The sequence below is a fragment of the Cryptomeria japonica genome, chromosome 11, assembly GCF_030272615.1.
Source record: "Cryptomeria japonica chromosome 11, Sugi_1.0, whole genome shotgun sequence".
NCBI classification, from domain to species: Eukaryota; Viridiplantae; Streptophyta; class Pinopsida; order Cupressales; family Cupressaceae; genus Cryptomeria; species Cryptomeria japonica.
Window position 1 is genome coordinate 265077611 of NC_081415.1, and position 72089 is coordinate 265149699.

General features: G+C 36.5%; 3 protein-coding genes across 3 annotated transcripts; all 3 read left to right on the forward strand.

Moving 5' to 3' along the window:
• The first annotated feature begins 15448 nt into the window (after positions 1–15448).
• Positions 15449–16786, forward strand: LOC131860176 (uncharacterized). Its single transcript, XM_059214552.1, has one exon. The coding sequence runs from the start codon at positions 15449–15451 to the stop codon at positions 16784–16786; it is 1338 nt and encodes a 445-aa protein (XP_059070535.1).
• Positions 16787–17500: 714 nt separating this feature from the next.
• Positions 17501–18121, forward strand: LOC131069656 (uncharacterized). Its single transcript, XM_058005166.2, has one exon. The coding sequence runs from the start codon at positions 17501–17503 to the stop codon at positions 18119–18121; it is 621 nt and encodes a 206-aa protein (XP_057861149.2).
• Positions 18122–20065: 1944 nt separating this feature from the next.
• LOC131069718 (eukaryotic translation initiation factor 4E-2) lies at positions 20066–50235 on the forward strand. The gene is made up of 5 exons (XM_058005253.2): positions 20066–20398; positions 20519–20693; positions 21335–21460; positions 49645–49710; positions 49816–50235. Exons 1-5 carry the CDS (start codon positions 20214–20216, stop codon positions 49861–49863), a joined length of 600 nt encoding a protein of 199 aa, XP_057861236.1. The 5' UTR covers positions 20066–20213; the 3' UTR covers positions 49864–50235.
• Positions 50236–72089: the final 21854 nt, after the last annotated feature.

The window sequence follows — 72089 nt, forward strand, 5'->3', positions numbered from 1 at the left end:
TGTCTACTGACACATTCAACTCTGAGCGTAGGATCAAAGTCACAATCGACAAAATGCAAAGACTCAATTTCAAAGCTGAGTCCACCTGCCTGCATGCAGAAATTGCCCAAATGCATGCAGTCACATGACTCTGTCCTGTCAACAACCAAAAAAAGAAGACTGCTCTATTTCTGCATACACTATACAAATCTTGTTTTTTTGACATTCAGACACAATTTCACAATGTTTTGTTCGGCCACAGTTGCTTGCAGTCATTTCAAACATTGAACCGCTACATATAACCGTATATTATTGTTTTGTTGTTTTCCATTTTGGGATGGCTTGTTCAATCATTTAACTAATATGTTTTTCTGCCAATGAAGGATGTGAATTACTATGCCTCCTTTTATTCATAAAAGCACTACAAACATATGATGCCTTTATATTTCAGCATTTTGTATACATAAACACATCTCCACACTTTTGATCGCAATGTACATGTCTATGAATTTTCTTTTCTATTCAAATTGCAATTCTATGTACGTTCTCTTATTAGTTGTTTCACATTTACATAACAAAATTTAAGTTCAAATCATGTCTGCATTCCCTGCTTCAAATTAATGTTTATTTGTTTCCATTTATGTATTTGCATTAACACACACACACACACACACACACACACACACACACACACACACACACATATATCGTTATGCATCTGCCTGTATATGCATATGTGCATATACATATACATAAATGTAAGTCTTGCCCTGCATAAGGGTCTACATATGCACCTATGTAAGTTTGTACTACTCTGAACTGCACATACGTATCTCTCTATTCCACATTTGCATAACAAAATTAAACTCCAACCCATGACACTACGACCTGCTTCATATGAATCTTTATATCATTATATTATTCTATTTACGTATGCACAAACACACATTTATATATGGATGTTCATCTCAGTATATATGAATGTGTGCATATATATATATATATATGTATGTGTGTGTGTGTGTGTGTGTGTGTGTGTGTGTGTGTGTGTGTGTGTACATATATATATGTGTGTGTATATATATATATATGTATATATATATATGTATATATATACATATATATATATATATATGTGTGTGTGTGTGTATATACATACATATATATATATACATATATGTATGTATATATATATATATACGTATATATATGTATATATATATATACGTATGTATATGTATATATACATATACATATGTATATATACGTATATATATACATATGTATATATATATATATACATATGTATATATATATATACATACGTATATATATACATATGTATATATACGTATATATATACATATGTATATATATGTGTATGTATGTATATGTATATATATATATATATATATATATATATATATATATATATATGTCGATATGTCGATGCTTTTCTTTACATAAATGTGTGCATATACACATATGTAAGTATATATTGCTATGGACTGCATATACATGTTTGTTTATCCATTCATATATATATATATATATATATATATATATATATATATATATATACATATATATACACACATCTGTGTGTATACATTTACATAGAGATGCTCGACTACCTATGTGTTTCCATACCCACACATATGACTATGCATTGCTTTTTGCCACAATATATTTATATACATACATATGCTGCACTCCCCTTCATGTTCAGCCAACAAAGGACGGTGGAGAACCACTACATAGCAACTGGGATTCTCCCACCTCAACCATCTTTGCTGCCTTTCATGCATATAACACCACATGTTTTCCCATCATACACTTTTGTTTTATACTGCCTTTCAAGCATACTTCATTGGAGTTCTGCATTGTTATTTACATTTCCTTAACAAATCAACATCTATGTTATGTATTTTCCCAAAACAAGAAAATAATTCCATGTTTTTTTCCTTTCTTTGTATAAATCTTGGATCCTAAACTCTACCTCTTCTACCTTCTTCACAAAAATACCATTTTGCATATATATCTATCTATTTGTATGCACACACACACACACACACACACACACACACACACACACACACACACACACACACACACACACACACACACACACACACACACACACACACACACACACACACACACACACACAAGCACACTAACAAAGACACACACACACACACACACACACACACACACACACACACACACACATATGTCTATATCTATGTTTATTTATATACATATATACTTTAACACCTAAGTATATATCTATATGTGCTTATACATATGCATATATGTATCTCTTCCTCTAGATAGGTATCTATGTTCATCTCAGTATATATACATATATATATATATGTGTGTGTGTGTGTGTGTGTGTGTGTGTGTGTGTGTGTGTGTGTGTGTGTGTGTGTGTGTGTGTGCGTGCTTCTCTCCATAAATGTATGCATATGCACATATGCAAGTATATCCTGCTTCGGACTGCATATATTTGTTTGTATATCCATATATATATATATATGCAAGTATATATGCCTTTGTGTGTATGCATTTACATAAAGATGCTACACTCTCTGTGTGTTTCCATATTCACACATATGCCTATATATTTTTGTTTGCTACATATATATTTATATACATATGTAAGTATATCCTGCTTTCGACTGCATATATATATATATATGCAGGTATATATGCCTCTGTGTGTATGCATTTACATAGAGATGCTACACTCTCTGTGTTTCCATATTCACACATATGTCTATATATCTTTCTTTGCTACATATATATTTATATACATATGTAAGTATATCCTGCTTTCGACTGCATATATATATATATATATATATATATATATAGATGCAAGTATATATGCCTCTGTGTCTATGCACTTGCATAGAGATGTTATATATATATATATATATATATATATATATATATATAGATGCAAGTATATATGCCTCTGTGTCTATGCACTTGCATAGAGATGTTATATATATATATATATATATATATATATATATATATATATATATATATATATATATATATATATATATATATATATATATATATATATATATATATATATATATATATATATATATATATATATATATATATATATATATATATATATATATATATATATATATATATATATATATAGATGCAAGTATATATGCCTCTGTGTCTATGCACTTGCATAGAGATGTTGCACTCTCTATGTATTTCCATATTCACACATATGCCTATATATTTTTGTTTGCTGCATATATATTTATATACATGCATATCTTGCAATCCCCTTTGCCTTCAGCCGGCAGAGGAGGGTGGAGAACCATTGGAAGGGAATTGGGGTTCTATCGGTTGCACCGTTTTTGCTACCTTTCATGGATATGACAGCACGTGTTTCCTGCCATCATGCACTTTCGTTATATACTGCCTTGCAAGCATCCTTCATGTCGTTTCTACATTATTATTCATTTGTATATATATGTGTGTGTGTGTGTGTGTGTGTGTGTGTGTGTGTGTGTGTGTGTACAAGTATATATGCCTTTGTGTGTATGCATTTACATAGAGATGCTACACTCTCTATGTATTTCCATATTCACACATATGCCTATATATTTTTGTTTGCTGCATATATATTTACATACATATGTAAGTATATCCTGGTTTCGACTGCATATATGTGTATGTATATATATATATATATATATATATATATATATATATATATATATATATATATATATATATATATGCAGGTATATATGCCTCTGTGTGTATGCACTTGCATAGAGATGCTGCACTCTCTGTCTATTTCCATATTCACACATATGCCTATATATTTTTGTTTGCTGCATATATATTTATATACATGCATATCTTGCAATCCCCTTTGCCTTCAGCCGGCGAAGGAGGGTGGAGAACCATTGGAAGGGAATTGGGGTTCTGCCGGTTGCATCGTTTTCACTACCTTTCATGGATATGACAACGCATGTTTCCTACCATCATGCACTTTTGTTATATACTGCCTTGCAAGCATCCTTCATGCCGCTTCTACATTATTATTCATCCGTATATATATATATATATATATATATATATATATATATATATATATATGCCTTTGTGTGTATGAATTTACATAGAGATGATACACTCTCTATGTATTTCCATTTTCACACATATGCCTATATATTTTTGTTTGCTACATATATATTTATATACATATGTAAGTATATCCTGGTTTCGACTGCATATATATGTATGTATATCCATTTACATATATATATATATATATATATATATATATATATATATATATATATGTATATATATATATATACATGTATATATATGTATATATGTATATATACATGTATATATATGTATATATGTATATATACATGTATATATATGTATATATGTATATATACATATATATACATATATATGTATATATGTATATATACATGTATATATGTATATATACATGTATATATATGTATACATGTTGTGTGGGAGAAAAAGTGACACTAAGCAAACATGCCCTAATCTCACTTTCAACCACACACTTGTGGAATACGAAAGAGCCTAGAGGTATCACACAATTGGCTACTTCTTCTTGTGGAAGAGAGAGCCACGAGCTACCTATTAGGATTTCTATTCCTTTGTTGTAATTGAAAGATGAAATGATGCAAGTTCAATCCCTAACCCCAAAGTGCAAGTATGAACTAATAACAAGATTACAGAATTGAACTTAAATGGTGGAAAGCTATAAACACAAGGACAAGATAAGAATGCAAATGCGTACCCAGAGTTAAAATATGACTGAAAATGTTCGGGACGGGGGTGCGGGCGCCACTATCCTGATTCTGCCCCTGAAACTGCTCCGGAAACTGCTGTTTTGCACTCTGGAAAAGCTGTCAAAAATGCTGAAAATGTTGTCTGTCAGGAGGACCAGGGCGCCCAGCGCCCCTGTCCCAGGGACCAGGGCGCCCCACGCCCTTGTCCTGGGTTTCTGCTCTGCAATTTGGTGTGGAGTTCTGTCTCAGTCTGCTCTTCCTGGATCTGTACCCTGCGGCATCGTCTGAGTCCCGAAACCTGCACTTATATTTGAAAAGGTGTTTTGGGCGGCTATATAGGGTTTTGCCTTAGTCAAACCCCCGCTTCGGTGATTTCCACCTCCACGAATAGCCAAGTTGTATTGTAAAATGTATTGTGTGTGCAGACCTAGTGTGTGTGCAAGGTCCTTAAATGCAAGAAAGCAAACTAGAGCAACCTAGAAAGTAAACCCTAATTGCCTGTAAATGATAATGTAAATGCTCTAAATCAAGATGCAAAGTGATCTAAAGCATGAATAAAGGATATATTGAAGCTTATGCAAAGACATGAAATCATACCCAACCCCAAGGGAGGGATACAAGCCAATCTTCAGTCGGTAATCTCCTATTGTTCTTCAATGTCTTCCAAGCCCTAAATGGATGAATGAAATTGATAAATTCTTGATAGAAGGATGTTGAATGTTGTTGAAGTCTTCAAAGATCTGCTCTTTCGCTGCATATGAGGTCCTGAAAACCAAAATTCCGATCCTTTCAAATGAAGAAAGAGAGCTCTTATATATGAAACCCTAGGTCTTAATTTCATCTTTTGGCCGACCTAGAGATTGAATCTCTCACCAATTTCTTGGGGTTAAGCTTTATTTTATGATTGGATCGCGCTCCTAAAATTTCGGGAAAAATGTCCAGGACCATGTTGCACTCCGGGCGCCATGGTCCCAACAACTTTTCACCAAATTTTCAGGACTGTCGGATATGATGATTTTAGAGAGAATCCCGAAGTTACAGGTGATTTCGAGATGTTTTGACCCCCGAAATCAAGCCCCCAAGTTCAAAATAGGACCTAATTAGGGTTTTTGATTAAATGATGTATAGGAGGAATAAAATGAAAGGGGCACACTTTAATGAAAAGGGCCCAACTTTATGATATGGGAGATGATAAAATAGAACCCTAGACCTAATTAATTTAATTAATTAAGTGCTAAAGGGGAAATGTAATGCAAAATGCAAACTGCGCCAAGGCGGGTGCTAAACTAGGTGTGAAATTGTACCACCCTAGCAAGTGCGTACAATTTACGACGCTACATTTAGCCCCCACTTTAGCGGTCATATGAACACTACGTGCATATGCAAGCTAAAGTACAGAAAAGTAAACATTATTTGAAAAAGGATATATCCATAAGTCTGTCGAACGAAGCCCCCAGCGGTATCTGCAGTACACAGTTAGGAAGCGCACCCTACAAAACACACGTGTTAGATCACAAAATCACCTAATGCTTACTAAGGAAGATGATGAAAATTCGAGGGTAGCTATATGCCCCCCCCTGTTTCGGCTTGCTAATTTTAGTGAGTTGAAACAGGGTATCATGTTTACCACTTCGAATTGTTAAAGAATATTGATGACAAATGCTCACAAGAAGATTTGATATGAGATCAAAAACTAATGGAGAATCATTTGGTAAGAAAGAGGACTAAATCTCAATTCCAACACAACAAAGAGTGTGAGGATTTGAGAGTTCTCTAACACAAGATGAAGGATGTAAATGGAAACAAAATGCAAAGAGAAGAAAAGAAAGGAAAAAAGCATGAATACACACATTGGTGATCCATGAGAATAATAGTGAGAGAAAAAACATGGACTTCTCGCCCCTAGATCTTGTCTAGGTGATCCATGGGACAAAGGACATGGAAAACTAGCCCCTAGAGTCTGTCTAGGTGATCCATGTAAGGGAGGAGAGTGAGAAAGTCTAGCCTTATGCCGCTAGTTCCACTCAACCTCGTGCATGTGTGTGTAAGGGAGGTTAGAAGCACCTCATAGGAGTCTATGCCCAAGTATGCTACAACCCGTATATGTATAGTACAAAAGCGTGACATCTCACTCTAAGAGTCTGTGCTCTGGTTCTGAGAATAATCACCTTGCATAAAAGAAAAATGGAGACATCTCGCTCTAAGAGTCTGTGCTCTGGTTCCGAGAATGACCCATTGCTCAAAAAGTGTAATGTTTATGTCATAAGCAAAGTAGAACAAGGATACCTACCTTCATCACAAAAGAAGATACCCCAAAAATGCAACAATGTCATAGATCCAAGCAAGAGACTTCTGCACTCCTTAAGAAAGGATAAGATAGTTGAAAAGGGATATCTTGTAGTATGTGTAAAGGAGATCCTTAGAGGAGAAGAAATATTTGTACAAAAGACACCTATCCCTGAGAGAAATTGTCTTAGACAAATATAACATCTTCTAGAATAAGACAAATAAGAATGCAATACTTCCTTCTTTTGCGAGGTGAAAGTGATTCTTAATGAAGGATGACGCTCTTTTTAACCCAATTAGGAGAGTGAATTCGCTATGGATGTATTTTACCAAGTGCAAAAGAGGTTGTAGTCAAGGACTTACACCTCTTGTAAGAGAGAACCCTTGAACAAACAACAACAAATGCGTACAAGGCATAACATCAAGTAATAAAGTCCACACCATCCACAAAATAGGAAAAAGTGGATCCTTAGATAAAAATAAGGAAAGATCATTGCCTCCCAAGGATAAGGAAAATGAGAAGGACTTACACAATCCTCTAGGGAGAGATTTGGACATAAGCAAAAGAAGATATGTATGAAATCATTCTTGTCTACATAGGAACAAGAAAATTAGGCTATTATGTTGCTTCAAAAAAATATGATTGCACTTGAAATTGTACCATCATGAATGACAATGAGCCCCCAGTAAATGAGCTACCAATGTCACATAATGATGAGCAGCATAATAGCCATTAATGTTATTTAAAGACATGATAGACTAAATGAGGTATTTGAATATGACATGTTAAATGCTCAACTATAAGTGAGATCAAGAACATGTATAAAATGATAAAGATTGAAGAAGAAAAGTCACATGAAATCTTAGAAGAGGGATGAGTGTAATTTATTAGAGCCTTATCCCTAGAGGAAAGGACTTTATGATGAATAGGAGATAAAGATTCATAAGTGGATTTAGAAATTTGAGGGGATTCATAAAGAGATTTGTTCATTGAGAAGATTTCCTTATGAGGGGAATGAGAGTTGATAGAAGTAGAAGATGATTTAGTTGAAGTGAGATCATCATCACTACTAAATATAGCATTCACATTGAGAGATGGTCTTTTAGATGCTTTGGTACGTTTGCAGGGATTATAGCCGAGTCCAAAGGCATAATTGTGAAAATTAGTCTCTAGAGGAACTTTTATCCCTTGTTCATGAGCACCACAACCATTTCCATGATACCCATGCTTAGCAAAAATGCGAAAACCATGACCATAACGATCAGCCATTTCAGGAAGAGAAGGTGGTTTTTCATAAGACAAAGAATCAAACTCTTCATAATTAGAGGTGTGAGGAGAAGAAGTTTGAGAAGCGGCCACAAAATTATTGCTCATAGGTTCAGGTAAGATTGATTGATTTTTAGTTTCTTCCTTCTTTTTAACTTTAAACTCTCTAGGAGGAACCCTATACTCACCTACAAAGGTGGGATTAAAGTCAAGAGATCCCCAATCGTCATCTGCGAGAACCTTCTCAGGATCAAAAGCCTTTTTATGCGTATATTCAAGTCGAGAAGGATCTTCTTCAGGAGCTTCAGACTCATCCAAAGAATTTTGATTATCATAGGGTAATGATTTGTTCATAGGTATCTTGTTTAAAGCGTCATCATTAGAAGAGGAAGATTTAGAAGAACTCCCTTTGGAAGTAGATGTTTGCAAACAAGCCTGAAGATTAGTATCACCTATCAAGGTATATGTCTTATTGTTATAAATAAATTTAACTTGTCTATGCAATGTAGAGGGGACAGCTTGCATACTGTGAATCCAAGGTCTCCCTAATAATAAGTTGTATGTTAGATTCCCCGACATAACATGGATAGGAGTAGGCAAAGTAACAGGTCCCACTGTGATGGGTAAGGTGATAATACCTAATGAAGACTTAGCCACATTATCAAAGCCTCGAATGGGACGAGAGTCAGGCTCAATAAGGGATGTATCCACATTCATCTTATGCAATAGATTAATGCTACACACATTAAGGCCAGAGCCATTATCTACCAGTGTTCGTCTTATAGCAGTGTCATTTATGATAACCACAATCATCAAGGGATCATATTGTTGTTGAATTTCACTAGTAGGCAACTCGTCTTGGGTAAACACAATTTGAGCTTTAGGATTCATCACAAAGTTAACCAAAGACACTATATTACTAGATGTATTAGGTGGAGGAACATTCAAATCTTTCAAGGCATCTTGTAACATTCCATGATGAGCAGAAGAAGTTTGGATCAAATCCCAAAGGGATATCTTAGCAGGGGTAGTTTTAAGTTGTTCTATGAGATCATAGTCCTTACTAAGCATTTGTGAAATCCGTGGAGCTTGGGGAAGAATAGGTTGGGAAGGAGGAAGTGAAGTTGGGATAACTGGAGGAGGATTAGGTTGCCTATTGTTTCTAGTATTATAAGTATGGGCAACCGCATGATAACTCTCTCTAGTCAATTGCTTAGCATACTCATAAGGGCTCTTAGAGGAATAACCTCCTTGCACAGTAATAACAGGTTTCTTAGGAGTGCAAAAAGAATCATTAGCATAACCACCTTGAACCACTAAGATAGGCTTATTTAAAGGTTGAGAATTTTGAGAAGGACAAGCACCTTGGATAGTGAAGAGAGGTTTGTTAGGTGTTTCATTCACATGTATCAAATTGATTGAGGATGGTTTAGAGGAATGAACAAAAGTGTTGGAAGAATTGTTGATAGTCTTCTCTTGCACTAAAATCTCATCATGGATTAAATCAATTTTAGGAGAGAGACAAGGGGTAGGCATTGATGTTCTAGTAGGCAGAGTAATACTAGGAAAGGTCATATCATCCTCTATCATCAAAGGATCTACATGGGGAAACTCTCTAGGAGAAGGATCAACATTACTCTCTAAAGTCTCACTTTTGAGAGAGAGATCTTTGAAAGAGATGTTAACCATCTTGCTTTGAACTAGGGTTTCCTTATGAGTAGAACCAAGTTGAGGAGAGGGAGATGCTTTATTTTTAGAGGGAGAATGATTAAGATTCAAGGAAGGGGAGAAACTATCAAGGGAGTTTCCAATCTTGATTTCATCCCCTTTGGCTAGGGGTAGAGAATAATCTATACCTTCTTCTAATGGTTCATCCCAAATAGTGAGGTTGTTGAAAGGAATGTTTGAAGTATTGTCAATTTTGGGAGAGGAGATAACATTGTTTATTAATTCCTCATCCTTAGGAGGGAGAGCATCAATAGATGTGTTAAACTCATCCTCTTTCCTCAAAATATGTTCAATATGATCTTTAGGGGAGAGAGAATTAAGGAAATTTCTTATTATTTCATCTTCTTTCTCTAAGGGATGCTTATGGGTAAGACCAACTTTAGGAGAAGGGTAAGCATTTATCATTAATTCATCATCTCTAGTGGGAATTTTGTTGGAAAAGGAAAGGCCATCACTAGGAAATGTAGGGATAATGTCATCTTCTTGCACAAAAGGATCCTCATGAAGGGAGCATTTTTTAGGAGCTACAAGGTCATCAAGGGCATCATCCAACAAAGCATGATCATATCTATTAAAAGGTTTATCTTTTGATTCAAAAGGAGATATCTCTTCATAGAGGGGATCATTGAAAACAACCATGTTACTAGATTTAGTGGAAGAGTTGATAGGAATGTACCCTTGAGAGGAATCATTCGACTTATCTTTCTCATCACAACGAAATGACATAGTAACAATGTTTATGAGTTTTTGGTAAAATGAAGGTTTGGTATATTTAGGTTTCAAAAACTCATCTAAAGCTTCATCTAACTCATAATCATCACAAATATGAACATCTTGCAAATAAAAATCTGACATTTTGAAATTGCATAAAATTTAAACACACAATGCAAAGAAACACACTTTTTTTTTTTTTTAATGAAAATGAAATGAAAACACACTAAATCTAGATCTAGATCTAACAAATGCATTGCAAGAGGAAGCAATGATAGATTCACGTCGGGTTCACCAAAAATGTGTGGGAGAAAAAGTGACACTAAGCAAACATGCCCTAATCTCACTTTCAACCACACACTTGTGGAATACGAAAGAGCCTAGAGGTATCACACAATTGGCTACTTCTTCTTGTGGAAGAGAGAGCCACGGGCTACCTATTAGGATTTCTATTCCTTTGTTGTAATTGAAAGATGAAATGATGCAAGTTCAATCCCTAACCCCAAAGTGCAAGTATGAACTAATAACAAGATTACAGAATTGAACTTAAATGATGGAAAGCTGTAAACACAAGGACAAGATAAGAATGCAAATGCGTACCCGGAGTTAAAATATGACTGAAAATGTTCGGGACGGGGGCGCGGGCACCACTGTCCTGATTCTGCCCCTGAAATTGCTCCGGAAACTGCTGTTTTGCACTCTGGAAAAGCTGTCAAAAATGCTGAAAATGCTGTCTGTCAGGAGGACCAGGGCGCCCAGCGCCCCTGTCCTGGCAGGACCAGGGTGCCCCACGCCCTTTTCCTGGGTTTCTGCTTTGCAATTTGGTGTGGAGTTCTGTCTCAGTCTGCTCTTCCTGGATCTGTACCCTGCGGCGTCGTTTGAGTCCCGAAACCTGCACTTATATTTGAAAAGGTGTTTTGGGCGGCTATATAGGGTTTTGCCTTAGTCAAACCCCCGCTTCGGTGATTTCCACCTCCACGAATAGCCAAGTTGTATTGTAAAATGTATTGTGTGTGCAGACCCAGTGTGTGTGCAAGGTCCTTAAATGCAAGAAAGCAAACTAGAGCAACCTAGAAAGTAAACCCTAATTGTCTGTAAATGATAATGTAAATGCTCTAAATCAAGATGCAAAGTGATCTAAAGCACGAATAAAGGATATATTGAAGCTTATGCAAAGACATGAAAACAACATGAAATCATACCCAACCCCAAGGGAGGGATACAAGCCAATCTTCAGTCGGTAATCTCCTATTGTTCTTCAATGTCTTCCAAGCCCTAAATGGATGAATGAAATTGATAAATTATTGATAGAAGGATGTTGAATGTTGTTGAAGTCTTCAAAGATCTGCTCTTTCACTGCATATGAGGTCCTAAAAACCAAAATTCCGATCCTTTCAAATGAAGAAAGAGAGCTCTTATATATGAAACCCTAGGTCTTAATTTCATCTTTTGGCCGACCTAGAGATTGAATCTCCCGCCAATTTCTTGGGGTTAAGCTTTATTTTATGATTGGATCGCGCTCCTAAAATTTCGAGAAAAATGTTCGGGACCATGTTGCACTCCGGGCGCCATGGTCCCGACAACTTTTCACCAAATTTTCAGGACTGTCGGATATGATGATTTTAGAGAGAATCCCGAAGTTACAGGTGATTTCGAGATGTTTTGACCCCCGAAATCAAGCCCCCAAGTTCAAAATAGGACCTAATTAGGGTTTTTGATTAAATGATGTATAGGAGGAATAAAATGAAAGGGGCACACTTTAATGAAAAGGGCCCAACTTTATGATATGGGAGATGATAAAATAGAACCCTAGACCTAATTAATTTAATTAATTAAGTGCTAAAGGGGAAATGTAATGCAAAATGCAAACTGCGCCAAGGCGGGTGCTAAACTAGGTGTGAAATTGTACCACCCTAGCAAGTGCGTACAATTTACGACGCTACACATGTATATATATGTATACATGTATATATGTATATATACATGTATACACATATATATACATACATGTATATATATGTATATATATATATATGTATATATACATGTATATATATGTATACATGTATATATATATATATATATATATATATGTATACATGTATATATGTATATATACATAGATATGTATATATATATGTATATATGTATACATAGATATATATATGTATACATGTATATATATATATATGTATACATGTATATATGTATATATACATAGATATGTATATATATATATGTATATATGTATACATAGATATATATATATGTATATATGTATCTATGTATGCAGGTATATATGCCTCTGTGTGTATGCACTTGCATAGAGATGCTGCACTCTCTGTGTATTTCCATATTCACACATATGCCTGTGTATTTTTGTTTGCTGCATATATATTTATATACATGCATATCTTGCAATCCCTTTTGCCTTCGGCCGGTGGAGGAGGGTGGAGAACCATTGGAAGGGAATTGGGGTTCTACCGGCTGCACCGTTTTGACTACCTTTCATGGATATGACAACACATGTTTCCTACCATTGGAAGCCGCCTAGGGTTCTTCTGATTTAAAGCCCTGCATTCCATTTTGCATTCTTTTCGCATACATATGCTCCCAACCATTTGTGCCACACAATTAATACACCTCCACTTCTTCTTTTCATCTTATACCTTCTCGTTCTAACAAACCACTACTCTTGTATTTCTCTCAGATCTCCGACGCACTTGCTCCACAAATGTCAGATTTGCAAAGGGCTAGAAAGAAAGAACAAAATAGGATCTACTATGCAAAACATAAAGAAGAAATTTCATTAAGGCGGCGAAACAAACGCCTTCATTGTAACATTGATACCAATGTTTTGCAACCGTTGCCAACCCTGGTTGCATCTCGCTCTTCAGCCATCCCCATCCCTCGCATACCGCTGCCCTCTTCTGAACCCCATCCATCAACTGTGCTCCAACCACATTCAAGTCAACCCACCCAATCTGCTGCACAATCCAGCCAACCCCACATGCAACCGTTGCCAATTAATCTGCAAACAAATGCTACATCTAATGCTACAACAACACCAATCTCAGAAAATCTCAAATCTTCTGCATTTACAACTGCACTAGCTTCTTTCCGAGCAAGGATTGACAACTTGTCGCATCTACAGATATGTACAATCTGCAAAGAGAAGTATGTTGGTATGCATGTCAAATTAACTCAGCCTGTTATCATTTGCACAAGATTTTATAATGAAAAGGGTGTTCACAGATTCTATATTGCAAACAATATGGACCCTGGCGAACAACCCTTCATTTTAAAATGACTCTCACAAGTAGAACATATGCTTATAGCAAGGATTGCTCCTATTTTGCAAGTAAGCCATGCCAGAGGTGGTCAATACAAATATACAGGGCACACCATTAATTTCCCACAAGACATTTCAGAAATAGCAACTACTTTGCCCTGCAAATTCCAACATTTGGAAGTTGTAATTATTCGAAGGACAAATCTTGAAGGAAAACAATATGATTGTTACGTCAACAAGTTCCATGTTATGGACGCATTGCATTACAAAATTCAACATGACCAATACTACAGTGATGTTATCATTGATGATGCAACTGTTGATTTATTGCCATAAACATCTACCAATATATCTGAATTCTTGCATGTCCTTCCAAATTCCTTTGATTTGCAACCACCTTCCCCAACACGAGCAACTCTCTAATGATGATGAAGTTGAATTGCAGACCACATCATCATTCATCCCAAAACTACCATGTTTAGCCCCTGAACTAGATGTCGTTAAAAAGATATTACACCTTCATACGGATGATCAAAATGTTGCACCTTGGCCTGAAATAAGTTCCTCACCCATTAATGAATACAACACTGAAGGCTTGTTTACTATGGCTTTCCCAACATTGTTCCCAAGCGGATCCGCACTGCCACTCCAACCAAGGACAAAACATGTCCACTTGCATGAATATGCTTTCCACTTGATAAGATATCATGACCAAAGGTTTGGACAGCATGTTAGGTTCATATATTATCTTTACAATCTACTTATGAGACACCGTTCCCAGCAAACAGCTTCAGTTTTCCTACGCACCAACTTAGAAAACTCCATCCCAACTACTTTACAAGCTTTGCGTGAACAACCCCAATCCACACCATCCGATCAATTGCCAAACCAATTAATGCGTTTTGCAGCTTCTTTGCGAGGTACAAGAGCTTATTGGAAAAGATCACGCAAGGATCTCACTGCAATGATACACCAATTGGGAGCACCTACATTATTCTTCACATTAAGTGCAGCTGATACCAAATGGCCAGAACTACATAAATTGTTTCCACCTAACTTGTCTCTAGAATTCCAATCCATGAAGAAGCAATTTATACAAAACATTGTCCACAATCCACACGTCACAGCATTGTTTTTGCATTTTAGATTCACAATATTCCATGAGGAGATTATTGACAAGCTTTTCAAAGCTAAAGACCATTGGTGCAGGTACAAATGGCAACATCGTGGGTCCGCACATATACATGGCTTCTTGTGGTTACCAAATGCTCCTGATATGGACAAAATAAACTGGTCTAACCATGAAGCTGTCCAATCAGCTAAGTCCTTTTTTGACAGGTATGTCACAACATGGAATCCTCGCAACCAAATTGGCCAAGCCAACAGACTGCTTCACTCTTTGATCCCTGCATGGCTGATACAAACCAAATTCTATCCATTGACCCTCTCTTTGACTATGAGGAACTCGTCAATGTTGTTCAGCGACATACAAAATGTTCTGCCCACACTTGGTTAAAAAAAAAAGGCTGCTCAACCCTCCATTGTTGCTACAAAGCACCTTGGCCCGAGCAAGATTTTTCAACACTAATTGTTGATGCTGCCAACAACCCATCATATGAACCAACAAGAAATGACAATCGTTTGAACATTCACAGTCCAATCATGCTTGCAATATGGCGTTCAAATATTGATTGCCAACCCGTTTGTTCCAAAATGGCTGTCATACAATATATCTCTAAATATGCTGCAAAAACAAAACAAAAGTCAGTAGGTTATGTTGACATCCTAAAGAAAATAGTTGCTACAACTAATACGCAAGATACCATCTTGCTCACATACCAAAAATTCATGATGGGGATAGTTGCTGATCGTGACATCAGCGCACAAGAAACTTGCCATATGTTGCAAAAACTCCCATTGATAAGTTGTAGCCGACATTTTGTCTCCCTTAATGTCAGCAGAAAGGCCCTCCATCGAATTGCTGAACAAAATGACAATGCCGAACTTTCCAAATCTTATATTTCTACTTATATGGAAAGATCTATTGAATTGGAAAGCATCTCGCTGATACAATCAACACAACAATTTTCATACAACACCCAACAGAAAAAGCATCAATGGCAAAAACTCCAAAAACAAGCAATTGTCAATGTTTACCCGCATTTTAAAACCTCTCCACCTGAGGTTGATGACAACTTTGAAGCCTACTGTTGGAGTGAGCTTCTCTTGTACAAACCATTTCGCAATATTCCAACAGATATACGTACATCACCTGCTCAAATCATTGCAAATTGGAAGCTATTGTGCATACATGGTTACACACGTTGGCATATTTATGGAATAGAACATGAATGCAAAACTGAAAATGACATCGACTCTAATGGTGATACTTTCTTATATTCACACAATGAAGACCAATATGAATGGGAATACCTTTCCCAAATGGGTGCTTCAAACAAAATCAATGTAAATGATCTCCAGATGCTGGGTAGACGCGATTACGATATTAACTTTGATTGGCATGCCCCTTATCCCACTGATCCACTTCATCATACTGTTGTTACCTTCATTTCCACTAATAAAATAAATTGCCAACCTAGCATTCTCGAGCCAACTTCTCCTCCCACTACTTCGTTCCCCTTAGCATCAAAACAAAAAATTGCACTTGAACTCATTCTTGCCCATTAGGCATCTCCTGGAACCCCGCCTCCACTCCATATGCTTATACAAGGCACTGCAGGCACTGGTAAATCATATTTGATACAATGCATTAGAAATAAACTTAACCTTTCCACAAATATACAGCTCAATCCTTTGCTTGTGCTTGCCCCAATTGGCGTTTCTGCATATAATATCCAAGCAACAACTATTCATGCTGCCCTGCGCATCCCCCTTAGAGATATGCAACCTTTAATAGGACAGTCTTTGATGCTCTTCCAAGAACAATACAAACACTTACAATATATACTAATTGATGAGATGAGCTTTTTGGGGCCTAAATTGCTTTTGAAAATTGACAACAGATTACGTCAGGCATTCCCTTGCCAACAACACGAACCATTTGGAGGCCTCTCAATCATCCTTGTAGGCGACCTTGGCCAACTACCTCCAGTGATGGACAAGCCTTTGTATGCCTCACATTCTACAACCCTTGCATTATGGCACTCCTTTCAAACTGTTGTTACCTTAGATACAAGTTTCTGACAACAAGGTGCCTCAAACATCCAACAACAATTTCGTGCAATCTTGCAAAACATTAGAAATGCCAATCCACTCCAAACAGATTGGGAAGCTCTTATGTCTCGATCCTCTTCCAAACTGCCTATAGATCATAACAAGCACTTTGACAATTCAATTCATTTGTTTACAACAAATGCATCTGTCAAACACCACAATACTAAAATGCTAAAACAATTACACTTACCTGTTGCAAGATGTCTCGCCCAAAATTCAAGGCAAACAAACCCTGAATATAATAAAGATGAGCAACTTCCTTCAGAATTGCTCCTCTCCCCTAATGAACAAGTTATGTTGATTGCTAATCTATGGATACAAGCTAGTTTGGTCAATGGATCATTAGGACAAATCAGATCCATTATCTATGATACAGATTCTAGACCTCCTGACTTGCCAAAGTATGTGGTTGTTGAATTCAAAAATTATTCTGGCCCTCATTGGGACAATGCAAATCCAAAATTTGTCCCTATACCACCTATCACTCGAGGCAGCCGCACCCAGCTCCCCCTTGCAATGGCTTGGGCCCTTACTATTCACAAATCCCAAGGCCTCACTTTGGACGAAGCAACAATCGACATTGGCAAGGCTGAAAAACAAGGGCTGACCTTCACTGTACTGTCACGAGTGAAGTCTCTTCATGATCTAAGAATAGAGCCACCTTTCAGTTTTGAAAGATATTCAAAATTACAAAGCAATGCTTATACAGCTACGAGGAAAAAAGAGGAAAACAGATTGAGTGCTCTCTCCATTCAGATATTTGCATCGCCTCCCCACCAACAACTCTAATACCCTATAGCATCAGGTACGTCACTCCACCAAATTCCTACCACTCCACCCTTTTACATTTGGGTTTCTCCACTCTCCTCGTTACTTGTATACATTTGGTTTCATAACATCGATTGTTTTCTTGCAGGTGCCATTTCCCCTATTCGTCCACACCTTGTTGTTCGCTGCATGCACCCACATTGTAGGCTTCTTTTCCTCGACCTTCCCCATTCCGCCATTGCACCCCTGGTAACAATATATCTATCAACAACTCTTGCTCTGGCCATTTTCATTTTGAAAAATATACTTTGTTGCTCTTTGCACCTATAATATACTGCTTAATATGAACTCCCCATCACTACACTTCCCTGCACTAGTTAACTTTGTTACAACATAATTGCATTGCAACTAACACCTCTTCCACCTGCACCGCATTCTATATTTTATTTACAGTTTTGTCTAAAACACTTTTACATACATTAATACTAACTTTCCATGTCTCTTTCACATTTAGCTTCATTCTCATTAAATACAACTTCAATTGTTTGTTGTTACCTCCTCTGCTATACTCAATCTACTAAGATAAACTTAAAAAAAAGCAACCTCACTCTGCCAGGTACATTTAACTCGCTGTCCACTCCTTTATTATACTTCTTTTTCCAACTTAACAATCTATTTTTCTCTAATGCAACCCTTTGCAATGCAGCTCCACCTCTTTTGTTAAAACAGAAACACTTTTCCAATGCAGTTTCCCTCCGCTTGGATAACTCAGTTTTAGTTCTGCTAAAATCAGGTACATTCAACCCACTCTCCCCCCTTCCTCTTCTTTGTTTCTGTTCTAACACCTGTCCATTCAATTTGCAGAATTTTCATAGTTAATATATATATATATATATATATATATATATATATATATATATATATATATATATATATATATATATATATATATATCTGTGTGTTACAAATCTGCTGTTTTTTACATCTATGCTATGCAACCCATTGACAATGCTGTTTCCTCTCAACGTATCCTTGGTGAGATACCATGATAAGACCTTCTCTACATGACACATTTTTAGAATTTCTTTATGCAATTTACTATGTGGATGTTTTATATTACCATGTAATCTACTCTTTAATTTAAAAACTTTCTTATAACATCGCTTCCTTACAAAAAATATACACATTCACTTCATTTTGCAGGTCTCCTTTGGCCCAGAAAAGGTTACATTTTCCAGCCAATTCAGCAAATTTTGGGTGAAACAAAAGGTAAACTCCTTCCAAATAATCACTATAACTTGCTGCTATGATCTCTACATTTAACAAACTTATATTCATTCCTGTTTATTTCACATCCACACACACTCTATATAAACTTTTTTTGTACGTTCCCAATACAGTTAGCCATCATCTCTTGCACATTCCACACAAACAGTGAAAGTCCAATTACAAAACAAGCCCCTCACACAGAAGGTACGCTTCGATTCCTCTCCACCTCTCCTCTATACTTTTAATATACAAATTATTCCAACTAATAGTTGACTTCAATTGATTTCGTCACCCCTGCAGGAATCTATTCCAACCAACTGTACACTGTCTTAAAACACATTCCACATCAGATTGCCCACCTCTATTCTACAGCTCGCTCTTGCAGCTTCCTCTGCCAGATTTATATAAACTTATTGTTCTCTTCCACCATTTCGGCTCGCCTATCGGCGCACCGTTGCAGGCACTAAACCTGCAACTGCTAGTTATATTCTGCAATTTTAAACCTTTTAATATATTATTCAAAATATATTTTACTATTAATATAACTACACTTCCTTTTGATATATTGCACTTCCTTTTTTGATAGCTAATATATTTTTAGGCTCAACATCAACTACAGGGGTACCCAATTTTAATTAGCCAACGCTTTGAGAAGCAACTTCCAAAGTGAAAATGCTTATATCTAACTCCTAAGTTTGCGGGTTTGTGGTCATGTGAATCAAGGGCAGGAAACAATTGATACCTGAAGTGTGTTGGATTAAAAACCCCAAACGATCAACTTTAGGGCTCTCTATCCTCTACTGCTTTGAAGTTTGAGAGTACACAGTTATTAAACATTATTGCAATGGCGGAGGAAGAATCACAGAACGGAGAAATTATTGAGAGGCCAATCGATGGGAGCAAAAAGCATCCCTTAGAGCGACCATGGACATTTTGGTTCGACAATCCCTCTGCAAAATCCAAATCGGCAGCCTGGGGCAGCTCCCTTCGCTCTATTTACACATTCAGTACTATCGAGGACTTTTGGTGGTGAGTTTTCAGAAAATCCCACCCAAAAGATTGTTTTAAAGCTAAATTATGTCAAAAAAGGATTTAGTGTTTGGTCAGGCCAATATAGAATGATTTGGTGCTGCTGCCTCTGTTATGCAGTTTATACAACGGTTTGTTTTTGCCGAGCAAACTCCCACCTGGGACTGATTTTCATTGCTTCAAGGAGGGGGTGGAGCCCAAATGGGAGGACGTTCAATGTGCCCACGGAGGAAAATGGACTGTCAACAATACCCGGGGCGGCAAGGATGAACTCGATAAAATCTGGCTTAACACGGTGACTTCCCAATTCAATTTCATTCCCTTAAATTTCTTAGCCAAAGTAGATCAGACTTGTTTGTGATCGTAGTTTTTTATATTTTATTTTTTTAAATACACCTTAGTTTTCTTGTTTCCCGGTTAAATCTAGGATGTTTTTATGCGCTAACTTGAGCGATTTGTGGGGTAATTTACATTTGTCAGATGTACAAAGTAGTTTACACGCACTAATGCAACTTTGGAGCCTTATGGGCGTGTGACAAATGTTCTAATGCATCCCATAACCCTTACACCAAAGTTTGGGATGAATAACACTCTTAAGATTAGGACCGTATTATATTTACACCTCTATTCACCCTTTAGTCCATACACAACCGTCTTGTCACATGCTTGCCAAAGTTATGGATTTGCCTGCAAATGTGGTTATTGCACTAATATAACCCATAAACCTTACATGACAACATTGCTGCTTGTCTGTTTGAGTCATCACCTTATTATTCGGTGATAAGGATTTTAAAGGATCATATTCTTATGCACGTACCTAATCACTGTTACACTACAAATTCCTGGAGATTTAGAATAATAAATTCATCTAACCCGGTATGCTGAAAATTTGATTTTATCTGATTTTGTATCTGTCAAATTTGGTTATGGGTGCAGTTGTTAGCCATGATTGGCGAGCAATTTGATGAGGGTGATGAGATTTGTGGGGTGGTGGCAAGTGTACGGGCCAGATCAGAAAAGATTGCCTTGTGGACCAGGACTGCTGCTAATGAAGCTGCCCAGGTAATTTTTTCTATATAATTAGTACATACTTAAAGATGGAAATTATTTATCTTGTATGATTTAAGGGAAAACACAATAAGATGCAAGTACAATTCAAATAACAGAAGCAAAAATCTGGAAAAAATCTCGATTAATCATGATTTCAAAAAAATCAGACATCTCAACAATTGTTTCCCCGATCTATAGTAAAAATCTTTGACATCTGGTCAACAATTTATGACAATTTAAATCATGATTAATCTGCAAAAAATCTCATTGAAAAACACAATTAATCTGGCAAAAAATTGTGTCCCTTTCTCACGACCCATGAAACCCTGAAATGCACCAAAAAAATGATAAAATGTGGTCGTGCGATGTCTTCCAGCAGCAAAATTGCAACAGATGTGGTTAGGATGTCTTCCAGCAGTAAAATTGTGATGGATTCCAGATGCAACAGTAGAAGTTGTCGAAGGCCTAGCAACCAAATATGCTGAAAAAAGATAACTAAGATTTAATTTTTGACTCTATACACTGTCTGAAAATGGTATAGTGATGTCAATTAAAGTTTTGTATTGATTTGTTTCAATTCCCAGATTTGTGCCATTTGATGTTTTAAGTCTTTGATCTTTTAGAAAGGTCTACTTTACAGTTCAGAGAAAGAAAATCAAATTTCATTAATTGCTAGTTTCAAATTTGTCAGATTACAACAGAGTTAGAGGCTGATCAGAGCATTTTTGGCTCTCGTAATTTGCATCTGCATATTAATTCCAGATTTAATCATCTATTTAGCTGGACTTTTCTGTTTACAAGAGCACATAGCTCTATTTAAAAAAATCAAAGATTTCAGTTTCAAGAAATCATATGTTAGGTTTTCACTCTCATTATATTGGCAGGTTTCAGATTGGAGCCTCCCTAGAAATAGATCAACAAGGCACATCATTAGAAAGAAAGAGTAAGAGAGGGTAGCAAAAAAACATTTGTTACACTTTGTAGGGCCGGCCTACAAAAACTACTCAACCTTCTTCCTTCAGCCTCCCCTATCTTCTTAGACTCAGTTTGACATTTACTTTTGATCCAAAAGGGAAATGTTTGGATCAAAGAGATGAACCACTACCTTTCTTTCTTGAAGGTTAGCCTTTCCTTTATTTTCCTCTTGTTCTTTATTTAATAATAGTTACTCTTTCAGCAACTTACCTCACAATCACCCTACCAGCAAACCGCCTACAAAAAGGTATAATGGAAGCATTTGATGACACTATATAGACCAAAGTGGATAAGATAATTTCTGCCAGTGAAAACAATATACTGAGTAAATAATGGTCTTGACTCTTCATTACTACTTTTTGAAGGGAATATCTTGTTGCCAGGGCTATAATAATTGTTAATTTTAATTTGAAACTTGATTTTTGCATGTACGTTTCTGCCTTTTTGTGCTCATAATTGAATAGCCAATATCATGTCCATGGGGTTCAAAAAGTAGACTTAGTTTTAACAGAGAAGTGCAATGGTAAGGGGATTTAAATTACAAAACGGTAACTAAGGATTCAGCATAAATAAATATGAAATCAAACAATGGGGTGAAATAGTTAAATCCCAAATTACAAGAGCAATGTAAAATAGCCTTGTGAGGGAAGGACTCCTCAAGAAAGCAGGGAGCTGCAAAGATGAAACCTCCCAAGTAGTATCCTCGGCAAGTAGGTTCCTTAAGCTTTGTAATAAGTTATAACTAAAAAAATCTACTCTATTGGGCATTACTGTCCATGTATTTAGTTGAATTGCTGCTGTTCTAATTTTTAGAAAGAAATGCATTTTATATTACTTAAAAGAATTTTAAATTTACTTTAGATTCCAATAAGGCTACATAATCATTTTTCCAATGTCATGTTGTTCCATAATCATTTTAACCTTCTCAGACTATGAATGGAAAATGTTTTCTTCATTGATCTATTTAAGATGGCTCCACTATATAAAGAGTCTCCACACTTGCCTCCATGTTGCTGCATTTTTTTCCCCCTAAAATCAGGCCTAGAAAAACAACTTGCACAGAAAGAAAAATTCGGCATGAAAAATATGGATGCAAATTTTAGTTTAAAACTTGTTTAGGGGATTCTTCCAAGAAGCCAAAGTGTTTAAGTACAAATTTCCTAACAGTTGTTGGATCGCTGTCTGATAAATTTTGATTTCAGTTACTTCATAGACTTAGGTAATAGTTGATCTCAGGCTTAGACAACTCTTTGGTGACTGCCCTCTTAAAAAGTTAAGTGAACATTTGCCTTTGTTTGGTCTTTTTGTACATGATAAAGTACGAACATCATTGATATGAATATAAACAACAAAAATCTATTTTCTATAATTCATGGGTTAAACTTTCTATTTTATTTGCTCTCTATATCTTTATGCTATGGAAATGCCCTTAAATTTAAAAAAAATAGTTTTTCTCTCTTTTTTCTATGGTTGTTTTATATTTTTTTAAATCCAAAATTTCCTTTGACTTTTTCCCAATTTTTTCAAAAAATCTTATACTTTTGGTTTGCCGATTTTTTCCCCAAATGATTTTTGCTGCTCTGATTCAAATTACAATTGACATATTTTTTGTAAGAATGAACGGTTAAGCATGGTGGAGTTCATCAGCAAGCTGAGAATACTGTATATATACAATGCTATTATCAAGTTGTAGAGTACACTGCTCTTCATGAAAATGAGCAGAGTGAAGTTTCTGCTTGGTTGCAGGTTAACTAAAAATCTTGACATTTAAACTAATTATGAAACTTCAAATTCAGGTGGTTAGAGTCTGTATATGACTTCCTTCTAAGGTTCAGTGGTCCAACCCTTTTTAATTTAAGCCAGTGATGCCCAGTGCTCAGCCTCAAACATTAACATCACTTATTCAGACAGCCGGATCTCCTGTAGGGGGGCACATGCCATTTCCAGGAGGGAAGCCAATTTCTAATGATTTGGGGTTACTCCAAACTGAAGGATGTCAGTCTTACAAATAGGAAAAACCTAATAGTCTTTCCTTTCCATCATGGGCAAGAGTGTTTTCCCATCCTGATTGAGTGCCAGGCTTTAGATACTGGTTACAAGGTTATTCTCTATGTTCCAGTGAAGGGATCTGAAATTAGGTCACCTTGGTGGGAGCTAGATACTGGTTACAAGGTTATTCTCTATGTTGTTGCATTGTAGATGGCTTGTAAATCCTTGTTAGAACCCTGTATTATTTACAATTGGTATTGTCTATTTGATCCTTGCTGAAAAACCCTGTATTATTTACGATTGGCATTGTCTACTTGATCCGTGCTGAAAACATTGAAATGTTAAAGGTTTTGTTTGGAATTTTAGACATTTTAAGGGTATTTGCATATTCTCCAAGGAAATGTCTGTTTAACAGTAAAGATATATTTCTTCGCAGGCATCAAATAAAAATTGTAGATGTCTTGGATTTCTTCTAGGTGTGATGAACCTATCTACTTTTTCTGCATTGCTTGTTTGTTTTTAAGCCAAAACCAAGGGACCTGGAGACGTCCCCTGATTTCAGTGGACTTATTTTAATGTCTACGTTAGTTGATGGTTTGGAATCTCTGAAACTGTTGGTGGTGCTTCCACATCCTGGAGCAACTTTGGCAGAATTTGATGTAGCATTAAAGAACATTTAAAAAGAAAAGTATGCACGTAACTTGATGTCTGGCACTTTGATATGCTGAATTATTAACTTTGTAATTTATTCAGGTTTTGTTGAATTTTAGTGCTGATCATGCACATAATAATGCTATTATGCTTAGGTTTTGTTGTATTTCTAATATTTAATTTATGCATTTTTCAAAGGTTAACCAAACCTTGGACCCTTGAAAATAGTGTTTCCTAGACCTGAATTTGTATCTGCATTTGTTTCCGGTTAACTTAGCTAATATTTTTATTTAATTATATATCATACAAAATCCAGTTTATTGTTTTAAAAAGGCCCAGATTAGAGCCACATATAAACTATATGAGTAATTGTAGTGATTGGTTTCGTATGACATCTTCACTTCTGTTATGCTAAGTTGTTAGTTCAGGTTTGGTTTTGGTGTTTGAGTTTGCCGGTGTGAAAGTCTTTAGCCCAGGTTTGGTACAGCCAGGTATGACTGTACATTGTATGTGTGTGTGCTGACTTGGACGCATGTGTTGTAAGGTTTACCATAGTCATTTATATAGCTAGTTGGAGTGGCATTGTGGTTGCTTCTTGTTCAAATGACCCAAGTTATAACTTGATGCTCTCGATGAAGATTATTGATTGCATTCACTATTTTTTAGTGATTTGACATAAATGATATAACTTTGAATTTTCAATTACGTTTATCAATATCAATTGTGTTTTCAATTCTGTATATATTATTTTACAAATTATCAGTTATCTTTATCAATATCAACAGTATTGTCAACTCTGTATCTTTTTGCTGCAACTATTAAAAATATATAAAAATATCTTTAGCAACGTCATTGTGTTTTCAATTTTCTCTGTGTATTTTTATTAATTTTTATTATTTGCAAAAAGAAAAGTAAAGAAAACAAAGTTGATATTGATAAAAATATAGAAAATTGAAAATATAGTTGATATTAATAATAGATAACTGATAATTCAATGTTTTATCATATATGTCAAATCAATACAAATTAATAAATATAATCAATAATCTTCACGTTGCTCTCAACTGAGAGCATCAAAACCATCAATTGGGTCATTTAAACCACAGGCAAGCACGATGCTATTCACATTGGATACATCTTTTGTAAGAGCCTCCTCATCCTCTAAAGTGATTCTGGCATTAGATGCATCCAAGCTGGCACACATAGGTGTTACACCCCCATTCTGTGTTGCCTCTGGCTTGTAGTTGATTCCCTTTTGTGACAGGTGACACAAGTTGGAATGCACATAGACCACATGTTGCCAAATAGTTGGGATTAATCAAATGAATAAAGGAGTATTGGTCTAGTTTTGCCGAACTAAAAGCCTTGCAACCTATTGAAATTGCATATAATTATTAATTAGAAATTGGAACACATAGCTGCAGAAGAATTGTAACTAGTGATAGAATTTTGATTGCAAGAGATTGGAGGAAATCAAAAACCTTGCCCATGGAGGTATTACCATGTATGAGCATCTTTGTACTTGTCTTGAAGAATGTCAAGGTTATGATTCTCTAACAAGATGAAGTTGCAAGAGCCACCCACAATAGCATCCTCCACAACTCTTCATAATGCAATTTTGTACCTGTCAACAACAGTTTTTGTGTTTTTTATATGGTGCCATACTCTTAGGCAAAGAATCTTTTGTACTATTTGGATGACAATGCAAATTCAAGGAGGTGCAATGGTATTATCATCTTGTTCCAACTCAGAGAATCAGAGGTTCTGACATGGTTTTTAATTTTTTTAACAAACGTTTTAATTATTTAGAAATCTGCATCACTTTCACACGTTTTCTTATATAAAATGTTATGAAACTATGTAGAAAAACACATTAATTTTTGATTTACAATATTAAAAATTGCTTCTTTCTTTTATTCACCTTTAATCACCAAACTATAATCAATTATCATAGTGGGAAACTTTTTACAGTTTTTATTTTTTCTGAACTTGAACTCCAATTCAAATTTTAACCTATACAACAGAGGGTTTGGGCTGCAAATTGTTTGCTAAGGACTATTTATTGCTTCTCTAAGCCTAAGATCTGTTTTTTAACCATTGCTTATTGAATTGACTCTATTTGCAATGGTTCATGTTGTAAACAGAGATGATTGAGTTTAATTTGTATATGAAGATGTGATTTGTTTAGTATATTTGTTCAGTGAGGCTGCAACCCACCTGAAAACTTTTTAAATATATTGTTTTCATTCTTTGAGATTGAGAGGGGTTGGGCGAGTCCACTATAAAGCAGTTTTACTTCGACCTTTTTGTTTCTGAAGATTAGTAGTTGAAGACTTCATTTGGTGGATTCAAAATTTCTCTTTAACATTATGGAGAAACATGTTTATAACTTATAAGAGATTACTAATTCTGGTCTCATGTTTCTAATCTAGATGAGGGCAACTGAGTCAATAGGAGGTTTCTGTTTGGGTTTTGCTCAGCTGCTCAACATCTGTTTGCTACTAATTTCTATGCGTTTTATCTTGTAAAGTTGGTCCCCATTTGTTTTCATCTAATGTAGTTTTCCTCATTTGCATGGAATGAATTCAAAGGATCATTAATTTGCTTTCTTAAGATCTATCATGTCAATGATCTCCCTACCACTTTTAACAATTTTTTTTGACTTTTCTTTTCACAAATCAACACTTCTATTATAGTAGATGTTGTTAGATTCAGTAAACTTCGTGTGGGTCTAGTCAATGTGTGCATTGGTTCTCACTATGGGATCTTAAAATGTCGGGATAATATAAATCATTGGAAAGTCTTCAATAGTGATAAGCAGATCATTGACTTTCTGGAGACTGCAGGTGCTTTTGCTCATACATTTTTTGAAGGAAGCATAGAAGAAAGTGCTGATGTGCTCCAGGGAGAGGTAGGCCTTAAGAATCAAGAAGCCGAGAAATGATTCAATTAAAAGGAAATAAAATTCCTAATGGATTGGTCTCCTTAGAGCATTTGGTCAATTGCCATGATCAATATATTAAATGGAAAGGTCTTGACTCCATCAGGTTTTCCGCAGAATATGAACAAATTAACATTGGTACAAAAGAAGACCCGAAGCTAGTATGTATTGGGAAATGCTGTTCTGCCGAGAAGAAGGCAAATCTAATTTCTCTGTTAAGTAGATATAAGGATGCCTTTGCCTAGTGCTATGATGATCTTAAGAAGTTTAAAGGAGGTAAGATACAACATCATATTCCCCTCAAGCTTGGTGTAGCTCCTTTTAGACAGAAATGGAGGACCTATAATCCTAAAATTGTGGAAGCAATCTTTAATGAAATTGATAAAATGTTGAAAGCAAGGATAATCTACCCAATTTATCACTCTACCTAGGTTGCTAATATTGTACCGGTTAGAAAGAAGAATGGAGAAGTAAGGATTTGTGTAGATTTCCGAAACTTGAATTAGGCTTCTCTTAAGGATAATTATCCCCTACCAAGGATGGAATACATCTTGTAGACAATATCTGGTTCTAAAATGATGTCCATGTTGGATGGTTTTTTCGGGTACAACTAGATTGAAGTAGTGCTTGAAGATGAACATAAGATAGTCTTCACTACACCCATTGGCACCTTCGCCTATAATAGGATGCCCTTTGGACTCATAAATGTGGGAGCTACGTATCAGAGGGCCATGCATTTAACTTTTGGTGATTTGAAGAACAAGATAATTGTGGATTATTTAGATGATCTGACTGTATTTTCGAAGAAAAGAGAGAATCATTTGAAAGACTTGGAAGTGATTTTGCAAAGGTGTAGGGATTTTTGCGTTTCCTTAAACCCTAAGAAGTCTGTTTTTGCAGCCACTGAAGGGAAACTCTTGGGCTACATAGTGTCGAGAGACGGAATCAAAATCGACCCTGAAAGAGTCAAAGCTATACAGTAGCTAAGTCCTCCCAACTTCTCTAAGTGCAACTATATCTTTCTTTGGTCAAGTTAACTTCTTGAGAAGTTTTGTTCCTGATTTTGCCATGTTGACTAGGCATATTGTTGAAATGATGAAAAATCAGCCAACTTTTAGGTGGAATTAGGATGGAAAAAAGGCTTTTGAAGATATTAAAATAGCTATCTCTAATGCTCCCATCCTTGTGTAGGGTGAACTCACAATACTGGTTCCCACTTTTTGGCCAACTTTGACACCTAAAAGAACATTTTGAAAAAAGCCTTCACTTTCTGACACCTATAACTTTTAAACCGTTAAGAATTTGAAGATGATGTAAACTAGTGATTTGTAACATCTTGTCTACAGATTCTAAATATAATTTTTTTCATTTTTTTTTGAAGAAAATTGTTTTGATTTTTCCATCTCCCTCGAAAAGTAGTTTTTTACAGCAAACAACATTTTTTAAGAGTGATTGTGCATCCCGAAACGCATAACTTTTTTACTATAAATGATAAGAACTCAATTCTTTCGAATTTTGGTTTGTAACATCAATACTCAGTGCATGTAGTTGGTTTGATAGTGATATGTTGAATATTTTTTATTTTATTAAGTTTTGAAGTCGGACTAATTATAATTTAGACATAGGTGTATGTCTGAACACATAACTTGTTCTATCAAAATTCTTTTTTGTTTTTTTTTGTTAGAAAGAAGACATTAATACCTAGTGCATAGATATTTGTCAGGATTTTTTTTGAATTAATTTACTTATTTTCCCAATGCGTTGAACAGAGAAGTTCATGTTTGGTGAAAAGCCTATATTTGGTAAAATTTAAAATACAAGATCATAATAAACTCACAATGTAATAAAATTATAGTTGTTGGAAAGCTTGTTTCGAAGACTACTATCATACATTTTGGGTTGTCAAGATTCTCTCATTTGAGCCTTGAACTAGAGGTTTGAAAGCCAAAAATTCTTAGAAGTTTGAAGAGATTGGGGGAGAGATGCCTAGAAATGGGGTTCGAATGAACATCCCTTCGAGCGAAGGGGGTTTCGAACGAACTCCCTGTAGTTCATTTGAACCCATGTTCGTATGGGTACGAACATGGGAGGCACAAACCATTTAAAAAAACGTTTTAATGGGGGTTCGCTTGAAGGGGGGTTCGAGCGAACCCCTTAAATATAATATTTTATTGGGTTCAAACAAACCCATTTTCGGGTTTGGGTTTGTTCGAACCCCAACCCGAAATGGGGTTCATTTGAACCCCAACCGGAAATGGGGTTCGTTTGAACCCCAACCCGAAATGGGGTTCGTTTGAACCCCCCTGGGTAGTTCGAGTGAATGCCACTAGTTCGTACGAACCACCTTAATTTGTTTTTTCCCACACCTGTGATTTTCCTTCGCGAGTAAAAGTGGCAACCACTATTGTGAATTAACCCTGCAACCTGATTTTTCAAAAAGATTTTATTATCTACTACTATGCCTCCAATCACACCATGTTTGCTATCTTATTACAAAAGAATGAACAAGGAATAGAAGCCCCTATTGCCGTTATGACCTTTTCTTTGAAAAAGCATGAGTTGAAATATTCACCTATAGAAAAACATGCCTTCGCTGTAGTCAAAGCACCGAAGAGCTTTAGGTTTTATATTTTGCACTCATTCTTTAATCTTTGTTCCTAGCTTTGCTATTAAGAGCATTTTGACTTAGCAAGATATTGATGGCAATAAGAGAGGAGCCTAGGTGGCAAAAGTTCAAGAGTATGATATAGATATTAAACCAACAACATTGGTTGGGGGTAGAGGTTTGTGTAAAATGATTGCTGAAAATAAACCAGATGAGGAAGAAGCCCAATCAATGGTGCTCTTCACTAGCACTCTTGATGAATGGTTCTCAGACATTGACTATTTGTTGACATATGGTGAATGTCCCCAAACACTTTCCCCTAAACAGAAAAGAAATTTGAAGCTGAAGGTTGCCAAATATGTGATATGGGAAGGAAATTTGTACAAGAAAGGAGTAGATGGTACCTTCTTGAGATGTGTTGACAAAGAACAACAAAGGAAATTACTAGAAGCACTTCATAACGAGGCATGTTGCAAACATCTTTCAGCCTCTGTAACAGCTTTCAAGATCATGCGACGAGGATTTTATTGGCCTGGTATATTTAAAGATGCCTATGGATGGGTTTCTAAATGTGGGAAATGCCTTAAATTTGCTAGTAAACCTCAATTAGCTGTTGTGCCATTAAAGCTTGAGGTTATTGATGAACCCTTTCAGCAATGGGGATTGGATTTTGTAGGACCAATTAATCCTAACTCTAGTACTAGACATACTCATATCCTCATTGCCACATATTACTTTACTAAATGGATAGAGGCTATTCTTGTTAAACACACTACCTCAAAGGTGGTCATCAAGTTTTTAAAGGAAAACATATTGGTGCGTTTTATAGTTCCCCAAAAGATTGTTGCAGATAACGCTAGTAGTTTCTCTTCTTCAGAATTGACTCTATTCTACATCGATCATGGAATCAGTTTAGTTCATTCTTTAGATTATTATCCACAAGGTAATGGGCGAGCTGAATCAGGTAACGAAAGCCTTATTTCAATTATCAAGAAGTTAGTTGATGAAAATCAGAAGAATTAGCACAAGAGTTTATATGATGCCTTGTGGGTAGATAGAACTACATATAAGCGAGTCACAGGTGTCTACTTTTCAGTTGGTTTATGGAGTTGAAAGTGAATTACCTATTCCACTTTAAATATCAGCACAAAACCTATAAAAGCATATTGAGAATGAGTATTTCCAATCACCTTTGGAGAAGAGAAACATGTATTTGAAGGAATTGGAAGAGCAGAGATATGAAGTGGTAGATAGGCTAGAAAAACATCAATAGTTTGTGAAGAAAATCTTTGATAAGAAAGCTAAACAGAGAAAGTTTGTGGTTGGTGACTTAGTTTTGTTATGGGATCGTAGGAGGGAACCCAAGGGAGCACATAAGAAGTTTGATTCTCTGTGGAAGGGCCCATTCATAATCAGGTTAGTGATGGCAGAAAATGCTTTCCTTTTGTCATATTTAGATGGTACACCCTTACCCCTTGCCTACAATGGGCAGGGCTTGAAATTGTTCAATTGGTAAACAAGTTTTTGGACATACCTTGTATCTTACTCTTTCCCTTCTTGTTCCTTTGTTTCCTTTTCTTGTTTGTTTCTTTCTTTTGGTGTGGCTTTGTTGCCCGTAGGAATAAGGCTTGATGCAAAGTTGTTTGGTTTCTCCACATCCTTTTTAGTCCTCGTCCCCAATTAGAGCCTGTTGTTACCCCACTTTTATTTCTTTAAGGCTTTGATGCTTTTGTGTCCGATCACCCCCAATCAACCGATTCCCAATAGAACAAATGATGTCACTTAGTGTTTTAGGAAAGGACACCACCCCTTTGTATTGTCGGCTAGTCGTTTTCGTTTAGAACATTAACTCCTGAGACTTCCCATATTTCCAATTTTCCCGTCCGACCCAATCACCCGATTATCAACTAAGTCAATTTGTTAAGGAGTCCTCACGTGTCTTATTAGCGGTTGATCGCACTTTTAGGGAATTATGGCACACACATCCAAAATGGTTCTATGGTTCTAAATCTTGCCGATGCCTCGACTTCATTAGAAGCAAGGAGATTTTTATAAGATATATCTTATGATGAGGTTAGCAAGCACTATGCGTTGGAGCATTTAATGAAAAGCATGATATCCCACTATCTAGAAAGGCAGTATGGATAGCCATCAAGGGTTAAATGAATTAAATGCCCCGGGCGTTTATACGTTCATCACCTTTTGCATCCAGCCTACTCATATTTGAAAACACTAGTCTGTTGTAGTGGAGTGAGGGAGAAGCGGTGATTTCGCAAACGTCCAAGAAGCAGGTTTGAAAGGAGTTGTTCTTAACTATCTTTGTTATTGAGAAATTATTTAGGGCGTTTATTGGTGAAGAGTTGTTCTTTTTTGGGGCTCATGAATACCCATCCGCACTGTATTCTTGCTGCTTTATTTCCGAATTCTTTTCACCCTCTGATTCTTGAAGCCCTAATCTTCTTTCTCTTTGGCCAAATGAAACTAAAAAACTCATGCCCAATAGAAAGCCACATGGAAAACATAAAGGATCCGAGAATTGGGGACCTTACCTTGCACGATCTTAATGAAAGATTGCAGAGTCGAAGCAGTTCTCCCATTACATGGAAAATCATGGACAGTGGACTCTTGCGAGCTAGAGGTTATCCTCTTGCCTTTCCTTTCTTGGAGCTAATTCCTTCATGCGCTTAATTATCATTCTGAATCCCGTGAAATCCAAAGCCTAGACCAGTCTACGGTAGCTAGGATTGATGCAGATGCAATAACACAAGCATTGTAGTCACCTGAGAGAGAGAAATATGTAAATCATTTTCTGAAAATGGACTAGGGATTCTTTCACAATTGAGTTGACTGGTGTCTCTCCTATATAGCTCAAGGTTGGTTGAAGGTGGCGCAAAAGGGAAAATCCAAGTTACCTGCCCAGATTTAAACTGATTTTTTTAGAGAAGAGAGTGCAGACATGTTGATGTGTTTTTCATGCACATGCGAACACATAATAAAATACCATAAGTATTGTATCCTCTCTTGAACAAAGTTATCCGAATGCTAAAGATTTGCCTAAGGATCAATCAAAATAACTCCAAGGTTCTTATATGTAGGGTCTCTACGTGTGGATAAGCTCTGTTGGTGTGATTTGATTTTGCTGGTTTCACAAGGGGACTTACATTCGAATGCCTGAGTGCTTTAATATGTTGGAACTTGAGTCCTAACTACTAACTGGGAGATAAAGAAATGGCAAAAGATTGAGGTTCAGGAAGTCTACTCTAAAACCTAGAATGCAAGAAGATAGATGAATGACTAGGTGGAGTCCTACTGGGCTAGGTCTCACCATCAAGTTGAACAATTTGACACCAGCTCAGTGCAATCTTCTAAGGGACAATCGTTACACCATTAGACACTGATCACCATTCAAGTTAATGCGTGAACAATGTATGTATTACAATTCAAGATTAAGCTCATTCAATGCCAGTTGACCATGCAGGGTGCACTTACAATCAACAAGAGGCTAGTGGTATGGACTAGGTGGATTCCACATGAGTGCATTCAACAATTTTCTCCATTCAATCTAATTATCTATCATTTAATATGAAGATTCAACAATAAGCCATGCATATTGCAAGAAAACAACACATTTCACCATAACTTCAATGAAAATAGAGTTCATTTACAACCAAGGCAACAATTTCTTGCCTTCTCTTCCTACTCTACTCTAATTGCTATTCTATTCACTATTGACCATTAGCTATTCTAACCTCTATTAACTAACTATTAACGTTTACAAATGAAGAGCTAGAGCTTTATATAGAGATCTCTTTACATTTCAATGGCTCAGATTGATTTACAATCAATGGCTAGGATTACAAGATGAAAACCCTAATTAGGGTTTGTTACAACAAACTCCTTTAGCCAATGATAAAATTACATTCAATGCATGAGAACCAATAGGAAACAAGGGTAGGTACATCAGAGTTTGTGCCTTCGTGCATAAGTGTGATTCACTGAATTTGGACATGCTGATGTGGACCTTTCTCATTGGAGGAGTAGTGACTGGGATGCCACCTTGTTTGGTACTTGCTCTGTGATGATCTTGGTCGATCCTCCATCGTCCTTGATGTACTTGATGAACGATGTACCTTTCCTTGACTCTCTTGTGTTTCATGAAGCCTTCTTTTTTATCAAGTCTTTCCTTCTTCTCTGGAAGCTCATCTCGCCTTGAAATGTTTGTATGATCCTTCTTCTGATATCTTGTGATTTTTTCATGTGATAGAATGAGGTCCTTGAGAATATCTTACTCTATTGCTTGTAATTGTTGATCATTCGAAGTCCTTTCACCGTAGCATCACCTTGGGTCTCTTTCCATGCATTTAAGGTGTCCTTAATGATGATGAGGTTTGAAGAGGCCGTCCTTGTCCTTGCCTAATCTTCTTCCAACTTGGTCTTGTAGATCTGCAAAACAAACAAAAGATGGTGTCAAGCACATATGATATATTCATCCTAACATGGTATTTCTCACTTCGAACCATCAACAAGAAGGCACTAGGATCAATTTCGCTCTGGACCGTTTGGAAGGGCATGACCTATAAGAAAATTCGCTTTGTACCCTTTGGAAGGACAGGACCTATAATGAAATTTCACTTTGGACCCTTTGAGAGGTACATGGGCTTAGGTGAAATTCGCTCCTGTCCCTTTGGAAGGGTCAGGAGCGAAATTCATATTTTCTTTCAATTTTCACATCATTGCTCATGAATTTTAACAAGTTCAAACCTTTTAAGAGAGCTTAAGTGGAGACTCCTACAAATTTTTCTTGTAAGATGCACGTCTCACCTTGATTCACTCCAGACCCTCAGCAAGGTAATCAAGCTAAGAGAAATTCGCTTTGGACCCTTTGAGAGGGTCAGGAGCGAATTTGCTCCTTTTCGTGCTCAATCCATCCTTCATTTTACTTTTGCCTTAACCTTGGTCCATGCTAGGAAGGCATCCTAAGGGTTTCCTTGCTCAAATTTGGGGTCAAAGAACAACTATTGGCAAGTTCGCTTGTGTACCCTTGGAAGGTACATGACCCCTAGGAAAATTCGTTTTGGACCCTTTGGAAGGGTCAAGAGCGAAATTTGGATTTATTGCTCAAATTCCTAACATTTTGTGACCTCAATTTACTCAAATGTTTGTCTAAGGGTGTCTCAACCTTAACCAATGCCTTTGGAGCCTAGATTTGATGCAAATTAGGAGCAAAAAGGGAGGCTTCAAGAGATTTTGCTTGGGTGCATTCGGAAGGTACATTGCGACTTCAAAGAATTTCGCTCTGGGACCCCTTGGAAGGGTCAGGAGCGAATTTTTTTTTGCATAAATTCTCCATATTTCATCACTTCACTTTGTTTGAATCCACTTCAAGAGCATGTATGAATCAAGTCCCTTTTACTCAAGGCATAGAATCATGATTTTGATCCAAATAAGGGGCAAGAAGGTGCTCTTGGAGAAATTTGCTCCTGTACCTTTGGAAGGGTCAGGAGCGAAATCTTTCTTTAAGCTTAAATTCCAAACTTCTCCATGATCCAAGTACATTCAACTCGCTTTCAATTTACTTTTCAAGGCATCAATACATTAATCTTCTTCCAATCGCCATGGGAGCAAGGTTTATAGTCTAAACTTAGGCATAAAAGAGGATTTTTAAGGAATTCGCTCCTTCCAAAGGGTCAGGAGTGAAATTCTGCAATAATGCTCAAATTTGAGACTTTCTCTCCAAATTTCCAAGTCCAAGTTTGTCCAAGGCATCTCCAAGGGTGAATTCAAGCTAATTTCTTTCCAATTAATCATTCTAGAGTGAGATTTCATCCAAATTAGGAGGGCAAAGGGAGTTTAGGAGGAATTCGCTCCTGTACCTTTGGAAGGGTCAGGAGTGAATTTAGCATTTTAGCTCAAATTTCTCTTCATCTTGTCAAACTTTCAAGTCTAGACTTGATCATTAGGCATTTTCTAAGGGCAAATAGGTCGGTCCATGCTAATCAAAGCCTAGAAGTAAAAGGACTTCATCAAACTAAGTGAAGAAATGTTTAACTCCCTCCATTCTCTTCTTCATGATTGCACTTGATCTTTACTAAATCATCCTAATCAAGATTTAACCCCAAAACTAGGCCAAGGTCAGACCTAAAGAGGGCTTTCAAAGAGACCCTGATATGGGCCACCCATCGGTTCATCTTAACCTAACAAGAGCATCCTATTGAAATAAGCTCTCTGGCAATTCTAATGCAAAGATCAATAGCCAAGAACCTAAAAGACTAAGCCAAGAAAACTAACTCTAGAAAACAAAAAGTAGGGGTCCCCATTTGCATTGGGGCGATGTGTGAATACGTCACAACATGACATAATTGTGTTTCTGTACCGTGTTATTGGCAGGCCTGATGTCGAATATTTTGAACCCTAGATGTGTCAGACCATTTGTGATGAAACTCAATATGTGGACTGGGCGAGTCTAATAAGCGAGAGCTTGCACGAGCAGCTGCTGAACTATGGGAAAAGGCAGCAATTTCATTTGTGCTCTGTGTTATTCTATGTGCTTGCTATGGGAAAGTCAGTTTGGCCAGGTTTGAGAAGAGAACACCTTGTCCTCGATGGTGTTCCTGTATATGATTGCTTCCCTCAGTTGCAGAAGAAAGTAGTTTTAAAAGAAGCTTCCAAGGTCCATGATGCTTTCTTCGTGACCCTAACGAGAAGAATTGAAGTGACAATAGAGAAATGATTCTCGGTTGAAGCCATTTTCTTGGTGACAAAGTTTGGAAGCTTCTACATTTAGTTTTGGACATTCTCTTATTTGAGAATTGGGGGTTATGAAACGGCTCCATTAAAACTGCTGACTATCTTGTATTTTTAGAATTGTGCCGCCAAATGGCGTTTGTGAATATTAAATATGTTGCCATGAGAAAGAAGGGATATATAGTTTGCCCTTGCGATTGTCATATTTTTCCTGTGAAAGTAGTTAAACCGCTATATTTTCTGACAAGCTGCTTGCTAAATTTGGTTTTCGTTCCTTACCCTTGAGGAACAATTTTGATAGTAAGGGTTACGTTAGACACAACCTTTACGGGGCAGCTCAGTATTTTCATGTACCCCATCTTGAGGATTTTTGGGAGGATTGTGTAGATGATAAGGAAGTCTTGAGAAGAGACTTTATGAGACTATCTCTTGATCAAATCATTGCCTTTGATTTGTCTCCGTCAGTTTTAGAAGAGGTGACTGATGATGGCTTAGATATTGTTGATGCATCTTATCAGAATGCTGTGTGGGCCCCATTTCAGTGGTCCAATAAAGAGTAATGCACAAATATTAAAGTCAGAACCGCTGGTGTTTTGGATAGAACATATAAATGGCTGGAAGAGAAATTGAAATCTCATGAGGGTTTGCCTTCTCAGAAGGGCACACCTCAGAGAGGAGACAATTCATCACAGAACTCTCAGAGTATAAAGACTAGTGTGGTAATGAAGTCAACTCCTCAAAAGACCAATTCACAATTTGGAGGCGATGAAGATTCTCCTGGAGGAGTCCAAAAATTGAAGTCTATGTGTGAAACCGGCACATCATTGCCATCCAAAAAGAGGTCATCATTAGCTCAACAAACATCAATTCAGATTGTTGATGCTGATGATGAGGATACCCACATTTTTGATCAATTGGGAGAAGATAGTCTTTTGGGTTCCTTGCCGGATGACTCAGTTTCACAAACTCAAGCAAGAACTGTTCCCCCACCATCTCATGTTCTTACTTTTGATGTTACCGCAAATACCACTTGTGATGCAGTTGCCATCTGATCCCCTTCTTGGTTAAAGCAGGTTGTGGAGAAAAAGAAGAAACAATACACCCGTGCTGCAGAAATTTAGACTGATACAGTGAGTTGACTGCTAGGGGAGGTTCCAAAACCTAAGAGGGTTAGGAGGATGGCTATAATGATTATTGATCCTAATACAAAACATCAAAGCTGGAAATTGCCGATCCCATGGTGGATAAGAATGAGCATGAGGTCACTAAAGAAGAATTTAGTGTGAGCTGTATTGATATGGGCCCTTCAATTATTGAAGGAGATATTTATCATGCTAGGTTCTCTGTGGGGAACCTGTCAAAGAGAATAAAGACAACAAAGAAGAAGAACCGAGAGTTAACACTGCAATTGCATGTCTTGGTTTCCTTAATTCAATATGCCTTGTCAACAAATACACAAATTGCCAGCTGTTCATCCAATGCACCCCTTACGGACTATGTTAGCCCAGATAAAATTGAACGGTTCAAAAGATGCCAAGCTATCACTATGGCGGTGGATAATTGGGCTAACCAAGTCATCCTCAGCGGTCTGTCTTTCATTGAGAATGGTTTATGGTTGTATACCTCTCTCACAGAGAAGTTGATTATCCTCCATCAAGACTTGAGGAATGTAAAGAGAGAATCAGGAAAGCCTGTCCACCAATGTCATTGAGATGGGAGAGATCGCCAAAAATCATTCCTCTGTCTTGATAGCCGAACAAATCATCAACGATCTCGCTGAGAACAACTCTGTGATATGGAGAGATATGATGCAAAATTCAGGTCCTGGGTGAACTGCAATTGCAGATAACAGTTACCATTGCCCAACACATCATAGCATTGAGAGAATTGAAGAGCAACTTCTTTGCAGTGGGCATTGAGATTTTCAAAGGAGAGGAAGGAAATTAGTTGAAAAAGATCTTATAATAAGACAGTTCCGTAAGAAGGTTGAAGACTCTCTCTCATTGACCGCTGTAGCTTCCTACTTCTTGGAACAGCTAAAGGATGCTATGAATCTGCTCAATTCCTTTAAGAGTACAATTCGGGATGTTCCTGGAAAAATAATAGAAGCAGATCAAAAGATTGCCAAATTTAAGACCAGGGTGGATATAATAGGTAGGTATTCTAGCATCCAACGTATTAATGAATGAATGATATTGTCTTTGCAAAGTATATTTATTTATATGCATCTTAACCTTTATTATTGCAAGTCGGCCTCCTTCCTTTTTGTTAGTTTTCGCGATCAGATTAACAAAATGAACAGAAAAGTAATGATGCATAGAACAAGAAACAAGACACAACACATACCCTGGGAAAACCTCCCTCTTGGAGGAAAAACCCAGCAACAAATCAGATCTAGATCCTTTTATTAATTGTAGAATACAATGGCAATAAAGATCAGATTACTTATCTGATATAACTGTCAACCTAGGGCAGAATTAGAGTTACAGTCGTAACCCAGCTAGGGCACAATGTAACAGCAGAAGATAGCAGACTTATTAGCATACAACTTCCAGCTCTTCGTAGTTCTTCACTGAAGATTGCAGACCTAATGATGTTTGTGGACCTTCAAGAGGAACTCGCTATCCTCTTCAATGTATTCACTGTCCAAGATCGCATGTATGGCAAATGCTGATGGCAGAAGTAATTCGCTGATCTTCAGAGGTGGTTCACTTGCCTTCAATGAATATTCGCTAACCTCCAGATCTTGCAGAGCTAACTTCACTTTGATGATGATAAAACTGAATGATGAATATATACAAATGAATCTCTATTTGTATGTGGCGTGGAGGCCAATTCAAGATTTAATTGCAATTATAAGGCTTACATGTTGCCTTAAGTCTTGCCCTATTTTGGCATCTTAATAATGATTAAGTTATATTGCAAGGGGAGCGTACCTATTTAGGACCACACGTTACATGAAGTGATATAGGGTCGGCCCTATAATATGATGAACATGTTTCATGTTGCTTGGCGTGTAGGAGATAAAGGGCCCAGCCCTATTCGAGTTTGTGCACATAGAGATAGGGCCCAACCCTAGTTACACGCCTCCTTAATGAAGTAGGGCCCAGCCCTATAAGGATTCGGAAAAGGCATCATCCGAATCCTATTTATTTTCCTAACCTAGTTACAAAATCAACACTCCCTCTTAACTAGGGAGGAAAATAAATACATAACCAAATTCACATGGACAAACCCATGGCATGAACATTTACAAGGTTTAGGATTAGGGCCCAGCCCTAATAGTTCAATCAATATAAAATTTGTGATTTGATCACGCAATTACATTACAATGAACCTTTACATGATCTTTTCTAGCAATGCCTGCAGAGGAAGAAGCCAACGCTTCGTAACTTCACACTTTCCTGGGAACCTGCATATAACACCATTATCTTTCATCATGCACATCCACAGAGGATGAAAGAGACTTTTCCATATGCACACCTGCAATAATTAATACTCAAAGATATATATAACCATATAACATAAATCATGCACAACTGCAGAGGATACATAACCTTATCCCAGAGAAGGACAATCTGTCACCTTGCACACCGCAGAGGGTGAACTCACCTTGCACTCCGCAGAGGGTGAGAGACACCTGCCACCTTGCACTCCGCAGAGGATGGACTCACCTTGCACTCCGCAGAGGGTGAGCGAGAACTACCACCTTGCACTCCGCAGAGGGTGGATGATACACCCAGTGTATCATGGTTAGTATCATCATAAAATAAACATTTTGCAATAATCAAGTAATTCATTTAGACATATCAATTTCATTATCTGAAACACAATGATTAGAACTCAGCAAAATCAAGAAAACATGAGGCTCCCTCTAAAACTCTATCTAATTGATAAATTCAAAATAAGGTTTCTGACCAAACCCAAATCTAACAAAATTAACAATTGTATCTTTAATGGAGGAGAAGGTTTGAAATCTTATGTAGTCCTTCAAATTTTAGACTGATGGCAAGAGCTGAAGTGGACCTTCTTGCAGTAAGCTTGTAGACTTGAAAATTTTCACTCTAGAGTAGCTGAAAGGATTAGATTCCAACACATTATTACTGAAATAAACAATAAGATCAGAAAATCAACAAACCAATAGATCAAAGGAGGAAATCATCTTCATGATTATGAAGATTTGATACTTCATTTATGTTTGCATCTTCTTGCTCGCCTTGGGATTGACAGTCCCTTGCAAAATGACCAAGCTTGTTGCATCGGAAGCATCGGATGTGGGACAAATCTCTTGTTCTCTTTTTTGAGTGAAAAGTAGAAGAGTTGAAGTCTCTATTTCTCTTGAAATCATTCTTCTTCTTCCAATGGCTGCCCTCCTTCTTAGTAAATAGAACATGTTGCTCATTATAAGGGTTCTTAATTTTTCCCTTTGCAGCCAGTCGGGATTCTTCTTGAATGCAATCTCCCATTAACTGATCAAATTTAGGGAGTTCAACTCTAGCATTGATTCCTTGAACAAATGGTTCCCAAGAGGGAGGAAGGCCATTTAAGGCTGTCATAGATAAGTCGCTGTCTTCAACATACTTCCCAAGGGTGGCAAGCTGATCTCTTAGCTCAGAGATTCTCATGAAGTAATCAGCAATTGGTTCTTTTGCCTCTAATTTGATGCTAGAAAGCTGATTCCTCAGGGCAAGTATGAAGCTGGTATTGTTGACTTCATACATCTTCTCCAATGTGGTGAACATTTCCCTAGCCGTTTTCTTCATGGAGATAAATGACACCAATCGATTTTTGAGTGAGTCTATTATAATCCTTTGAGCTTGGAAGTCCTTCTTCTTCCACTCTACTTTCTCAGTTTCGCCCTCAAGTTCCTTAGCATTCTTGCCAACATATTCAGCCAGATCATTCAATGCCATTATTACCCTGACCTTCCATGAAGCATAGTTTGTAGGACCTTCCAGTCTATCTTCAGCCCTGATGTACGAAGACATGACGACTAAACCTTCGAACAATAGGTTAGACAGATAAGTACAAATCTGACCACAACCTTTACAACTTCTAAGAACCTAGAGCTCTGATACCATGTTGGTTTTCGTGATCAGATTAACAAAATGAACAGAAAAGTAATGATGCACAGAACAAGAAACAAGACACAACACATACCCTGGGAAAACCTCCCTCTTGGAGGAAAGACCCAGCAACAAATCAGATCTAGATCCTTTTATTAATTGTAGAATACAATGGCAATAAAGATCAGATTACTTATCTGATATAACTGTCAACCTAGGGCTGGGCTTAATCTTTGGGGCACGTTACCCTTTAGGATAGGGCCCAGTCCTAAATGGGTTCGGATGTTGCCTTAAGGCAATCCGAACCCATATATTACCCTAGTTACAAACAACACTCCCTCTTAACTAGGGAAGAAGAGAATACATAATTTGAATCTTTAGAGTTCCATCTAGCACACAAGCATAGAATGGATCTAGCACACAAGCATAGAATTACATCTTCCACCTAGCACACAAGCATAGGATGGTTCTAGCACACAAGCATAGAAAGTGTAATACACAAGTGGGTCTTTACATAATTACAATTATCCATCTAGCACACAAGCATAGATTGGACACAATTCATTCTTGCACACAAGCAAAGAATGATTCAAAGTACTACAGATAGAGTCACTGAGATTGGAGCTCCCTCTCAATCAGGGTTCCGTTTTCCACAACACCAAGTTTGTCTCTGAAGTATTTGAACTTCACTCTGGATAAAGGTTTGGTAAGGATGTCCGCAATCTGTTCATCCGTGCTTAATGTACTTTAGATGAATGGCGCCTCTTTGCACCATGTCCCGAATGAAATGATAGTGTGTTTCCACATGTTTGGATCGGTCATGGAATACGGGATTTACTGACATCTTTATACAGCTTTGATTATAGAATACGGACTTTCCAAGCAGCAAAATCAAGGGCTCCATCAAGTCTATCTTCAGCCCTCAAACCTGACATTTTAATCTGAAAACAAACAGCAGCTATATGCAACAAATGATTTACTAAAATCAGAAGTTAGTGACACCTTAGCTTTGATACCATGTAATTTTTGTGCCCTAGATTAGTAATCATATTTATATCCTTTAATTATGCCCTATACTGTAATCAGATTTATAACATTTTAGTAAATCATAATTCAGTAAACTCAGAAATGGAGGAAGTAAACAAGAGACAAACACAAATACCCTGGGAAAACCTCCAAGGAGGAAAAACCCAGCATTAAAGACCCATAGGTCAGATTATATATTCTCCCTTAATAACACAAGTACAATACTTAGCTTCCTTGACAAATCTGAATCCTTCTTGAATGACAGATCTGCACTTCTAAGCTCTTCAAGTCTGCACCAAAGATTGCCTTTGTCCACCCAACATTAAAGACCCACAAGTCAGATTATATATTCTCCCTTAATAACACAAGTACAATACTTAGCTTCCTTGACAAATCTGAATCCTTCTTGAATGACAGATCTGCACTTCTAAGCTCTTCAAGTCTGCACCAAAGATTGCCTTTGTCCTCTAGAACAAGTTCGCATAAGTCTAGACAATTTCGCACCCTCCAAGTGTAAGTTCACACTTTTCATGCAGAGCTAATTCGCTTAATGAATGAATGATATTGTCTTTGCAAAGTATATTTATTTATATGCATCTTAACCTTTATTATTGCAAGTCGGCCTCCTTCCTTTTTGGCGCCAATATTGTTATTGTGGCGTGGGGTTTTAGGATGGCGTGCAAGCATAGGGCTGGGCTTAATCTTTGGGGCACGTTACCCTTTAGGATAGGGCCCAGTCCTAAATGGGTTCGGATGTTGCCTTAAGGCAATCCGAACCCATATATTACCCTAGTTACAAACAACATAGAAGGACATCACACCTACTCAACCATTTGTACTTTTTGTTGCTTTGTTTGGGCGTTGGAAGATAGAGTTAAGCAGCAAAACCTGTTAGCAAACAGTATGATATGTTAGACTTGAACGACAGTGTACAGAGTTGCAATTGAAAATACTGCATAGGGATAAAATTGTTGGTGTTGGAAATAAGCCACACCCGGACCGACAATGGACTGGTCCAAGAGGGGCTAGTAGCTCAGTGGTAGAGGACTCCAGCAGCGTATGGAAGGTCCTAGGTTCGAGTCCTAGCTGGTCCATGTCTCAACATGGTATCAGAGCCAGGTCCAGGCTAGGAGCCCCAAGTACACGAGAGGTGTGGCTTAAGGGGGGGTGTTGGTGTTGGAAATAAGCCACACCCGGACCGACGATGGACTGGTCCAAGAGGGGCCAGTAGCTCAGTGGTAGAGCACTCCAGCAGCGTATGGAAGGTCCTAGGTTCGAATCCTAGCTGGTCCATGTCTCAACAAAAATTACGTGTTTCACATTTCTTGTGTATTTATGTGAAAGATCATGCATTTAATGTTAAGTATATAGAGGTGTACTATTACTTCATATAATTAAAATAATATCAAGTTATTTGGTTGTCATTGAAGTAGTGACATCTTTACAAAAGTCTCAACAAGAAGTTTAGATTTTTGATCAACTTTTCAGATCACACTTCACAATCCATCATCAAAATAGAATTGTTATGCTGTGTACAATTGTGTCCACATCTGCGCACAGGGGGGGGGGACATAATTTTATCCACTTTCAAAATGGGTGCACAACTATGTCTACATGCGTGCACATACATGGGCTACTACATACATATACCTTTGTTTACATCGCCTAATGTGTCATTTCGATGTGGGATTATATTGTTGAACACGCTACAAAATGTTTGACATTTGTTAAGGGTAGTTCAAAGTTGCATGGACACAGATATGGATACAAAAACAGATACAATATTGGATATGGATACAAATACAGATACGATATTGGATATGGATATTGGATATGTACTTGATACTCGTTTCGGATACGAGGATACACATGCCTAGGGAGGTGTTGTGACATTTTCACACATTGCTCCATTGCAAATGGGTAACCCCTTGTATTTGCTTTTTAGGGTTGTGTCTTAGTGTCTTAGGGTTTGTCTTGGGTCTCTAGCCTCTGCAAGCAAGTCAAGTTTTGTGAAATTTGGAGGAGTCACCAAAATCAGTAAAGTGAAGGAGTGGTCAAATGGATGTTTTAATGCTACAGATGGTTTTGGATGGGTCGAGGGACTAAAATCACAATTTAAATCACAATTTCTTGGGGTCAATCTGATAACTTGTTTTTTTTAGGATTTTTTGCTTTTTGCTTTTTTTTTTCTAAATTTAGAAAGTTTTGTTTTTAGCGTTTTGGGGCTGATTCAGGAACTTGCTTTTTTGGCCTGCTTTTTTCTAAAAATAGAAAATTTCTGTTTCTAAAAGTTGCTTTTTTTTTGAGGTTTTGGGTTGTTCCAAGTCCAGAGCAAGTTTCAAGTCGGAGGAATTCATCCAAAATGCACTAGTTATGAAATAGTTTCAAATCCTGAGGATGCATTCCAAAAAGCTAAGTTGAAGATCACAACGAAAGAGCTAAGTTTGTAAATTCCTCGTTCAAATCATGAAGGTCGCGTGGAAGGAGAAAAGCTAATAAGTGAAGATCAAGGCATGACGAAAGTTTCTCAATCATGTGACAAGTCTACCATGGGGAAGTATCAAAATTTCCAAGGGGCACATGAAGTCCACCCTCTAGTTGAGAAGGTTCCCCGTCAATCAGCAAAGTTTGTCTTGGTAGATGATACAAACCTCCTTGCTTATTGGCAAAGTCCGCCCTCAAGGTGGTGTAGACTTCCTTGGCTAGAGGTGAAGTCTGCCCACCCCTTTGGTGATATTTCCAATCTCATGTTGAAGTCCTCCTAGGCACATTTAAAAGTTTCTCAATCATATGTCAAGTCCGCCCTAAGGAAGAATGTCAAAGCGATTAAGTGTTGAGGGGTAAGAAGGTTGGTTAAGTATGACCAATATTGGCAACATTCCTTGGCAGGACCCCAAGTCCGCCATACCATGAGAAGGCAACTCAAGAAATTAATGACAAATCTGATGTAAGTGTTAGCTTTTTTGAAGAAAAAGGGGTAGAAATTGTTAGAATCTTTGATACCAATAATGAACTGGAGGAAAACTGAGAGGGGAGGGGGTGGGGGGTGAATCAGTTTTCCACAAGTTAAACGTTAATGCAGATTATAAACCATTTACCAGAGCACAATATAAACAACACAGTGAAAGATAAAGCATGAAAACACATAACACACAACACCAATATTTTTGACGTGGAAAACCTGGTAAAGGTAAAAACCACGATGGGAAACCCTACCCACTGTCAAATAATACTTCTGCAGTAGTATGTGAAATAATTACAATGGGGATTGCACTTGCAATCAGGCCAACCGCCTAGAGCTCACTGCTCATCACAAAAAGAAGTCTCACTGACTTACATAAACATCGGATTACAATCCGGAGAAAATGAATTGTGAAGATAGCATCTCATAATGCTTGATGCAGTTCCGGTTAAGCACAAATGTCTGCCTTGCAACTCTAAATCCTTCACACCCTTCGCTTAATGATCTATCTCTGTTCGCACAATTACCTCTCTTTGATAATGTAGACATAACCATCCCATACCATATTACATGAATAAGACACCTATAAATACAGATCATCAACCTTGATAACAAGGTCGGCTAAACCCATAAACCATAATTACAAAAATCACATCACGCTATACCACCGGACCAATATTATGATTTACATTACATAGCATGGACCTAATACAAATTCCAAATCAATTATATCCACCGGACCAATATCAACACGTTTCACCAATCAGTAGAAACCCTCAGTGTAATAACACAAAATTACCAACCGGATCCAAATAGGATCACCAAATCATCACGCCAACCAATGCGAAGCCACCAAACAAATATGACACGATCAAGAACACTTTCAGCACGTTGGAAACCATTTCTATAAGTCGGACCAAAATCACTTAACCATTTCATCGAATATCACCAATCGGTAAAGCCAACTGGTACCAAGAATATCAACCGGTAATCCAGAACATAAGCGATAGCTTTTAGAGCACCAAAACATGAACCAATTGAATATGACAAGCATATAACCATCCTAAATAACCATCGAAAACTGAGATCAACGATCTGATCATACCGGATTAAAAACAGGCCAAAACCAAGTCCAACCGGAACATGAACCAATCCGGACAAGTCCAACCGGGATAGCAGCAACCAACCGGGTAAGAACCATATCCAACTGGAGCACAGTGTTGACATCAATGACAATACATAATCACTGTTGCCAACATAAATAATGCTAAGGTTTGGGAGAGTAATAGCTTCCGGAGCACCAAATCATGAACCAATTGAATATGACAAGCATATAACCATCCTGAATAACCATCGAAAACCGAGATCAACGATCTGATCACACCGGATCAAAAACAAGCCAAAACCAAGTCCAACCGGAACATGAACCAATCGAGACAAGTCCAACTGGGATAGTAGCAACCAATCGGGTAAGAACCATATCCAACCGGAGCACAGTGTTGACATCAATGACAATACATAATCACTGTTGTCAACATAAATAATGCTAAGGGTTGGGAGAGTAAAGTGGAAACACATTGTAAAATTTCTTAAGGTGGAATGAAGTCCGCCCTAGGGGTGAAATTTCTTACTACATCACCAAATCCGCCCTCCCTAATGGAAATCCTTCCCTAAGGTACCACCAAGTCCGCCCAAGCACATCTAAACCTTTCCTTAAGCCTTGGCAAAGTCTGCCCTTGGTTGGAAAGGAAAGAAAACAATCAAAACAAAAAAAGATGTGCTAAAGGGAAAAATGAGGTTGAGCTTGGATGAATAAAGAAGGATAAAAACAAAGCAAAGCAGTTTACTTGGCTTGAAGGAGATTTGGGATAAAGCAAATAAAAACAAACACGTGCAATTCACCAAACTTGGGAGAAATTTAGAAATTTGTGAATTTGGCAAAGTCAACATAAAGCTGGAAAAGCAATTCGCCTAGGATGGAAGTGAAGATTGATAAGGTGGATTTAAAAACAAATAAACAAAAACTCATCCATGTGAAAATTTGCCTAAGGAAAGAGATGGAGGTAATTCAAATGCAAAGTCAAGAAAAACAAAAATTCGCCTAAGTGGGAAATGGAAAGATTGATGAGTGGGTGGAATTAAAGCATAAAACTCATCATATGAAGGAATTCACCTAAGAGAGAAGGCTTCTAGATGGATGAAAAATAGGAAATTGTAAGAAGTTTTAAAATTTTAAAAATAATAAAATAAGGAAAGTTCAATTTGATAGAAATTGTTCAATGTGGAATAGAGTGTTCATACTTTTGATAATTGGATTATTTTTCAGTTATTGTACAAAGTTAGCATGAACATGTGAAAGAAACTTAACTTGTATTGTTTTATTCATTGTTCAAGATGTTGGTGAATATAAGTGATATGAGAATCTTGTGAGTTTCTTAGAAGATTGCATCGTTTTTGTTTAGTTGTTGAATTTGGCGAAGCAATAATTGGTTTTGATTCCACTTTTACAATTTCCGTCTCCGGAGTTTATAGGATTAGATTAGGATTAGAACTATCTTTCTAAACCCTCATCCTTTTTGCCCTTTTTTTTTTAAGTCGTAGTAAAAGTATGATTGAAAATAGCTTATTGTAAATTCATTCTAAAAAAAGAAATAAAGTTAAAAGTGTCAGCAGTCAGCAGAATTCTTTGATTGATTCACTCATCGAACAATTGTGTAAGTACCCCTTGAGATTATCAGCATATCACAACAACAAACCAACTGAGATTATCTGCATTGAATTTGGAACCTTGGAGTTGTCTTTGTGATCACACAGTCAATTTGTTTAGCACATAAGAGTATTTTGATCGAGAGAGAATAGGATATCTCTAGGTATTTTATTCTTAGCTGCTTGTGCATAAAAAACACACCAACAGGAGGGACAGAGGAGTATAACTACTCTGGGTTAGTTTCTATTAAACCTAAATTTTAGCTACTGACTAATTGTTATAAATGCATTGGTCCACCTTGCAGATGGTAGATAAATAGCACGCATAAATCTAGTTCCCGCCCTGGTTGAAAGAGGAACCCATTGGCTTTAAAATTTGATGTTAATCATTGTTAAACAATTTGTGCTGGCTTGCATTGAGGAACTACTTTGTGTTTTTTATTTCAGTTATTTGGGCCAAATGAAAGTTTACTATCTGATAAAATCAATATGTTACTTCATGTATGAATGAATTTTCATGTGAATGTGCAGATGAGTGTTGCTAAACAGTGGAAAGAGTTCATTGACTACAATGACAAGATTGGCTACATATTCCATGTAAGCAAATGGTCAGAATTTTTAATATGTTTTTTCATGGAACTTTAGGTAACTTTGTCAACATGATAATGATTTTTTATTCATGACCAACTGTATTTTTAACAGGACGACGCAAAGAAGGATAAATCTGTTAAAAACAGATACACATTATAAAGAGGATAATCTCAAGTCTGTATTTTGTTTGTCTTCCGAATTGTATGAAAAGAAATTTGCAACCTGCAGTATCTTCCAACAATTTCGAGTTGTATTTTGATAGACGAAGACAAAAGCAGTATAATGTGGTAGTTGTATTCACCATGTGATTTAAAAAAAATATAATTCATTTGACAGAGCTGCAGTTTGTTTAGTTTCGCATTAAGTAATTTACAGTTTTGATTTATTATTTTAAATATTTTGAATCCATATCGAGAACATATGTATACGAGAACTGCTACAAAACATTTACTTGGAGTTTAGAACTATGGAAAGTTTATGGGGACTTGGCAAGATTAGAAATGCACACTTCTTTAGAGAGGCTTTGTCATATATATTTTTGTTTTCTATTTGGAAGAGAAACTTGCTTCAGTTTTTATGTAATGCCATGTAAAATTGCAGCTTTCAAATAAAAATATATTTCAGTTTCTCTTGGAAATAATTTTGCTCCTATTGAGTTAAAGCCCTTTGCCAGGTATCAGGGAGATGGTTTATGAAATAAAAAAATTAGTAAACATGGAATTTCTGTACATGTAAGGAAGCCTACTGGTGTCAATGCATGTATAGGTTTATAACGAAAGGTTTACCTAATTGTATTGTCCCAAGTTCAAAGGTAACTGCATCTTAAAAAGTTAAAAATGTGAAATGCCCAAATACGTTTAACATCTTTATTCTATTCTATTGATAAGAGGAGACAGGTACTAAACTATTGATTTTAACTTATAAATTGGAAATGTTGGTCACCTTCAAATGCATATCTTTATTCGTTATGCACATATTTGTCTTCGAAATAACATTAGAGAAGACAGCAAGATTTCACTGGAAAGTCCAAAGAATAAGGGGATGGCTTCACCTTGGTTTGGACTATCAACCAGTGTAATCACAGAGGAGGGAAGGAGAAAACCATGTTTAAACCCCTAGTGCAAACTAGAATCTGTCGGCCGCTCGTATGTATTGTGTCAAACAGTAATTTGTTTCCATAAATTTCTGGTCCGACCAATTTTTATACTCCATTAAGCATTATCCATTCTTGTGGAAAGAAGAAATGACAGTTGAATGAAGTAAAACATAAAAATGATTTGTCTAAAGGAAAATGGCTACGTTGATACCAAAGAACTCTGGCCTTGACTACAAGGATTTTAAATTGTCACAAATATTTAAATGTATGGATTTTAGAACTATATTTTTGAAAATTAATATCAATATATTTAGAGTCAAGTGGCCCACTCTAATTGTCTCTTCTTCTCGATTGTGTACCGCCTGGTTTATGTTTGATATTACACCCCCAACGGCTTGCATTTGTTGTGAAGAGATGTTGTATTTGAATCAATAGAGTACAATATTTATATTTATAAGAGAAATAAAATTATATATTCGTTATTTAAAAAATAAAAATAAAAAATATGTTTAAATAATATAATATTAAACATAAGAGTAATTTAAATAAAAATGGATATAAAAATATTTAAAAGAAATAATTTTGAATGTACTAAAAATATTAAAATTTAAAATAAAATCTTGAAACAAAGTCTTTTATAGGAAAATAAATAATGTGATTGGTTTATATTCAAGTGGTTTTATAGTAATTTATATCATCATGTGTTTTATTAGGATTTGGTTGTGTATTGATTCATATTTTATAATGACTAGCCAGATGATGCACCTCATTCACATGGGGCAACTAGAGAGGAAATACCCTTGTCAACACTTTTATATCATGTTGTGTTTTATTAGGATTTGGTTGTGTATTGATTCATATTTTATAATGACTAGTTAGATAATGCACCTCATTCACATGGGGCAACTAGAGAGGAAATACCCTTGTCAACACTAACACCCCATTAAGTGTAACTTAGGGAGATGTAAAGATGTAAACATTGGTTTTCACTACTAACAAATACATTTTCAATAACAAAGAAATGGAGAAAACCTAGTGGAGAAAAAACTTCTTGAGAAAAGAGAAAATAAGAAAAATACTCTCTAGAAGATGAGAAGGAAAACAAATTATACAAGGAAAAAGTCCTGCCACAAGAGAGAAGAGTGACCATACAAACACCCTTATCGTAGAATTTGTACCCATGATAGATGCTCAAAGTTGTATGTAGAACATAGTCCATGATTGTCAAACAACATTCCTCCCCTTGGGAAGAAATAAAACTAAAGATGCAAGCAAGATGTGTTCCCATTCTTGAAAGGAATATGAAGGAAGAAAACTCAAAATGTATTAAGTCTTTGAGAATTGCTCTCGTGTCACCATTTCGATGTTGAAAGATGCCACTACCAGTTAGGTGTTCCAAGCAACATCGATGAAGATGACAATCCAAAATCTAGTAGAGATGAATGAATAACATGATTCAAAGATGCATACATCTCCATTGAAGATAATTATGCCTCCTCCAAATGCTACTCAAAAGTCTCCAAAACCATGTAAAATTATGATAGATGATCATATGGAGAAAGACCAAGAGGGTCTAAAAGGTCCCTCATAACAATTGAAAGAATAATTAACCTCATCAAAGAGAAGATGAATACAATGAAAGATGCCTCCCAAATTTAAAATATGATACTCTACAAATAATCCTACAATGTCTATTAAGTACTCATCTTGAGTACCCATATTTGGAATATGATGTATCTCGCTACATTGAATCACAAGAAGCCATGCATGTAGCATCACATGTATCATTAGAAGCAACAATGAAGACGATAATCCAAATTCTAGTAGAGATGAATTTAGAACATGGTCCAAAGATGCATATATCTCCTTTGAAGACAATGATGCCTCCTCCAAATGCTCCTTAAAAGTCTCCAAGACCATGTAAAGCTTGATAGGTGATCATATGGATAAACGCGAAGAGGGTCTAAATGTTCCCTCATAACAACTGAAAGAATAATTAACTCCATCAAAGAGAAGATGAACACAATCAATAGTGCCTCCCAAATTTAAAATATGAGCCTCTACAAATAATCCTAGACAATGTCTATTAAGTACCCATCGCAAGTAGCCATTTCTAGAATATGATGTATATCTTGCTACATTGAATCATAAGAAGCCATGTATGTACATCACATGTATCATCAAAAGAAACAATACATGGATGAGATGATATTTCGAGGGTCAAGAATTTGATCACATGTGAGAATACCTAGGTTCAAGTAGCTAGAATTCTCCTCAAAATCATAGTCTACACTATAGCTTATTAATAACCAAAGGATCAAAGCAATCATTGGAGAAAAATATGAAAGTGTATAGTTGAGATGCATGATCAACAATCCAAATAGAAATAATATCTCTACTCTCAGAGTCTTGAATGATAATTGAATTAGGAGTGATTTCCACAATCTTCCCTATTCCACCATAAGTAATCTAATAGATGGAAAGAACATTGTTTGACGGATGAGGTTCTCGAAAAACATCATTGAAAGTGCCATCCCTAATATCAATAAATTGTATCCTCATTACATTCATATAAGTATTGTTGCCCATTATAATAGGTGACATACCACAAGGCTGAAAAGATGAGAACATAGATTGTGAAAAAGCCTTGTTGAGAAGCATCTCCCTAAACCAAGACCCATGGAAGCATAATGTTTTTTTTTTAGTTGTAATAAAAAACTTGCATGGTCTTTTTCCTTATTAGATTTTGACTATTTTGAATGAGAAGAAAAGTAAGTTGACTTAGACATTTTAGAAGGTAGATCAATGTTATTTTTCTTAAGAAGATATTTTAATTCATCAATGTCTTTTTTATTGCAAGAGTGGACAAGTGGGTAATGGGTTTTTAAGATGAACGGGTCTGCGAAGTGGAAATGATTTGGCTGGGAAGCTCAAGAACTTGGAGGAAATGGGGGGTAGATTAAATGAGCTCTTTGAGAAGGTGACATAGTAAAAAGCTTGAACAAGACTGTTCAAGAACTGAAAGAGAAACACAAGCTTTTGTTGGGCATGGTGGAGCAGATGGATAGATGAAGTCAGGAAATGGTAACGAAAAACTCAACCTCCCTCAAGCCATACAAGATGAGATTGATCAGAAGAGAGCAAAACACAAGTGGCATGTGCTGTCTCTTGCATCAATGGAGCTCTCTGCTTCCATGATTAAGGACACCCTGATAACTCCATTAAAGATTCAAACAATAAAATTTCCTTCTCTGACAAAGTTTTATGTAAGTGTTGGCAGGAAGGCAATGCCTTTGCTTAGCAGGCTGGATCTCTTTGTGTCTTTGGTGGTTGACTATTTTTTGCTGGTTTTTCAATGGTATGTGTTGCTTGCTCTATCTCTGGTTTATTTAGTTAGTGGTTTTTGTTGGTTTTGGTTTGTTGGGTCCATTTTTTGGCTAGGTGCACCTCTCTCATGTGCCCTAGATGACGTTTTTTATGCGGTTATGTAAAAAATTGTAATCGTATGGGTTTATCCTACTTTTTAATTAATTAGAGCAAAAGTGTTCTTCATGCCCAATATTTATGTAGTATGTACAAGTAGGCTTCTCCTTCTTAGACGTGTTCTCTTTTTAAGAGGATTTTGTTTGATTGTCTTGGCTTTTTCTATTCTTTTAGCTAATTATCCAACAAACCTTGAGTTTGTGATGGATTTTTGAGACCCATAGAAAGAAGATTTTGTTGTTCATGTATTAAGATCTCAAAATAAAAAAAAACTACAAATGGAGGTGTATTGTATACAAATCCCATAGTCAACCTGTGAGTTGAAAGCTAAAAACAAAAGTTACATATATAGGACCAAGTTAGCTTAGTATATTTTGGATCAACTAAATGTCCTTTTTTTTCAATACCACATGATTTACATCATCAAATTGAGTAATATAATCCAGGATGTTGTCAAAGTTATTCAATGGTCAAGGCTCGTCAACTCATTATCAATTTGGTAATCTTTAACATATGTGTTGTGCCATATAATAATTTTAATTTTTTTCAAGCTTCATGAGAATATTTACATGGTTCAATTTGAAACATTAGATGAAGGGAAAAAGGCTATAAATAAATCCAAGATCTTTTGCATATTAAATAATCTATTTTATCTTTTAAGTACAACCAAGTTGCATTAAGACAATCATTGCATGTTTATGCCAAGTTACATAATTATAAGATGTTAGCAATGGATCCTTAAAATGATCCTTAGGAATAAAAAATCACTATCAAATATATCAAAAACAAGCACCAAGCGACCTTGTTTTTAAAATAATTCAATCAAGAATCCATCAAGAGTGATTTGACACTGTATATATATTACGCTTACAATGTTAAGAGTTTTGTTTCAAAGTTTACAATGTCAAGATGGAACAAATATGAAAAATACAATAGTTGTTGGCCATTTGGTGGAATTGATTATGTGTTGCATTGATGTTTTGTCATTGATGTCAACACTAGCTGTTTGGATGCTTTACTGACACCCTTCTAGTCCCAGTAGGTTAAGTGGTTTCTGGTTAACTTGGATTCGGTATGATCCGACAGGATTTGGTATAGTCTGGTGATGGAATTGGCTTGCTCATGATATTTATACTCATATTTGGTCAATTGGTTTTGGTCTGGTGATTGGATGCTATCCTGCTTGCTTAGAAGATTGGTTTCTGGTTCCAACGAGGGTTTCATCGATAGAGCTTTTGATGGAGATCTTTGATGAATTGCATAAGTGGTGTTGGTGCAACTTTTGATGGAGTTTCAAGATGCTGTTGGTGATCATATTTGAGACGTGGCGGTTGGAGATCATTGCTAAAGCATGTGGAACTATACTTGGTCTCGATTGATCTAGGTTATGGACCGACTTCAATGTAATGTGTGGATAGGACCTATTGATGTATTTTTAGGATGTCTTATGTGCCGATATTATTTGTTTGGTCTAAGGCCGACATGGTTTGTAATTATGTAATTGGTTTATTATCTGGTGGTGGACCTGATTGTTTATGGTCTATGGTTTGTATAAATAGATGTAAGATCTTATTGTAGATCATCATGGTTAACGTAAGAGGTCATGGTCAAGGAATGTAATGTGAGAATAATGTAATATCATTTAGGTAGAAGAGTTGGTCAATCATTGGAGATCGAATTGGGTTTATGTAAGAGGATTTAGTCCTCTCATATTGGGCTTAACCGAAACTGTACTTTGGCATAGGAGATGCTATCTTTTGTAGTTCAACACTTCTCCAGATTGTTGTCTGGATTTATATGTATTCAATGAGGCTCCTTTTGTTATGAGAAGTGCGCTCTAGGTTGTTGGACTTCCTGCAAGTGCAGTCCCCTTCATTGTAATTCACATACTTACTGCAGAAGTATTATCTGACTATGGGTAGGCTTCCCACCGTGTTTTTTCCCTTTACCGGGTTTTCCACGTATAAATCTTGGTGTTATGTGGATGGATTTTATTCCATGATTAGTGTTTATGCTTAATTGATTAACTACTATTCCAGTTTTATTGTTTTGGGTTCCGGTATTAAAGTTTTAATTGCTGTATGTTCCTGTAATCTGTGACAACTGATTCACCCCCCCTCTCAGTTGTCTTCCGGTTATTTGAACTGTCTAACAATAGTAGCTTAGAGTGAGATCCTCAAATTGGAATTAGAATTTCCCAATATGATCTATATTAAAAATGATGCCTTTCCAAAAGAATAAAACTTTCTCTAGGTGTTAGTATGTCCAAACTATCAACCATATTTCAAATATGAAATAATATAAATAAAAGATACTTGAGGCTAAATTTAGAATAAGTGCATAAATAAATTTAATGAGCTCCTCAATAGTTTTCCAGCTTTGAAAGAATTGTGAAATTGAATAAACATGTAAAAGCTACGAGCTTGGAGGTCTAGGAGTGAAGCTATGCTTTTAGTTAGCAATAAAATACACATGTATAAAAAATGTCCCCCACCTTTATGAAGTGCTTGAAACCAACATTTTGATAATATCTCATTTGTAAAAAATGATTCTCGGATGAAAAGTTATGATAAAAAGGAAAATAATAGCTTCCTTATGCAAGAAAGAGGGGTCAAATCATTGCTTGATGGAGAAACCTAGTGGTTACACCGATCTAGATGGCCGTTATGTAGTGGATATATGGATCTGCGATAGAGCAGTCTTACAGGCGGGAGAGTCCAATGTAGGTGGTAGAGATTAGGGAGAGGTGGTGCTTAGGGGTGGGACTTCACAAGGTGTACAAGAATGCTCAATTCTCTATTTTATACGATATCCATCTCATTAGCAAAAGGGGTTTCAGCAAATTGAACCAAATGTTAGGGGTTCAAGACCATAACCATTCAATACCATCTAGACTTATATATACTAATGGTCTTAATTAATGCATCTACACAATTCACAAATGTTTCCACATTGTAAACAACCTTCCTATGCTTAATTATGTGATAAACAAATTGATACTATACATAAATGTGCTTCATCCATTCTTGAAAGGTCAACTTATTTACCATGTTAATGTAACTTTAACTACCACACTCAACCAAAATTACGTCCTAACTCAATCCAATATCTAAACAAAATCTCACAACATAATAGGCGTTATGTACCATTCTATTGTCAAAATAACAATCCCATCCTATATATTAATAATTAAATTTATTATACCACCATACAAGATAAAAACACACGTATTATTAGACCTCTTACTATCCAATATCACCTACCCAATCAAAATTTATAAATCTGTGTATGTATTGAGTGCTACAATTCTACAAATCATCCTACATTAATTGCAAATCATCCTAAAGCTACATGAACCAAAAACACATATACAAAAATCAATAACCATCAAAGACATAAAATTTAATTAAATACTCATAGTCAATTCACACATAATAGATAAAATGAAAATAATAGGGTTGAAATTATAAAATAGTTCAACATGTACAAATCTGCATATATAACATCTATGACATATATATCTTATAAAATAGGCAAATAATATAGGCTAGTATAAAACCTCATTGATAAGATACATTGATGATAATAAAAAATATCACATATAAAAATAAAAAACATGGAAAAGGATTTTTCAAGAATTGAGATGGTGCTCAACGGCTCTCCCGCCCACCCTCATTCAAAATGCTCTACAGGTTCTGTGCCTGCTGCGTTCGCTACGTTGGTCTTTGGTTGTGGCCCTTTCACGACTGCTTCTGATCTGGGGGGATTCTGCCTCCACTCCCTCCTCATGGCTACTGATTCAGGGGTTCTACTGAAAATGATATGTCTTCTCCTGTTGCTGATTCTCTAAAGGGTGTGGTTTTTGGTGCTGGGGAGACTTTGGCCCCACCAAGATCTTCTTTTGTTGGTAAATGCAGCTTTGCTCAGCTTGCCAGATCTACTGCCCAACACTCTAAGGGTATTCGTCCTCCCTTGTGGTGGTCTTTGGGCCAAATGTTGTGGACAATATCAGGTTCTACCAATGGGTAAGTGCACCAAGATGGTGAACAAAAAGGGGGGTATAAGTGACCACTTTTTTTCTTTTGAAAACAGGTAAACCTGGACTTCAAAGAGCTATTTGAAGGTCATGCACTCAAAACTAGGAGCTGAGAAAAGAATAAGAATTGTAGTACTCTGAATCTAGTTTCTAAACTACTAACTTTTTTAAAAATTGGATAAGATTAAGAGGGTCAAACCTTTCACGCACGAAAAACTGTTCTTGATTTTTTCAAAAAAATATAACATAGCCTTTTTCATGCATTGCACAAAATATATAGTTAGATTTAGTATTTTGCAAAACCCTTTGGTAGGATGATAGGTAAGAGTGAGATCTAGAAGTTGTGTATTTTTTTGTAATTTTCCGTTGAGTATTTTTTTTTTTATGATTTTTGTGCAGTGACTGCATCTTGAAAATTTGGTATGTGTTCGTGCGCTGGGCATAACTTGCATCAAAATAATAAAAAATACAAACTTAAAAAAAAAAAAGTGTATAGAATCTAGTTTAGAACAATAATATGTAATTTATTTTGAATGCGGTCAAGTATATCAAAAGTTATTAAAAAAATGGTAGACATATGTCTGTGAGGACTGTCAAGGCACTGATAAAGAAAATTAAAGTTTACTATGCTAATGTTGTCCAAAAATAAAAAAATTATATGGTCAGAAAACTAAGAAGATGTGTGAGATTATGGAGGTAATTTTAGAGATACCCACTTGATCATTTGTAAACCTGATGACGATGAAGTCAAGAAATCATGTTGGAGGATGAAAAAATGTGTAAAGGGACAAAAACGGGGGGAAAATGGGCTTGCAAGCCTTAGGGTTGCTTTCCAACCCTCTTACCAAGCCAAAACCCGCATGGATTTTGAAAAACAAAAAGTACTATTCGCAGTTCTAAATAACCCGTACGGGTTATGTAAAACTAAAAACATTTTTTTTTGTTTCACAAAACCTGTACGGGCTTTGAAGAACTAAAAACATTTTTTTTTGTTTCACAAAACCCGTATGGGTTATGAAGACATAATAATGTATGCTTGTAAAATTAGCATTTACTATACATGTTTTAGACATACCTAGATAATATGTGTTTATGTATGTATATATGCATATCTATAGTTATATATACATATATTTATATAGATATATGTATATATGTTTGTATACATGCATGCATCTCTTCTTTTCCTCTCTCTCTCGTCTTCCTTCCCCCATCATTGTATTTGTCTATTCTGAGACCTAATTATCTTCCTTGAGTTCTATCTCATCTCTCTCCCCCTCACACTTCTCTCTTTTTCGATTCTCTCCCCCTTTTCTCCTTCTTGTTCTCTCTCTACCTCATGTCTCTCAGCCTGTCCTCCTCCTACTCTCTCGTCCTATCCCATTCTCTCTCTCTCTCTCTCTCACATTATCCTATCCTATTCTCACTCTCTCCCCCTTCTCTCTCTTTCTCTCCCCCCCCTCTCTCTCTCTCTCTCTCTCTCTCTCTCTCTCTCTCTCTCTCTCTCTCTCTCTCTCTCTCTCTCTCTCTCCTTTTCCCAATCTCCCTCCCTCTCTCCCTCTCCTTTTCCCAATCTCCCTCCCTCTCTCCTTCTCCCTATCCATCCATCCCCCTCTCCCCATCCTTCTCTCTCTCTCTCTCTCTCTCTCTCTCTCTCTCTCTCTCTCTCCCCTTCCTTTTCCCAATCTCCCTCTCCCTTCCTCTCTCCCTCTCCTTTTCCTCTCTCCCTCCCTCTCTCCATCCATCCATCCATCCATCTCTCTCTCTCTCTCTCTCTCTCTCTCTCTCTCTCTCTCTCTCTCTCTCTCTCTCTCTCCCCCTCCCCCTCCCTCTCCCCCTCTCCTTTTTCCAATCTCCTTTACCCAATCTCCCTCTCTCTCACTCTCCCTCTCCCCCTCTCCTTTTCCTAGTTCTACATAACCCGTACATGTTATGAGAAATTGTGAAAGTTGACATAAACGGTTTCCATAACCTGTACGGGTTATGGGAAAATCTTAATATATTTTAGTCCCAATGGCCTAAAAACTAGCATTGCAAGTTGTTTGAAGGCCCCACTTCTTTTGCACATGATTTTCTGGGATAGTAACAGTTAGGTTTTCATATTATTTTGTCACTTTTGCTTTGGAATGATTGATTTGTCTTGTATATTGGATTGTTTTTGAAGTTATTTTATCATTGTTACTTTAGATTATAACAAAATCATGATCATTTGTTGTTTTTTTTCTTTGATCATGATTGATTTGTCTTGTATTTTTGTTTTTTTTGAAATTATTTTATTATTGTTACTTTAGATTATAACAAAATGATGATCATTTGTTGTTTTTTGGCTATTTGATTAAGGATTGTCATCATGATGTTATGTGTAGGACAATGGGAAAGAACAAGAGAGGAACAAATGAACAAAGAGATGCAGCAAAGGAAAGACAAAGGGAGCATATGGAGAGATTTCGTGAAGGTACGTCATCTAATGCACCTAATGAAAATGATTCGGTAAATGCACATGTTAATAAAATTGAAGAAGATATACCATTTGAATTTGATGTGATCAATGCACATAATGCACCTAATGAAAACAAAAGCATGCACCAATCTTAACACCTCTTAGAATAATTCGTAGAAAACCAAAGTTCCTAATAGATATTGATGAAAATAATGTGAAGCCAATGCATGATAAAATATCCGAAATAACTTGTAGAAGAACGGTTAGAAGAATTTGGAACAACCATTTTGAAAACTTAAATCAAAGTGGAAGATGCCAATTAGTTGTTGAAATGATTAAAGATCGGAAATTTATAGAGACAATGAAAATTTTGGGTTAAGAACATCCAAAAATAATAGTGAAAGAACCATTGTGAGAAATCTTTTTGATGCATACGAAGCCATTGGTTCGAAATCACGCACAAAAGATGTTAGTGTTACTTGTCGTGTCCTCACATCAACCATAATGGGAAAAGAAATGAAAAAATCTCATTTAATATGCAAAACAAGCAAGTCATAAGGATAAGTAGAACCACATTACACTATGCCTTAGAGAGGTGAGAGAAAATCGAGGATCCTAGCAATAATTCTCTTTGGGCATTCTCGGGTAGACTCCCATGCAAGGACAAGGTTGTTGTTGATGCACTAAGAACGTTAATTGAGAAATATTGGCATGACAACACAAGGGTTTCACCCAACCAAAGAGATGTTGTTAGAAGGCGAATTAGAATTAGTAACCACGAGCCACATCCAAAACACTATTTAGATACCACTCAAACACAATTTTACAAAAGGTTTCTTCAAAGATTTCCTTAGATTAAAATTAGTCAAATATTTTTTGAGGTGACAAAACCATTTTATATTAAGATTAATCATGCACGTACTACATGTTGTAGGGTCCATGTTGAATTTTCTATGCATTATGATATTTATCACTATATTTGTTGTACTTTGCACACTAACGATGTTTTGCAAGAATGTGGTCTACAAGCACCTCCTAAGTCACCGAGAGAATTTATTTCAAGTGTACTATGTAGACGAGATGACAAGTGCATTTACTATAAAATGATGTGTTTGAGAGGTTTTTGTCCTACATGTGGCGGTTTGCAACAGTTGCATAGATGCCTACATCTGGATAGCACACATAAAATTGGTAAGGAACTAGTTTCTATTGGAAAATATAAGTTAGTCACATATGGTGTTAAAGATGGAAAATAATTAAAGAGGTGTGAGTTAGTGAAAAGGGATATATGCGTAGCTGATTTTATGAAGATGTTTCAAGAGAAACTAATGTATGAGTACATAGGTCACACACATAGAGCTAGGTGGTTAGATGAGTAATTCAAGTCGTGTAAGGACACTTTCCCCCTTGGCACTATTGTCTCTATCGTTGTTTTTGCTAAGAATTATATACTAAAGCTGGAAAATGAAGTACAATCTATGTATTACCACTCTACACAAGTTACAATTTTTGTACACATAGCATTCATGCGTGCACATGATAGCACTGAGGAGGACAGAAAGGTTATAAGAGAATATCACTTCTATATCAACGATGATCGTACTCATTCCTCAGAGTTTGTGCAAGGATGTTTTACAGTCTTCTATGATAGTTTAAGGGAAAGAGATGTAAGATACAACCAACACTTAATATCATCAGACAATTGCACCACACAATTCAAGAATGCAAGGATGTTCTACTGGTTGACTAGGATGCATGTGACAAGTGGTGTGCAATAATTTTGAAATTTCATTGAGGCAGGACATGGAAAGGGAGAGCATGATGGTGCGGGAGCATGTGTGAAAAGAGCACTTACCAGAGAGGAATTGAAGTATGAAGGTGGTGCAATATTAATAGATACAAAAACAATTGTGCAATGGTGTAACTCTACGATGGGACCAGGTAATGCAGGTAAGTCTATGGTTTCTAGATATTCTTGGTTAATAAGTGAATCTAACATTGAAAATTATCTAGATTGTTGTACACTTATTGGATCAAGTGACATGCATTCATTTAGAAGTTCAAATACAACATCACTAGTTATTTATACTAGACAAATTGCATGTTTTTTCTCTTCATGTATGCATTTTTTGTGGGATGAATGTGAATCAAAAGAGTGGGTTGACCAATGGTCTTGTAGACCTTTGTGAACCCTAGATACATATCAACTTCCTAGAGCACTACAAATGAACCAGATTGAAGCATCAGTGGATTTTGACCATGTATCAGACATAGTTGAACAAGGTAAAGGGTTGCAATTTGCTAAAATTTTAAGCTTAATTTATTAGTATTAACTTATGCTGATTTTGGTATTAACTTATATCCTTCTATTAAATGTAGGTCATGTATATGTAGTTATTGCAGATGAGAACAATGAAGAAGGAACATATTACTTTTTTTGTTGTTGTATTGAGGCCAAAAAGAAATTGACTTCTACAGTGGTTGATGGAGAGGGTATTGAGTACCTAGTAGGATCCGTTGTTGTGACAGGGACATGGCTTAGAAGGTACCGTTGTTGTGTCGAGTTGTATTGAGACCTCTTAAACTCATTTATTTAGCAGTTGTTGTATTGATTTTGACATTAACTTATCCTTCTATAAAATGCAGGCACCCTATAAAAAATTCTAATGACTGGTTGTTTGAGGACTTTGAGACACATAGACATATTCTTCATTACTCAAACCTTCTTGTTGCAACAAATATTCATTTGATTAAATATCGTGGTAGACCTCTTAACAAGGATTTGTGGAAAGTTCGTGAATCAAACCACGAGGCAATACTTGAGACACTAAGGGTTAGAGCTGATCCAAAAGGTTCACTTGATTGATTTTGGTCCATCTAGAAGAATAATTCTACAATATATGGTAGAATAATTTTGACAATTTTGTATATATCTTTTGCGAAACGTTGTAACTTCACTTTTTTGGATATGATTTACATGCATATGAGCTGTAATGTGCATATGTAGATGCCAAATTTTGTATATAAAAACATCAATAAGTTGTAATGTGCATATCTAGATGCTAAATTTTGTATAAAAAAACGAGTTGTAATGTGCATATCTAGATGCTAATTTTTGTATAAAAAAATAACGAGTTGTAATTTGCATATTTAGATGCACAATTTTATAAATATAAACAGTAATGAGCTTGATCATTTATATAAGATGCCAAATTTTATATATGAAAGTGTCCATGGGGCTGATTTGCACATTTTGAGAGCCCACATTTGTACCATTTGATTATAAATACATTTGTAATAAACTTGTACCATTTGATTATAAATTTGTACTATTTGATTATAAATAAATGAGTCTGATTCTGACATATGTTAAATAGCTTGCAAATGGGTATATGAATATGCAATTTTTTTTCCAAGTGTTTTGGGAAAGTTTTGAGTTATTGTTGAATTACCCGATTTGAAGGGCTAGTAGGAATAGTCCGAAACTGAGAGACATTTTTAGGCAGTGAAAACACGAACCCATAGATTCAAATGGATCGTCCATAAGTGCCACGGTCTCCAAGTTACGCTACGTCAAAGTTTGACCATTTTTTCCACTTTGAGCGCTCAAGGGAAAACGTCGCTACGAGGTGGCTTGTAACGATCAAAGGTCTTAGGGAGTAAGACAAGGGCACACCTAGCATAAAACCGGCCAATTGGATGCGCTCGCGCTGACGGTTCGTTCCCACAACAAGCAGAATGGAAGATGCACTATTTTGCCACATCTCATTGATGATTTTTGATGCGACAGAAAAAATTTCACCACAAGAAAACATAATCGAGTTGCCCGAAATCGAGAGAGGATTTTTTAGGTAGTGATAACATGACCCCATTGGTTCACATGGATTTTCCATAAGTGCCACAGTCTTTGAGTCACGTGACGTCAAAGTTTGGGCGTTTTCCCACTTTGAGCGCTCAAGGGAAAACGACGCTACGAGGTGGCTCGTAACGATCAGGCATCTTGGGGAGTGAGACAAGGGCACACCTAGCATAAACCCAACCACCTAGATGCGCTCACATTGGCGGTTCATTCCCATGACAAGCAGAATGAGAGATGCACTATTTTGCCACCTCTCACTGACAATTTTTGACGGTTTTTTATGCGATAGAAAAAATCTCATCACAAGAAAACGGAATCGAGTTGTTCAAAACTGAGAGAGGATTTTTTAGGAAGCAAAAACATGACTCCATTGGTTCACATAGATCATCCATAAGTGCTTCAACTCTTCTTTTATAGGTGACTTGGATGAATAGGTGTGTCTCTTACCCTAAGGCCGACTTGTTATGGAATAAAATTTAAATGAAAACCTTACCTAAGCCAACTCATCCTTAGATAAATTTCAATTCTGCTTTGTGCTCTCAAATCTTGTCTTAATTGGTTCTTGAAATGATGAGTTTCACTCCATAAACATGAGTTTATGAAATAATAACTTCACTCCCATCTCTTCATGCACGAAGGACTCAAAGCAAATTCACTCAATCAAAATACACAACATCAACATTACCGGTATAAGTACTTGGGTATACACAATATGAGCAATAGATAGTTTAAAAGTATATGCCACATGAGTTACAAGTAATGAACAAATTGGATCACATTTCAAGACATATACATAATGAACAAATTTGATCACATGTCAATAGAAAATAACTAAGTTTCAGGAATATCATGTTTCATATATATCAATGAATAAATTGGATCAAATATCAAGTTTCATATATATCAAAATGAACAGTAATCGTGTACATATCAAAAAATGGCATAGATGCCAAATCAATAATAGTTATAAAAATGTGGCACGTGCCATGTTTGTCAAAGTCAATATATACATATACAAATGTCGAATATATAAAAAAATTGGTCCTTCAATGACCACAATTATAACTATATGTCTCTATCGGTATCTATGACTATGGTAGATCATCAAAATCTAGCCTCTTCGAAGCAGTACGTGGCTCTGCAGGTGGCTGCACAAGGGCACTTCAAATGTCAAATCAGATATATTTTCTCAATATAACATCAAAATAACTAAATACTGAACTCTAAATTGTTTGAAGTTGAAATGATGATTACCTCATCTTTGTCTTTTGCAATTGGGCGAGGCTGAGGATTCGTGGGATGTCCTGAAGGAGGCTATAACTAGTAAAATAACATTAATACATGTTAATGACATATATGTCAAATAACACATAATAACTAAAAATAAATAGACTAAAAAACTAAAGCATACCGGAGCCTCAGATGGATGTGCTGTGGTCATAGGAGGCAAAGTCACAGATGAATCAGTTACGACCATTTCCTATATCCATGGTAAGTGATCCAAAAAGAGTTAACTAGATGGTTTCAACTCTGTTGTGCACTTAGTGAAAAGGAGTTGACATAAGACAAACATACCTTTTCCCTTCGTCGTGTTGGATCCCATAATATGAGTGTAGGACTTCTACTGAAATGGAATGGTAGAATAACAGTAGGAAGTTTGGAAGGGGCCTGCAATAGTTTAAAGACAATCATACAAGTTAATAACCCAAAGTTGTTGACAAACTAGATAAAACAAATATTTTTAATATATGTAGAAAAAATACACACCGAAGCCTCGCATAGTTCTCCTGTAACCTTAGGGGGCCTAGTCGAATCTGATGCAGCTATTACCATTTCCTGTATGAAAATGATAACATATGATATAGACATAAAAGGATTTAGTTATTTCGAACAAGCAAGAATGCAATCCAAAGTGAATATGAAGATATCACCTCTTCCCTCTACTGAACCTCATCAACATCAGGTGCATTCATTAATTCCATAAACCCCATATGTTTCTGTATATAGAACAAATAAATTAAGTGCATTTATCAATAACTACATATACATGTTTAATCATAATACATTTTAACAATTGAATTTAAATTGTAGTGAATTACCTTCTGTCGTTTGGGTGTCTGAGAGGATGTCTTTTTCTGCCTCAGATTGCTAGAGGATGACTTTCTCACATGAGATGTCCCCGAGGCAAGTGGGGTAAACTAACGAAAAAAAATTAACATAAGGGAAAAGAGCATGTATTTAATATATCACTTAAGTCAAAAATATATAAATCTAAATGGTACCACATAACTATCTTGGCCAAAGTCAATGGCCAAAAGCGTGATACCATCAAGTTGGGACATCTCAACCATTGATAAGCCCTACAAAATACCAAGTAATGATACATATAATTAACAAAAGATATTTTGAAACCAATGAATTATTATATTTTTAACAAATTTACAAATCTTTACCTCTAGTGGCGAAACTACTCATGACCGTGGAGTCGACTGAACAACATGTGGTGTACTCCCACCACCTGCTGCACCCTGCAATGCATTTTATTTATATGTCACTTTAAATTGTTCTAAAAATAAAAATTCATTTCTTTTTATAAGATTTAGTCACTTAATTGATAACATGTCATAAATAGAATTAAATGCACGTGTGTCTGATAGAGAGGGTACAACATATTGAGTAGTTCGTCAATGAGGGCCACATCCTCTGTAGTGGAAGCATGCCATCTAATCCTGCAACATGTACACAAATGAAATTTCAAACCATCGTCATCCGCATCAGTGTCTACACTAGAACATACACCCTAGCAGGTGGGGCACATATGCTGAATGGGCTGGCTCGTGCCAAATGATGCACAAGGTGCTGCTGATGAAGGAGGTGCCATTGAGGAAGGATGTGCTGCTGATGAAGGAGGTGCCACTGATGAAGGAGGTGCTACAAGTGTTGGTACATCCTTTGGTCCGACCAGCTGTGTGCCATGCTGAACAATGACATCAGTCAATGATGCAGCTGCCTGAAGAGTTTGTAATTCTATAGACTCCTTCAAGGATATAGGGGCAGTGACATGAACCATGGGTTTAGGAGCTGTATGCCTCCTATGTTGTGGGTCTACCACCCTATGGGCCCCAGGTCTATCTTGTGTAGAGCCTCTCCCTCTACTCGAAAATTGTTGGATGTCAAAGTAATTTGGCTTCTCGCCGAGGATATACTCACAATACAAATTTCTCAAAAAATATAGAGGCACCTCCTAATTATTACAAGGTGGTTGGTCAAAGACCATATACCACCTATCCCAAAAATCTTCTTTCAACCTAGCATGAACACACCAATGTATAGGAAACTGAGTCGTATTTAGTTCTAGGTTGTTACTGGTAACATGATCGATGAAAAGAGCACATATGTCAACTTTACCTATGCCCTTTTTCCTCACTTGATCATATGACAACCCATCCGCATAAAATGTTTGACATCTATCCCTCCATGAATCCCATTTTGTAACCTCCCTAGATACCTCATTTGCACTATTAGCCATTGTTTCTAGTGTTCTGGCGAGGGTTGAGTGGTGCTCAAGCCTAGAGGTCCTCAACCTATTCACCAATATAGAAATTTGGGCACTATTTTGTGTAAGGCGATTGATGAGATCCTCTTGTGTGACATTTACATGATCTAATGGAGGATGTGGAGGGTTTCAGGGTGGTGGTGGTTGTTGAGGAGCACCATTTTCAGGATTTTGAGGGTTTTCTTGTTGCTCTTGTGCAATGTTAACAGGGTTTTCTTGAGTTGCTTGTGTAGGAGGAGGTCTTTGTTGTCTATTTCATTTTTGGGGATTGCTTGAAGAATCTGACATCAAATTAATAAAAAAAAACTTAAATCAATTAAAAAACCCTACTTTAATTAAAATGCAAACAAAAATAATCAAACAAATCAAATCTTACTTGTTCGACGAGGTGCCATTGTTGAAAATTGCTCTCGATGTTGGGAAAATCCAAAATAGTCGCAAACCCGTGCAGGTTCCATTTTTTTTTGCTTCTCCTTGCTGCCGTTCCACGGGTATTGACGTTGAAATTGACCAAAACCCATGGCCTACAAAAAAGAAATATGTTGAGAAACTTTTAATTTTTTATTAAAGAAAAAATGTTCGGGTTTTGAGGAACTTTTGGTTTTTTAAATTGTTTTTTGTCTAGGCTTGGTGTTACCAAGCCTAACACATTTTTGAATTTTTAGAACCCACACAGGTTATGAAAAATTTGGTTTTTTTTTGGCATGTGGCCACTTTTCTGTTCACCATCTTAATGCACTTACCCCAACACTGTGCCCTAGTGTGCAGATTCTCTAGGTTATGGCCCTCGCTAGGTACCAGGCCTCCATAGTTGAGTAAGTGACTCCTGTAAACCTTTGGTTACTCATAATATTGAGCTCTTTTCTTGTGCTAAGGGCATTTTATTGCTTCATTTTCTTGTTCAAATGATAGGGATTTGGTTTTGGGTAAGTTGTGGGCTTGGGGAGGTCACTCTCTATCTATTAAGCCTTGGAAAACTTCCTTTAACCCCCTTACTGAATTGCTTAATGCGTGTTTGGTTTGGGTTCGCTTTCCAAACCGTCCACTCTATATATGGGAATAATCTTATGATGAGGCTATTGGTAACACTATTGGCCATTTCTTAAAGGTGAATGGGGCCATTGCTTCTATGGGCCACTCCACTTTTGCTTGTATCCTAGTTGACATTGACATCTCTTCTCCTCTCCTAGTAGATGTGGTTCTTATGGTTGGGGACATGCCTTGGATACAACTGTTTGTTGCCATTGCACACTCCAATGAGAATTGTAGGTGATTGAAGGTTTTTTCATTGATGGCAACCTTGCAATCTTATGGCACCGACATCGACAGACTCTACACTGATAGATAATTCACCGACAACGACAAGAATGTTTACCAACACCCTAGCTAACAAGATTTTGATTATTGTATATTGTATTTAATTGTAATATCTTTTTGTAAGCCAACATGGCATATTGTAATAAGACTCATATATAAGTATGAGATCTTGTAGATCATTTAGAGTGATAGACATATGATAGAATAGACACATGGATATGTAGAGCGAATACTAAGGCAGATTTTGTAGAAAGGTTTATGGTTATTGTATGAGCTTAAACTGATATTGAACCTGGAATAGCAGATGCTTTTTGTAGCAGTACACTATATTGGGTTTCCATAATCCATTTTTGTAAGTTAGTGAGACTTCCTTTTGTATTTGAGCAGTGAGATCTAGGTAGTTGGCCTTCCTACATGTGCAGGCACATCATTGTAAGTAATATCCATTCATTGGCCAGTGAGTGAATATTGTGGGTCACAAATCCCATCGAAGTTTTTCCCACATCGGGTTTCCTCACCAAAAATCTTGTGTTATGGTGTGCTTTCTATGTTGTATTTATTGTTCATATTTACTGCATTAATTCTTGTTTACTGGTACACTGTTTTGGAATGTAAATTACTTAATAAATTCAAAAATTCTGTAAACCGGTTAGATACTGATTTGCCCCCCCCTCTCAGTATCTTTGGGAATCCTAACAATTGGTATCAGAGACAGGTCCTCTATTTTCAAAAGCCTAACAACTTGAGGCAGATTGTGACACCGGTATAGATGGAAAACTTGAGAAAGAAATTGGAAACAACTCTTGTAGATTATGATGCAAAAAAGTTGAAGAATATCAAACTTGAAGATGATCTGAAGACTGCACAGGAATTCATTCAAGGACTTCAAGAAAATCTCACTATTGCTAGAAACAAAAGAAGAGAACTTCATGAGAAGATGCAAAGTGATGATGATGAAAATGAAACTCTTAATGACCACATGAACAAGTTGAGACAAGAAAATAGTGCTATGAGGAATGAGATGCAAGATATGACTGAGGTTTTGTAAAGATATTGAGGACAAAAAGAAGAATGAAGATGACTTGACTAGGAGACTCAATGATGCTGGAACTGAAAAATGTAAGACTTAATCATGAAAATGATATGTTGAAGACATATTTGATTCACATGGAACATGACAAAACTAAACTTATGAGGCATAAGGGAATTTTGGAAAATGGGCTGGCTACTGCAAATCAACACTAAGAGAAATTCAAGAAAAGTTCAAAGGAACTTGATAACATGCTAAAAAATCAGAGACCTGATGGAGACACTAATGGACTTGGATTTGAAGTTGGTGAAAGCTCCGGTATTGAAAACAATCATGATCACAGTAAACCGGTAAGACAACCTAATGCTTAAAAATTTAATGGGAAATGCTTTAACTGTAACAAGTATAGTCATAAAGCAAATCAGTGTAGATCTAGAAACTATCGGAACACTAATGCACCCACTGGTCAATACTCCAAATGCAACAAAATTGGTCATAATTTAGAAAACTGCAGAATGAATGTAAGATGTTATTATATGCGGGAAAAGCGAGTCGATAGAACTTAAAATGTGAAAAATGAAGCCCAAGGAGCCTTGCTCACACACCCACAGGACTTCTTAGTGCAAGCTATGGAGTCATGAAGTATGGCTCAGCTTCCCAAGGTTGGTTCCATGGTTCTCTATCTCACAAGGTCTCTCAAACCAATTTCTTAGCTCTCAGATCACTGAGCAAGGTGGTTTAGGGATGACAAATGCAAGAACGAGGGATGCTTTGGTTGATTTTAAGATGAAATGCATCCTAAACTATGCATGATCCTATAAATGCAATAAAATAGATTATAAGATGACAAGATTAGTAGCAAGACTATCCTAGCATGATATACTAGTCTATGATTTAAGCTAAATGATAAAGAAAATACTCTAAACATGCATATTTAGATTAATTCCTATTGAAAAGAGAGGCTAAATGATGAGCACAAATGATATATTAAAGATTGGATGGATTTTAGTATAAGTATGATGCTAAAGACTTGGATGATTAAAATGGAGGAATGAGAGCTCTATTTATAGCAAAAATAGGGCAATGAATGGCCAGGATTGAAAGAGGTAATCAAGGGTTGAGTTTGAAAGTTGGGAATCCATGTTCACAATTTTCACCAATGAAATGGTGACAATTGGCAACATAGGGTTGGTTGAGAGGAGATGTAAGAAGCATTAAATGCTTGAGAAGACCTCATGGTTATTTTAAGGGGTAAGGGTTATGGTTAAGTTAGGATTACCCATTGAATAAATCTTTTACCCAAAGGATAAACTCTTGTGCAAAGGATTAAGGATAACCATGGTCAAAGCAATAAATGCTTGATGAGACCCTTGGGTTACATGGAGGTTGAGTTTAGGAAAATTCTTTAATCATGCTAGAGGGTTGAGTTAACCATTAATGGTTTAGGAGACTTTCAAAGTTAAGTGGTTGAAGCCTTTAAGGGTTTTCAAATACTTTGAGGGTTTGAGAAGTGACTTCCTCTTGCTTAGGGATGTGACAAAGTTTAGGAAATGGGTTAGGTTAATTTA

Coding starts and splice junctions, on each gene's coding strand:
- LOC131860176 (XM_059214552.1), top strand. CDS start 15,449: ATGGAATCCTCGCAACCAAATTGGCCAAGCCAACAGACTGCTTCACTC.
- LOC131069656 (XM_058005166.2), top strand. CDS start 17,501: ATGCTAAAACAATTACACTTACCTGTTGCAAGATGTCTCGCCCAAAAT.
- LOC131069718 (XM_058005253.2), top strand. CDS start 20,214: ATGGCGGAGGAAGAATCACAGAACGGAGAAATTATTGAGAGGCCAATC. Junction 21,461..49,644: donor CTGCTAATGAAGCTGCCCAG/GTAATTTTTTCT, acceptor GTGAATGTGCAG/ATGAGTGTTGCTAAACAGTG. Junction 49,711..49,815: donor AGATTGGCTACATATTCCAT/GTAAGCAAATGG, acceptor TATTTTTAACAG/GACGACGCAAAGAAGGATAA.